Consider the following 71,684-nt stretch of genomic DNA (forward strand, 5'->3'; position numbering starts at 1 on the left):
TCTCTAAAGTTGGAGAAAGAGCAAATGAACTATTGGGTTTAATCCATACAGATGTATGTGGACCAATGAGTACAAATGCTAGAGGTGGTTTCAGCTACTTTATCACTTTCACTGATGACTTCAGTAGGTATGGTTATGTCTACCTAATGAAGCATAAGTCTGAATCCTTTGACAAATTCAAGGAATTTCAGAGTGAAGTAGAGAATCAATTAGGCAAGAAGATTAAGGCACTGCGGTCTGATAGAGGCGGTGAATATCTGAGCTATGAATTTGATGACCATCTGAAAGAATGTGGAATTCTATCAGAATTGACTCCTCCTGGAACACCACAATGGAACGGTGTGTCAGAACGGAGGAACAAAACCTTGCTAGACATGGTCAGGTCAATGATGGGTCAGGCCGAACTTCCATTAGAATTTTGGGGACATGCACTAAATACAGCTGCACTCACTATAAATAGAGCTCCGTCTAAAGCTGTCGAAAAGACTCCATACGAATTATGGTTTGGAAAGCCTCCAAATGTGTCTTTTCTTAAGATTTGGGGATGTGAAGTATACGTCAAACGATTAATTTCAGACAAACTTCATCCAAAATCTGACAAATGTATCCTTGTGGGCTATCCAAAGGAAACAAAGGGGTATTACTTCTACAATACATCTGAGAACAAAGTGTTTGTTGCTCGAGATGGTGTCTTTTTGGAGAAGGATCACATTTCCAAAATGACAAGTGGGAGAAAAGTAGACCTCGAAGAAATTCGAGTCGAACAACAAACTCTAGAGAATGCTCAAGATGACATTCAGGATGAAACTCAGAGATCTTTAGAAGAATCTGGTGAGAATCATGGTCAATCTAGAAATGTTACCCCGCGTAGATCGCAAAGATATAGATCTCAACCGGAAAGGTACTTAGGTATTTTGACGAACGAGAGCTATGACGTTCTATTACTTGAAAGTGATGAACCTGCGACTTACAAGCAAGCTATGACGAGCCCTAGCTCCAAGCAGTGGCAAGAAGCCATGCAATCTGAATTAGACTCCATGTCTGAAAACCAAGTATGGGATTTGGTCGATTTGCCAGATGGCTACCAAGCCATTGGAAGCAAATGGGTTTTCAAACTGAAAAAGGACAAGGATGGGAAACTTGAAGTTTTCAAAGCTAGATTGGTTGCAAAAGGTTACAGGCAAGTCCACGGTGTGGATTACGATGAAACCTTTTCACCAGTTGCAATGCTAAAGTCTATTCGAATAATGTTAGCAATCGCTGCATATTACGATTACGAAATATGGCAGATGGATGTCAAAACTGCTTTCTTAAACGGCGTTTTAACAGAAACTGTGTTTATGACACAGCCTGAAGATTTTGAGGATCCAAAGAATGCTAAAAAGGTATGCAAGCTAAAGAAGTCAATCTACGGATTGAAGCAGGCATCCAGGAGCTGGAATATACGTTTTGATGAAGCAGTCAGTGACTTTGGTTTCATCAAGAACGCGGACGAATCTTGTGTATACAAGAAGGTCAGTGGGAGCAAAATTGCTTTCCTAGTATTATATGTCGACGACATATTGCTTATCGGAAATGACATTCCTATGTTGAACTCTGTCAAGATTTGGCTTGGGAAATGTTTTTCGATGAAGGATCTAGGAGAAGCACAGTACATATTGGGCATCAAGATTTACAGAGATAGATCTAAAAAGATGATTGGACTTAGTCAAAGCACTTATATCAATAAGGTGCTTGATAGGTTCAAGATGGCGGACTCCAAGCGAGGCTACCTACCCATGTCTCATGGAATGACTCTAAGCAAGACTCAGTGCCCAAAAACACTTGATGAGCGTAGACGAATGAATGGGATTCCATATGCATCATTGATTGGTTCAATAATGTATGCTATGATATGTACACGCCCGGATGTTGCGTACGCACTCAGTGCTACGAGTAGATACCAGTCAGACCCAGGAGAGGCGCATTGGACTGCTGCCAAGAACATTCTGAAGTACCTGAAAAGGCACAAAGATGACTTCCTGGTCTATGCTGGAGATGATGAATTAATTGTTAAAGGCTATACGGACGCAAGTTTCCAAACCGACAAAGATGATTTCAGATCACAGTCTGGGTTTGTCTTCTGCCTCAACAGAGGAGCAGTAAGCTGGAAAAGTGCTAAGCAAAGCACCATTGCGGATTCTACAACTGAAGCGGAGTACATTGCTGCACATGAAGCAGCAAAGGAAGCTATATGGCTAAGGAAGTTCATAGGAGAACTTGGTGTAGTCCCCTCCATTAAAGGACCAATAGCCCTGTATTGTGATAATAACGGAGCTATTGCACAGGCAAAAGAGCCTAGACACCACCAGAGAGTCAAGCATGTACTTCGTAGATTTCACCTTCTACGAGAGTTCGTTGAAAGAAAAGAAGTCGAGATAAGCAAAATTGGAACTGATGACAACATATCAGATCCATTAACTAAACCTCTGCCGCAGGCGAAGCACAACTGCAGCTATGGGAATCAAGCGTATTGGAGAATGGCTTTGATGTCTCTGTTTAATGTTTTAAAGTTTTAGAGTTTAAATCTTTGTAAAACATTATTGGTTAATCATTCACAATAAATGAAAAGAATTCATTTTTCCATTTAATTTGTGGTTTATTAAATGATAAGTCCCTTCAATTTGACGATATATTCAAGATAGACTGTCAGGACCAGTCCTGTGACTAAGAAATGTCTATCAAGTGAACTTGAATGTCAAAGGTTGAAAATGGTCCCTAATCGGAGTTTTCTATAAAATTGGACGCATAGAAAACGTTAGACGATTAGAATGCAAGATGACTAGTAGTTCTGTTTCTTGAACTATGTGGACATGGCAATGTCATAATCATTTGCATAGATACTTACTTTGGGAAGACTAGTATCGGACGAGACCTATGAAACTTTACTGTAAGAGATGAAAGTCTGTCATAAGTAAATTTCATTAAATTATTAGACACTAAATCCTCAATACCTGAGTGATTTGAAGATTACTTGTTTGAGAACTGGTTGCTTTGACGTTGACCAACCGTCGCACCGTAAAAGGAGGCTATAAAGGCAACGCTCAGGTAATCACCTATCAAACGAAGTCTAATCTCAAGATCGCAAGATTGGGATTGTCCTCCCATAAATCGGGATGAGATGCTTAAAAGTTGTACAAGGCCACTCGGAGAGCTAGAAACTGTGAAATGCATGGCCGTGCTCGGATGAATCATAGGCTATGATTATCTGTTTATTTGATCAGTTGAACTCTGAAACCGAGGAACACCTCTGGACATAATAAGGATGACAACTCTTACCTTATGTTCAAGAGCAAGCATCGAGCGACAAAGGAATTAGGAAATGCACACTTGTCCCTAAGGACAAGTGGGAGACTGAAGGAAATAATGCCCTTGGTCCAAGTATGCATTCTATGTTAAGTCTAATAAATGCGGTTCAGTATTAATTAACAAGTTAATAATTCAGTGAGATCAAGTGAGCTGAATGCCTAGCTAGAGGCCGCTTTAGTTCAAGTGGAATTAATGATATTAATCCACAGCTTACTCTTGACTGAACCCGTAGGGTCACACAAATAGTACGTAAACGGATCAAGTATTTAATGGCATTAAATACTCCATCTATGAATATTCGGAACCGACGGATCTTGGTTTCAGTGGGAGCTAAGATCGTCACAGGCAAGAAATGAATACTCCGGAAACGATGATATTGCCGGAAACGGAAATATGGATCGTATCGGAAATATAAATATTATCCAAGTCGTAGATGTTGCCGGAAACGGAAACATGGTACGTATCGGAAAATATTATCGGAAATGGAAATATTGCCAGAATCGGAAATATTGCCGGAAACGGAAATATTGTCAGAATCGGAAATATTACCGGAATCGGAAAATAATTCCGGAAACGGAAATATTAAATATTTGTTCGAAACGGAAATTAATTCCGGAATCGGAAATATTAAATATTGTTCGTATCGGAAATGAATTCCGGAATCGGAAAATTTAATCGGAAGCGCATCGTACGAATAAGCATCGGACGAGGCCTGCCGGACGAGGCCCAGCACGAAGCCAGGCCATCGCCCAGCAAGCCAAGCGCGCCGCACAAACAGCCACGCCAGGCCCAGCGCAAGGCCAGGCCCAGCAGGCTGCGCGCAGCGCGCAGCGCGCACAGGCGCTGAGTGGGCTGCTGCTCGCGCGCACGCATGGGGCCCATCGTGGCTGCCGTGCGTATGTGTGCAAGTGTTTGTGTTCGTGCACGTTTCCTAAAACATGCAGAGTTCGGTTAATGATTAAATTCCTAATTCTATTTGATAAATTAATTAAATTAGAGTTCTTGTAGGATTCTAGGTTTAATTAATTTGTATCTGAATAGGATTTCGATTCCCTTTCCATACCCCTATAAATATGAGGCTAGGGCTCACAATTTATAACGAGTTTTAAAAGTATTCAAAGTGAGTTTTTGAGAGAAAAATTCAGCCACACATCTTGCTCAAAAGTGCCGAAAATTCTAGTACCTTAAGGGCGATTCTAGTTGGTCAATCTTAAGGCGGATCCGGACGTGCTGTGGACTATCTACGGAGGGACGACACTTGGAGTCCTAAAGACTTGTTCTTGTTCGGTTCGGGCGCAGCTAGGGAAGGCACGCAACAAAGAGTATGCATCTAATCTATGCTAAATGATTATGTGTAAATAATATGTTTTCCTGGGTTTATGGTTTTTCCGCATGATTTATGAATTGTCATATGTATCATAACCTAACATTTACACCCAATTGACTAGTAATATAGGAGTCGCCATTCAGTTTTTAACGACAATGAGAAAAACTGACAAAACCCGGTTATCGTGACATAAAGGGAGTGCAATTATGTTTGACCACGACGGCCGTAGGTTCCCTTGTGATCCCTGGTGTGGGGATCTCTCAACATACACCCGCAAGGTAGAGATTGAGGGTTTGGGGGACTGTAACTACCGAGAGGAGTACTCGCTCGTCGATAACTCCAGAGGCAGGATATCCTTACTAGCTCAGCATAAATAATTGAAGGGACATGCGTTAACTATTAAACTAATCTGAGTTGATTTTAGCAATATGCAACATATAATACTAGATCGGTCGCGATTATCTGATTTAAATAGCATTAAGGGACCTAGCATGATAATCCAATTTCCCAAAAATATTATATTTGTTAGGCGTGGTAGAACAATCAGATTTAGTTAGTTTAACAGTTCATAAAAAGGGCGAGGAAAGCAATTAAATCATAGAAAAGGGACACATTACGACGCACCCTTGAGAGGTGCGTCACGGTTCTCAGAAAACTAACCACTTTGACTTTGCTATTTCTCCTTTTTATTTAACGAATCTCAAATTATGGGACATGATATGTTCTGTTCGATTTATGGATCGATTGCGACAGAACGCGTGAACAATTTCGCAGCGTGAGGCTTAGGCTAGGGGTTGGAGTCAATACTCAGAATATAAATTGTGTGTTGTTATTTCACGTCGAACTTGACTTTCTATGTTGGTGTTACTTATACATTGTATTCGTTGTTATTTTTCTTGTTTTATATATTGCAGTTTCTTCAATTTCATGTTAAAGGTTCCTTATATATACTGGCAATACTTGACTTTCTATACTGGTGTTAGTTATACATTGTATTTGATGTTACTTTTCTTGTTTTATTGCAGGTTCTTCAATTTCATGTTAGAGGTTCCTGAAAATAAATTGGTGTACTTTATTTTCTAGGTTGATGTTACTTTTAGGTTCCATTAACCAACTCGTTGGACTTATTTATAAGTGTGAATACGCCACACCATCAAATTGTTGGTGTGGTTGGTCACATATAAGACTTGAGGTTTAATAATTGCACCATTTAGGTTTTAGCACTATATAATCACATATTTTTATATAGTCATTTTTTTGTGTTTATATGAAAGGAAAAAATATATGCATGTGGGATCTTGTTAGATTCGTCTCGAAATATACTTTTAAACTATCAAAATTTTATAATTTTTTGTATAGTGAGAGATATTAATGATTAAAATAATACATTGTCAAGCGTAAAATCACAAATGGTACAATTATATATTAAAAGTTGGTTGAAGGGCAGATAATTCATGGGAATACAATAGTCATTCCTTTAACTTTTATAGCCATTATAGGCATCATATACGTAAAATTACTAAAATTTTGGAAGCTATTACTACCAAACAATTATTTGATGATTGCCTCTAACTCAATAATTATTAATATATACAAATAAAAATATCATCTTATACAACGTATATTAATTGTCTCGACTTTCATTCAATCCCTATATAAACTCTAACTTTATATCTTCTTTTTTGCATATCTAAAAACAAAAATAAATCCACTGCACTTAACTAAATTAAACCATTAAAAGAATTGAAGTAGCCCTATGAAAATGGCGAGTATCCAAAAGCATTTGAATGTAATTTCATTGGTATCTTTGTTCTTATGCTTTACTCTCCCTCTCAAGTTAGCTCTTCAAGTTGGTTTCTACGCTAAATCTTGTCCGAATGCTGAAAATATCATTCGACAAGTTGTTCAACAACGGTTCAAGATTGATAGATCTGTCCCTGCGGCCTTGCTACGCATGCATTTTCATGATTGCTTTGTTAGGGTAAGATTTTCTACTTGCTATGCCTACATTGAAAAACAAACAAAAGAAACACTAGCTATTTGAAAGGTAACATGCATTTGCCACATAACATTGATAACCATTTGCTTAGTACTATAGATGGTAAGTAAAATTTAGGACTAATATAATTCTCTAGTAACAAAAGAAAAAATCATCATGTATTACTTGTATCATGATCATAAACTACAAAAGTGTGTCATTATCATAAAAGATTAAGTCAGGTCGGGTCGCACCCATCATTAAGATTTAAGAGAGAGAGAGTTCACTTCACAAGTCAGAGGGGGTTTCACTTTAAAACCAAATGACAATACGGGAATTGACTCTCAGGCTTATAAAGTGATTAACTCTCTCTTCTTTTGTCAATAAAGAAGACCCACATGTATATGTTGGGAATGCTATGGTTCAAAATAAAACTAAAAAAATTTAATGTTATCATGCTCCTAAACACAATAACTAAGTTGTCTCAATTACTAGATTAATAACTATAATTGTTGGTTTATTATTGATAAATAGGGTTGCGATGCATCAATATTAATTGACTCAACGACCAAAAACCAAGCAGAAAAAGATGCGGGTGCAAATGGGTCTGTAAGAGAGTACACAAATTCTTATTTACAATGGGTGTACAATAAATATTGTATACCGGAGTAAAAGTTAACTCAAAATGCTTAAAAGTTAAGCTTATATATGTAAAAGTTATGTATTTTTTAGTGATAATTTTTTTAATTTTAGTAAAACTTATTTCTTTAAAATGACAAATAATGTATAAAATTAATCATTTAACCTTTTAAAAAGTTTATCTGTCAACTTTTTTATTATTAATATAAAAGTTAATCAAAACTAGATTAAAGTTACAAAAAATTGGGTAAAAGTTATCTTGGTGTACAATAAATTTATTGTACACCTAGTGCGCGCAAGACCTTTTGAAGAGTGTATACACTCATTGACCAAATCAAGACCGCTCTAGAAAGAGCATGTCCGCAAAAAGTATCTTGTGCAGATATCATAGCCCTCGCTACTAGAGACGCAGTTGCCCTAGCTGGTGGGCCTAAATACAACGTACCAACAGGGAGGCGTGACGGGCTTATTTCTAGGGCCAGTGAAGTAAACCTTCCTGGGTCAAGTTTCACTGTTTCTCAGGCCCAACAGTCATTTAGTGCTCGTGGGCTGGGCCTTAATGAGATGGTTATCTTATTGGGCGGTGGTCATACTATTGGAGTAGCCCATTGCAATTTCTTCCAAAACCGGTTAACCAACTTCCAAGGAACTGGAGCTCCGGACCGTACTATGGATCAGGCTTTGGTGAGCAAGCTTAAGGGACTTTGTGGGTCAAACCCAAACGCGAATCCAAGTACTTTCCTTGACCAAAACACGTCGTTTGTGTTTGATAACGAATACTACAACCAGATTAGAAAAAACAAAGGGATATTAAAAATTGACCAAAACCTAGCACTTGACCCGTTAAGTGCTAAAATGGTATCAAACCTTGCTGCCAATAACAACAATTTTGGACAAAGCTTCGTAAAAGCTATTATAAAAATGGGTAGCATCCAGCAAGGAAATGCAGGGGAAATTAGGGATAATTGTAGGACAATTAATTATTAAACTTTTATTGAATTGTTTGTTGCCCCAAATTTCAATCAAAATGTTGTAATTATGGACAAACTTTTACTTTTTTTTTTTTTTTTTTTTTTGACGGGATTCAATTTATGCACTTACTTGGAGTACTTGATAAAAAAAAAAATTACTACTTCGTACTACGTATATATGTAAGAAAAAGAGTTTGTGATGAGATGGCTTTATTTTAACTTTTGCATACAATTATAGATTAAGAATACGATCGTAGTGGCCAAATTTTAATAAATTATTAAACTTGGTTGAAGGAAAATAATGCATTTCGAATATTATCATCCAAGTTCAAGGAAACCTCACAAAGTCAAAAAGCTTATAATTGTCGTTTAACTTCTATAGACAAAGGCATAATTAAAATGCGTTAGATAAATTGTTTACTACCAAACAATGATTTGATTTGATGCTGATTGCCACAAACTCTTAATATTAATATTTTAAAAATATTGATTTTTTATATATATAATTTTATTTAATAATAATTGAAGTTGTGTTAAGGGTATAATTCACATGTCAGTATTGAACTAGTTATCCCAATTGACTAACATATAACTATATAAATTTGGTGGGTTACTCCACCTATCACCAATTAGTTTTAGGATGGAATCCCGTCATGGTCAAGCTTTTCTCTTGGCCAAGTGAATATATTTGCAATATGGAAAAGAGTCAAAGATCTGCTTGGAGCAAGTATCCAACAAAAGTGAATATCACAAGTAGGGTCTTAGCCTCAAATCAAGAGGGTCCAATAAGGATGTTGTGTACATATTGATTAACATATAGGACTGGTGGGATACTCCACCTATCATCCATTGGTTTTAAATAAAACCCAATCAGACTTATATGAGGTCAATTTCTTCTCTATTTCTCAAATGCGACATATAACTAGTCCAATACTCAAATGTGAATTACACTCGATTGATCTTAACAAGTTGTTATTGGTCAAAATTATAAATCGATAAACGTAAATATAAAACTATTTCAGCTAAAGTAAACTGAGGAATTAAGAATACTGTAGTAGTAGAATCGTAGCCTTAGTCGTCTAGTTTGATTTCATTTTTTTTTTTGGTGTTAGCACCGGTTCACCCTTAGGGCTAATCCGGATTCGGGGCGAGTTTTGGGTGGTTAGGTTTCAGCCCCCTCTCATTATTGCGGGGGATTGAACACGAGTTCTCCCTATCAAATTCAGGCCCAATCACCACTGAACCAACAAGCAATTGATTCCAGTTTGATTTCACGCATCCCTCGCTAAGACCTTTAACTTTTCTATGTATTTACTTTGAGTTCTCTTAAGAAAGAAAGATAAGTAACCAGCCTCGTTTTCAATTATACATTACGAATAACTAATGAGAACTTTATTTGGAGGCAAAAATTGAGATTCTTATACGATATTACACATTCAAATCCCTCTTTTTTCCTCTTTTTCATGTACTACTATGATTTATAAGTCGTTATAAACTTATGTTGAACAAAGAAGTTATAGATTATGATTATGGTGGCCAAAAGTTTAATAATTATTATAAATTGGTTGAAGGGGAGATAATTCATGCGAATATATTTGTCATTTAACTTTTTTTGGGCATAAAATACGTTAGATAATTAATTAAACTTTGGAAGCTAGCAAATTATTTACTACCAAATAATGATTTGATGCTTTTCTCTAAATCAATACTTAAGTATTAATACAAATTAAAATATGATAAACCTTATCTATCTTGTCTTATACTACCTATATTGTTTTGACTTTCATTTTTAATTATACTATATAAAGTCAAGTTTACATGCATTTTCCAAAAACAAACATAAGACGCACAAACATCATATCTAGCACCCTTCGAAAATGGCGAGTTCCCAAAAGCATTTCAATGCATTTTCATTAGTATTATTGTTATTATGCTTAGCTCTTCCACTCAATTTAGCTCGCCGAGTTGGTTTCTACGCTAAATCTTGTCCGAATGCTGAAAATATCATTCGACAAATTGTTCAACAACGGTTCAAGGCCGATAGATCTGTCCCTGCAGCCTTGTTGCGCATGCATTTTCATGATTGTTTTGTTAGGGTAAGCTTCTTTACTTAATATATATTGTATTGAGAAACAAAACCAATATATCTTACATATATATATATACATATAGCAATTTATTTTGAATTTAACACATTTGGCTTATAAGTTGTAGCTTTGTAAATTAAGAAATAAATAAAATTTATCCAAAAACTAAAATAAAATGTTACTCCCTCCGTTTCTTTTTGTTCTTTACATTTTCCTTTTTGGGTGTCTCAAAATGTTCTTTACATTTCCTTTTATATTATCACATAAATATTCTATCAAAATTTGTGTCAAATGATTATTTTAACCAATTAAATTCATTGGATCATTTAATCTATCTTCTCGTTTTCCCAATATCATAATTTTGGTAAGAGAAAAAAAACATTATAAATAAAAGGAAAAGGCTACATGTACACCTAATCTTGTACACCACCATTAATTTGTTGACACATCATCAAATCCACTAAAAAATGAGAATGAAAGACAATAAATATGTCATTTCAACCAATAAAAAAAGCATGGTGTACAAGATGCATTGTACATTAGGGATCCTAAACAAAAGTAATTCTTTTTTTGTTTAAATAGAAAAATAGAAGAATTTCAATGCACATTAATTAGTGGTTAATAAATGTGTAAAAGGCCAAACTTAAATAATAAAAAGAATACATTAATGTACGTATCTAGGTCATCATAAAACATTAAGTTGCGCGCACATCCATGCATCTCTAAAACCTTAGCTTCAAGTTTTCATCAGCTTAAAAATTACTCCGTAATATTAATGATTTATTATTGATATGCAGGGTTGTGATGCATCGATACTAATTGACTCGACCAACAATAATCAAGCAGAAAAAGACGCAAGTGCGAATGGTTCTGTAAGAGAGTATGCACTCATAGACCAAATCAAGACTGCTCTAGAACGAGCATGCCCTCAAAAGGTCTCTTGTGCAGATATCATAGCTCTTGCTACTCGAGATGCAGTTTCTCTAGCCGGAGGGCCTAAATACAATGTGTCAACGGGAAAACGTGATGGGCTTATTTCTAGGGCTAGTGAAGTAAACCTTCCTGGGCCGGGCTTTACCGTTTCTCAGGCCCAACAATCATTTAGTGCCCGTGGGTTAAGCCTTAATCATATGGTGATCTTATTGGGTGGTGGGCATACCATAGGAGTAGCCCATTGCAATTTCTTCCAAAACAGGCTAACCAACTTCCAAGGAACCGGAGCTCCAGACCGTACCATGGATAAGGCATTGGTCAAAAAGCTTAGCGGACTTTGTGGTTCGAACACAAATGCAAATCCGACTACTTTCCTTGATCAAAACACGTCGTTTGTGTTTGATAACGAGTACTATAACCAAATTAGAAAAAACAAAGGGATATTAAAAATCGACCAAGAGCTAGCACTTGACCCTTTGAGTGCTAGAACAGTCTCGAAGTTTGCTTCCAATAATAACAATTTTAGACAAAGCTTCGTAAAGGCCATTATTAAAATGGGAAATATTCAGCAAGGAAATGCCGGAGAAATTAGAAAAAATTGTAGGAGGACAAATTAAAAATAGCGCTTATGACTACATAATCTTAAGTTGTTTGTTAAGTTTTCTTATGTTACCAAAAATGTTTCGACTAGAATTTTGCAATTGATTATTAATTTCACGTGGGATAGGTCATATGATCGAATTTTGTCTCCTGTATTTGTAATTTGTATTGTCTTTATTATTCATTTACAATAAAAGAAAGTAAATATAGAGGTACAAGTAGAATAGGTGGTGTAAATTCGTACACCGTATATCTCAATGAAGGGAATATCTTAAATTGTTATACTATCTCCGTTTCAAAATTATCTTTACAAATATTAATTGCACAAAATATTAGGACAAAAGAGAAAGTGTGTAAAAAGGTCGGTGAATGCAATAAATATAGATAAAGGAAGAGAAATGTGTAAAAAGGTACTCTCTCGGTCTTTTTTTGTTCTTTACGTTTACATTTCCTTTTATATTATTACATAAATGCTTCAATATTTTATCAAAATTTGTATCCAATAATTATTTTAACCATTTAAATTCATTGGGACATTAAATTTTCTCATTTTCCCAATATCAGAATTTTTGATAAAAGTGAAAACATTATAAATAAACGTAATTTACCTTGTTTAAAAAAAATAGAGGAATCTCAATACACCTTAATTAGTCGTTAAAACGTGTGCAATATACGAAACGTAAAGAACAAAAAGAGACGGAGGGAGATAAGCCTACAACAACTTATCGCATAAAATTCCATGAAAAGCTCAGTTTGACGATTAAATTAGGACGAACAGAGTAAAACACATGTTTAATATAGCTCAAGTGGTAATTTACCTAGAAATTTAGAAGTTGTTGGAGATACAAGGTTCAAATCTTGCCTCACTTAGTTTTATACTTATTTATTCAATTTTATTTTTGTTCTGCATTGTTACAAAAATCTTATGTACGTTAAGTTTTGGCCCACCTAGACCCCTACATAATTTCATTCGCATTTTAAGTTTTGGCACCCTAGGCCCCTTTATATAGTTTCATTCGTATGTTAAGTTTTGGCCCCCATATATATAATTTATGGTTTCGCTACTTTATTTGGATTAGTAAATGGTTTAGTTGTAAGTCCAATTACGTTGTTCAATGATAATCGATAGCGGTTTCTAGCTAAACGCCTAAACATATCGATTGTCGTCACATGTGACCAATCCTATAAACAATTACTACCTCCGTTCCTGAAAGTTATTTACGCTTTCCGTTTATGTACGTTCCTGAAAGTTCTTTGAACTTATGCTTTATGCTATTTTTGGAATATCATGTTTACAATTATGCCTGATTTTTTTTATTCATCCACTTGCAACATATATTGGTCCACTTGTATAATTATACCCTTTATTCTGATTGTTTTTCGTTCATCTATTTTCACACTAAAATAAGATGTCACTTTCACCTAATTGCAAATAACATCTCACTTGCTCACCCTCTCCTTTACGTTAATTCTCATGAAAACAGTTACGGTAAAAAGTACTTCATTTGTTTCAAAAAATTGCAACACTTTGACTTTCACGTTTGTTAAGGTATAACTTTGACCATAATTATCTCTAATTATCTTGTTTCAAAAAATTCTTAAAAGTTGATATTATGAAAGTACATAATGAGACCAATTCTTTACTTGATAACATTTGCTTTTGATAGATTAGTAAAATATATGGTCAAAGTTAGTATATGAATAATGACAAAATTAAAAGTGTTGCAATTTTTTTGAAACGGAGTAAGTGTATGAAAACGGAGGTAGCATTTAATATACTGCACATTGCTCGAAAGAAGTACTCACTCTGTCCCTTAATACTTGCACCGTTTTGACTAGACACGCTTGCCAATGCACAACTTTGACCACCAATAACTTTAACTACATATTAAAAAAACTATAAAAATATTAATATTTTGAAAATATATATTAAGATGAAGCCAACAATATATTATATACTAACATTTATATTCATATACTATAAATAAATTATGGTCAAAGTGATTTATGTGAATTGTGCAAAAAGTTAAAACGGTGCGAGTATTAAGGGACATAGGAATTATATTTCCAAAAAATTTGTCTAACAAATGAAAAATCCTCGTAACTTATTTAATAAAACTTGCAGTTGACAAAAGTTCCACAAAATAATACAGAGTATTAAACGGATGTCGGATCAGATCTGATCGAATCGGGTCCGAATAAAATACCAACGATCGTTATATACCCTTTTTTATTTTTTTATTTATACCCCTCTGTCCAGAAATACTCTAAAAGCAACTCCAATGGTGAGCTACAAGATGTTGTCTCTAAAAGCAATTCCAATGGTGAGCTACAAGATGTTGTGGCTAAGTTTGCCACGTTACAAGGTTTTAACAGTTGCTTATGTTTTTTTTTTGGTGCGAAAGATCCACAAGGGCAATATAAATTACAAATGGGGGCGGGGGGATTCGAACCTGAGACCTATTGTACACAGGTCCTCAGTCTTAACCACTAGGCCAAGACATCATTGGTTTTAACAGCTGCTTATGTCATTGTTGTACCAATGGTGGGCTACCTGCTCACATGTTCATTTTTTTTGTGAGCAGGTCCATTTTGTAACCATTGGAGTTGCTCTAATCGGTTTGACCGGCACAAAGTTTAATGCGATGTAATTGACTTATTATTTAATTACTCCATCCGTCTCTTTTTGTTCTTTACGTTTTTCTTTTTGGGTGTCCCAAAATGTCTTTACATTTCCTTTTACATTATAACATAAATGCTTTAATATTCTATCAAAATTTGTGTCCAGGGATTATTTTAACCAATTAAATTTATTGGGTCATTTAATATCTCACACTTTTCCATTGGGACATTAAATTTTTCTCATATTCCCAAAATCAGAATTTTGATAAAAGTGAAAACATTATAAATAAATGTAATTTTTCTAGTTTAAATTAAAAAAAAATAGAGGAATATTATGCACATTAATTAGTTGTTAAAACACGTGAAAAATATCAAACGTAAAGAACAAAAAGATACGGAGGGAGTAAATAGTACTAGTGGGATATTTTTAAAATATATATAGTGGGAAATGAGTCAAATTTTTAAAACGGTAGTGGAAAATTATTCATTTATTAATGTTTTTTTTAGGGAGTAGGGATATAAGGAAACTCATGAGTTTATTATAGTAAATATGAGAAAGGTAACCTAGATTACTCCCACAAATTAGAAGGTGCACCCGGTTGTATGTAGCTCTACATGCAGCCGGGTTAAAAGCACATTTTTACGGTCTAAAATCACTTTTTTACAGTTTAAAAACACATTTTACATTTTAAAAGCACATATATTTTTCGTTCTTTTAAAGCGGATGTACTTTTTGTGTTAAAATGTGCTTTTAACGGTAAATATGTGCTTTTAAACAATAAAAATGTTTTTTTTTAAAGGAGTAAAAATTCTAAACGACTCGGTTGCATGTACCTCTACGTGCAACCGGTTGTACCTTCTACTTGCCGCAAATTAGAAGGTACACCCGGTTGTGTGTAGACTAACTACGTCGTTTTGAAGGTTTTTGGAAGAAAAAAAAAAAATCACAAATGTAACTCCTTTCCGCCAGGAAAGCGCAAATCATGCATGTTTTCAAAAAAGTCAGTTTCTTTAGGGCACGCTTGGATTGAGTGTAATGGATTATGGGGGTAATAAAAGTCAAACCATCATAATAAAAGGACAATGAAGGTGAATTGAGGTGGTTGCAAGGGGGTGGTGTGGTGGTATTGTGATGAACAACCACTGTACAACCGCCCGTTCTTTAAACGGGCTCAAAAGCTAGTTAGTTTAAAGAGTAGAACATTCAGTAAGATTCACTGAACTTATTTGTGTGTGAAAATATCTGGAAAAAACCCGTGTTTGCTAAACTTATATTATCTGAACTTCTCTGAACTTATATGAACTGATATCTGAACTTAACTGAACTTATTGTGTCTGGAATAAGTCAAAATAAGCCGAACATAACAGAGCCTAAATAATTAGAAGAAGGGGCAAAAAAATATCCTAAAAATGGAAGTGTGACTCATAATAAAATACGAGCGGAAATGGTAAGTTTGACTCATAGTAAAATACGAAGGGAGTAACATAAATGACTTTAATATTTTGTCAAAATTTGTGCCAAGTGATTATTTTAACCAACTAAAATCATTCGAGCATTTAACATCTCATACTTTCCCATCGAGGCATTACATTTTCACACTTTTCCAACGTCGGATTTTGGATTAAAGTAAAAACATTAAAAATAAACGTAATTTACATGGTTTAAATATATTCTTATATGGATTCCCAATCCATATTAATTACCTTTGTAGAGAGGCAGTTTACTTTGGTAATTTGTAACTGGCCAACATTAAAATCATCACACATAACTACATACGTAGTAATTAAGTGATCAAAGTGTGTATTATATTTATAACGTTTTCGTAATGGGTTTTAGCTGTGCCTGTTACTGATATTGCTTTTAATTTTACGAAGTTATTTATAACCCGCTCGCCCACACTACTCAAAACACTCATCTTATTTATGTAGCATTTCTTTTTTATAACAATATATGCGTCACTGCTTGTTTGTTTCATCCAATTTCTTTTCTATCTCACAACTTTAACACCAATTCATCTTCTTAAATTGCGAAAAACACGAGGCTTTTTATAAATGAAGGAGAGAAGAAAATTATGGATCGTGTGCTATTTTGATAACAATGTTACCTCTTGTTTTTGGTAGCGAGTACGCAAGTGCATATCCGATCATAGTTTCTCTGTCTAAATCACCTACTTTTCAAATCTTCCGATGTTTCTTTAAAGGTTTCTTAGATCCATACAAGGTATTGTTACATTGAACCTTAGCATATACCATTTTTTCTGTTATGTTAGAATTTTAATTGTTATGGAATTTTAATTTAAATGCTTTTGTAAGTTTCAATTTTTTTAGCAATGAGAGACCAAAACTTGTTCAGCGCGTCTCCTGTGAGACCAGTCACACCATCAACTTGATGGTGTGACGAGCGCGAAATCAACCGCGTACCTCCCCTAAAACTAAAAAAAAAAAGTAACAGATCTAAACTATAGAAGTAACATACCTAAACTAAAAAAGTACCTCCTCTAAAATTATAAAAAAAAGTAACATGTCTAAACTATAGAAGTAACATACCTAAACTAAAAATGTACCTCCCCTAAAACTATTCCGTATTAAAAAAAATTTAACATGTCTAAACTATAAAAGTAACATACCTAAACTAAAAAAGTACCTCATCTAAAATTATAAAAAAAAGTAACATGTCTAAACTATAGAAGTAACATACCTAAACTAAAAAAAGTACTTCCTCTAAAATTATATATAAAAAAAAGTAACATGTCTAAACTATAGAAGTAACATACCTAAACTAAGAACGTATCTCCCCTAAAACTACTCCGTATAAAAAAAGTAACATGTATAAACTATAGAAGTAACACACCTAAACTAAAAAAAGTACCTCCTCTAAAATTATAAAAAAAAATAACATGTCTAAACTATAGAAGTAACATACTTAAATTCGCAAGTGTGAACTGGTCTCACCATCAGTTGATGGTGAGGACAGTCTCATATAAGAATTTGGGAACTTATATTGGGTTGCTGTCAAGATTTTGTTATTGAATTGCAAAATTGCGCTGGTTAATAATTGTTCCATTCTGCTTCTCTCCAAGTTTTTAGAAAAAGAATTAAAATATGGAAACAACTTTTACCAAAATAAAATAAATGGAAATAAATGATTTAAAAATAGTTTCCCATTGTTATTAATAGAACAAGAAAAACAAATCATTTGTGCAAGTTTTTAAAAGAAAATCGTCTACCTTTCCCGGTCTATATTGTCTACATCTATCTATTACTATATACTAAAAGAGACACCAGGAATGACACGTGTCATTTCATGGTGCGATTTTTTCCCGCCAAAATATTTTTTATTTTTTACTTTAAATACATTACGCTTTTTTAGGAAACTAAGATAAAAATATATTTTAATTACTATAAATGTGTACTGCATAATATATTATTGGAGGAAAGCTAAATAAATATTATTTTTTCCTTTATGATATAATTTTATTTATGTATTATTATAACTTTTTAATCTGATAAGAAATATAAAAAATATTGGTAAATGAACTTCTAATGTTAGTCTACTATTAATAATATAATACATGGTAATTGGTAAGTAAGAATGTTAATTAAAATAATAATACATGGTAAGTAAACTAACATATAAGTTTATTTATCAAGATTTTACTCAATTCAAAATATGTTGTATTTGACTAACTCGGTTATGCTCGGGTCTTTTCGAAAATTAGTCTTGAGTCATAGGGGTTTGGTTAACGTTGTTAGATCGTTCTACATACAAAGTAAACGACTATAATTTTTAACTTTGTATAGTAATATGCAAATTTAGTTCATTTGAATATATTTTTTACACAACTTTGAATTTATACTTTTTCATATATCCTTTTTACTTTCATGTTTTTTCCTAATATCACAAGTCTTTTAGTCACTATTAAAATAATAAATTTTTTTTAGTATTAGTCGGGCCCTAAACTAGTTTCAAATATCTTGATCTTTTTGAGTATTGTCTCGATCCGCACGTGGTATTGTTACATGAACCTTATCTAGCATAGACTTTTTTTTTTTTTTTTGTGTCCGTGAAATTATCTATACGTAATTACGTATGATATGAGTCATGCGATAGATAAAATTTTCAATGGTTAGGTATTACGTAGTAGGAAATCATTAGAAACATACCAATGAGAAATAAGATTTCTATTATATTTTAGATTAAAAAATGCTTATTTCATGTAGATATTTTAATACTTATCTATGAATTTTAGTTTTAATTTAAAAACGTGAATAAAGATAACATATATCCTTAGATATCATATACAAGTCCAAACTTCTACCATATAGATTTAACGATGTAGTTTATCATCATCAAAATGGCTATCTCCTTTTTACCTTATACATAAATTCTTTTTTCCTCATACAATAAACATAATTTATTTTATCAACTCCTGTTTTGATTATTAGTTTAGTTTGTGTAAATACTTATTTGATGAACAAGTTAGTTGTATCACTTGTATGTGTAATGTTTGGATTATATCATCCTTAATTTTCACGTATTTATAATTCGGGTATACTAATTTTAAATAAAGGATTTTATAATTTTGTAAATATAATATGATTTCTGGTTTTATTTACTCATTTTTGTGGAATAAAATCCTGAAATTATATAAACTCATTAAACCCCAAATCTTAGTGTAACCCCCACAAACTTTAATAATTGTCGTGCTAGCATTGACACTCAAAGAATCCTAAAAAGTTTGAAAAGTGATGCCAATTGCCAAGTGACTGTTTTGATTCTATGTCTAGCTTTGCGACTAAGTGTTCGATTAGTATTCTAAGTAGTAGAGTAACTAGAGTACGTCAAATGGTTGGAGGTAATATTCATTATTTTGAGCATTCCGTTAAGATAAATGTTATGGACATGTTTATGTTCTATTCTTACACTTGTAAAACGGGGTGGGTGGGTCGGCCAGGTTCACGATGGGTAAGTATGGGTTCGGGTTGAAAACAGTTTGGTTGTATTTAGGGTTGGCTAAATACGAGCTGAATATATACGAGTTTCAAGTCGGGTTAGGAGTTGGTGGGGAACTCAACTTGTGATTTGGAGGTCACAGGGTCGAGCCCCATCAGCTACGAAATGCTTGGGAGTGACTCAAGCGATGACCTGCATAACTGGACTGGGTAACCTGTGCTAAGTGATGGTTCAGTTAGATCATTTTTCTTACGTATTAAAAAAAAGTCGGGTTAGAGTTCAAATAAGAGTACGTGATGCCTTTTCATCAACTTTTTGTTTTTCAATTTTTCATAATAAATGAGTACTTTTTTTTATCTTACTATTATTTTATACTAGGTTAATACCCGTGCGATGCACGATTTATAAAGATCACATATTAATCTTACACTAATCTAAATATTAAGAGGGGTGATATTAACTTATCCATCCATAATTTACCTATCATAAAAAAATTATAATAGAGGTGATGATTCAACTTTAACGATTTAATATTGACCTACTCGCCAGTTGTCACAATAATAAATTTCGCATCATAAATTTATTTTAATGTTTCGTGTAATTTAAATTGCGGAATTAATTATTACTCTGTAAAACGTATTTGTTTTCGGGACATATTGTACACCCTTAGAAGAATGTTATTGCGTATGAATTCAATCTTTGTTTAGTATTTATTATTATACTTCTAATTTGTACTATGGTAATATATATTTTTAACTGTAGAATGAAACAAACTTTTAAAAATGATAAATTTATTATAAAAATATAAAAAGTTTTAAAAATTGATAAATTTATAATTAAAATATAAAAAGTAAGCAAAAGTCTTAATATATTGATGTGTCACATGGATTTTTTTTCAATGAATTAATTTAATTATAAAAATATATATATATAAATAGTTTTACAATATTAACCTTTAACTTAGTGAAATACGTGCCAAGATGATAAATAAGGTTTCTTTTTAACCATTAACTTGATATCTCGGGGTTTCTTTTTTTTGTTTTTATTCTTCTCAATTTTTATAATTAAAATAGATATAAGAACAATAAAATTGATTATAGCCTAGTAAGCGCATAAACATACAAAGAAATACTTAAAATATATATAAGAACAATCATGTTGAATTTTAACCATTAACTTCCTTCATCTTCCTTCCGGTCGTTGTAAATCAAATTGATTAGAGCCGAGTAAGTGCATAAAGATACAAAGAAATACTTATTTCGTTCGTTTTTATTCGCAATGTTTAGACTTTTTACATTTTTCACATAGTCTACTTGATTATTGTTGGTGATCTATAGGAAAGATAAAACATATACATGTTGGATTTTGTTAGATTCGTCTTATTAATCAACATTTAAATTTCTTTTTTTTATTAAAAAATGAATAAATTGTGTTAGTAAAGTATGTACTACGTATATAAGAAGTATAATGTTATCCCCATCCATCACCATGCACGAGTATAGATGGTAATGAAACCTGAACCATATCTAGATTTGGTGATCTCCAAAATATAATTAGACCCTGCATATATGGATCCAAATCCGGATATGTTTCTAGCAAATAGGATTTGAATTCTGTTTTTGGGATTCATATTCGATTCAGATCCTGCCCATTGATCTATTTGAAAATGACTTTTTTAAAAAAAAAAAATATGTATAAAATAATTTGAATTTGAATTTTTTTCATAATTTTGAAATTTATTTTCTTTATTTCGTTGGAATGTATTTTGCATTATAGGGTGAATGCATAATTTTATTTTATTTATGAAAAAATAGCATAAAAATAATATTTTTGAAGGAAAAAAAATTACACGTGGATCTAGATCCTACATACAGATCCGTTGGATCTGGATCCGAATTATTTGGACCCGCGGATCTGGATATGGATCCATGTGTGAAAAACGGAACCTAGAGTATATTAGATGTACACCCTGGTGCACCGTGCACCCTTGTGAGGAGAAAATGTGGTAGGTACCACCAATGGACATAAAAGTACCCTTGAGTGCACCAAATAACTTTCACGCTTTACCACCCACTTTATTTTGCCTAATATAGTTTTGTATGCTAAATGAAAATCACCATATAGCATCTCAATTTTTTTTGTATTTTTTTATTTCCATTGATTTTTTTTATTGAACCTAATTTTATATATCACCTATAACAACTTGTAGTTAGAGAGTATCTATTTTTACCCCCTTAAATATTGTACCATCCTCTTTACCGCCAATATAACTTTTTTATCCCTAACCCCATCTATCAGGACCATTCAACACCCATCTCCTTATTGTAAAAGAAAATCTCCAACGTACCACCATCATACTCCACTCGATTGGAGCTCGTATTAGCTGATACATGGTCAATTGGTCATGCACCCCCAAACAAATTCATACATGTTGTATATCTTAGCTAGATTATTTTACATGATTAGACAAATAGGTCTAATAATATATGATTAAAGATTTGGCCTAAAATCTTATGAATCGGTTACAATTTTGTCTTAACTTTCATCATCGAGTTTCGGATATTTAAATAAATACTTTATAGATCAAATGATTTTGACTTAACGATTTTCTGATATTTATTGTGACATAATTGTATCATGAGTAACGACGTATATAATTTTCTTATGATATGTAATGTTACAAATGGTTTTGTATTATTATACGTTAAAAAATCTCCAAAAAAAAAACTTTGTAATCAAACAAACATTCAAACTGCCGAATGACTTCTCTAAATATACAATAAAAAGTAGTACTCGTATATGTTAAGACAAATGACTAATTGACTATAGAGAGAGAATATATATAACTTCTTTAAATACCAAATCATTTATGTTAAGAAAAATTATTTGAGCATATATCATATATATGATTCGTTATTGTTACCATATATACAATAACTTAAATATGATAAAATAAATTATCTATTAATTTATTTATATTAAAAGAGAGGCCAATCAATGAGTGACACTTGTCATCACCACATGGATTTCCTCACTTTTAGTATATTATATAAATTAATTAAAATATCTACGTGGCACCTAATTAATTATCTACGTGGCACCAAATTAATTATCTACGTGGCACTTGATTTTTTTAATTCAAAAAGAAATTAGAAATCTTATTTTTCATTGGCCGAAACCATTAGTAATCCTAGGTTGGCGCTCTAATCTTTCAGCAAATATGTCTCCTTTATATATGTATATTAGATTTATATTGATATAATAATCGTATTATTAAAAGCGTTTTACAACCCAGAATAGGATGTAATGCTTGTCTTCCTTTCGCCGAATTGGTAGTTTGGTTAAATTAAGTTCATTGGATTAAATCTTACGAATTAGGTTTTTGCTTTTGATTTTCTGGAATTAACTGGGTTTTACTCTAATTGAATTGATGCTAAATTTTTTCTATAAGAACTTACCACTGATGTCATGACACGAATAAGGGAAATCCATGTAGATAAGAACTGATCTATTCAGATATGTCCAAATCACGACTGATATGTTCAGATAATGTCAAAACCAATATCAGAATAGAACCAATCTACCTAGATCATGTTCAGATCATAAAAAATATTATCCAGATCCGAACAAATATGTCGATATGATCAAGTCTAGATCGGAACCGGTATATCAAGATTAGATCAAGATCAGAACTCATATGTCTAAATTAGAATCAAACTTTCCATATTATTAGGACTCGTAGATCAGAACTGGTATGTCCAGATCATGTCAAGATCAGAACCATTACGTCTAAATTAGAACCAAACTTTCCATATCATGTCCATATTAGGACCCGTATGTTTAGATCATGTCCAAATTAAAAAAAAAACACACACACAATATATGTATATAGGATTGAGAACTCATTAAGGACTGTAGAATACGGATTTGTCAAGTTCCAGTTGGTTTGGCATTATAACTGCAAATTTGCGCAGCTTAATCAACCCAGCAAGCATCAATGGAAGAACAAAACCCGAAAGAAATTGAAGTAACATGTACACCCATTTTAAAGTATTTTTGTGAGCTTTTAAAATTATTTTTCAGTAATGTTGGTTCAGAAAAAGAGCTTGAGCTGAAGCATTCATCAAACAAACTACTCCACAAGAAGAAAATGTAAGTAAATCTTGAATGCTAGTTATGTAGACGAAATCCAATACGCTAGTATATATCAGGAATGGTAAAATGATTGTTCCAGAATGGAACCGAGGACGGATAGGGGCTTTAGGTTATAAAATTAGTTAATTATGCTTGTCTTTGCACAACATAATTGAAAATTTTCCAAGAAGATTGGGAGTGGGGCGAGCTACTCTTCTGCGAGGATGGTATCAAGTTTTCTTGTCAATCCTATAGATTGGGAGAGGGAACTCGACCTATGTTTTAGCAGGCTTGTGTGCAAAAGGGAAAAAAATTGTTATTTTCAAAACTGAATAAAATAAAATTGGCCAAAGTATATAAATGGAAAAAAGCTTACGTCAGCTGCTGTCAGTTCATTGGAAACAATCTTGTAATTGTACACTCCGACCATCCTTTTGGTGACATATGATGCCACTAAAGGATGCCACTAAAGGAGCTTTCTCTGATTTCTTCTCCTTCTTTTAGGCAATCACCCTTTTCAAGTCTTGTAAATAGAAGAACTTTGTAAACTGAACTAGAAAGCTTTAATGCTTTAATTCTGCCAACCTTGACATTATCCAATGTTGGTTTGATACTTTGAAGGATCGCCTTCGGCCAATTACATTCTTCAAATTTACTATCCTCAGCCAACACGAAAAGTGAATGTTGGGAATATTGTGTGTATAGGGAAATAAATGCTCGAGTACATAAACATAGAACAGTTTGTTGAACAACATACCATCTCCACCCCTTATTTGTTCCAATTCAAGTAATTTGTTTTTCAGCCAAGCCACGGTTAACTTACCAAAATCCCTATATAGAGGCCGTGCATATACAGGTATTTCTCCATTCTCAAGAAAACCTGTGTTAAGGGAAATTGTTAGTTTTACAGAGTTCCTCAAGAGGGGGGATGAATTGATATTTTACGTATTTATAAAAATTAAACTACTAGGAACAGAAACAGTAAAATATACAAGCAAGATTTAGCGTGGAAAACTCTCTAGGCCCAATAGAGAGGAAAAAACCACGGTCCCTTTGGGGACTTAAACACATTCACTAATTAGGCAAAACAACTCAGTTTCTTTACAAGCCTAATCTACTCGGGCAACAATCTGCCAATCGCCTCTGATTGCAGATGACTAGGAACAACCCTCTTTGTTCCTTCCCTTATGGAAACAGTCCCTCAACTGCTTCTACTCACAGATCTCTCGTGAGATCTTCTCTCTTGCTCAAGTAAGCCTGACTTAGGCTTATCATACAATAACTCAACACTTTAATTAAACGAATAGATATTAATCAACTACTAACAGACGATATAAGACCAAGTAACAAATACTGCTCTATATGGGAACAGGAACAGACTTCTTTAAAGATTAAGACTTTAAGGGTGATACCTGAAAGCTTCCGGTTGATGTAAATAAGTCTGATAAAAAGTTTCGCAAAGAACTTAGGTTGTATTTATAAGAATCTAAGTGTTTACCCTAGATTCAAATCCAACACATTTTAGGACTCTTTTTAATAGATAGATTTTCGCAAATACGTACTACTTCAAACGCGTTTTGGAAAAATCAATCTTTTCGTATTTGAGAGTTATATGTCAACTCAAATTCAAGAGTATAACTTCAAACAGAATTGTAAAATCAGTTTAAAACTTTTGACGTTTATCTTTTGTAAAATTAAAACTGATTTATTTCGTTTCACAATATAACTAGGACTCTACGAAATACTCTGTTCCCATACTAAGCTTGTACTAAATTACGCTGGTCTTATACCTTTCGACACTTATAGGATTTGCTTGTCTTGATCCTTGATTTAATCTTGCCACACACTTTGAACTTGATTTCTTCATAGCTCCCTAGCTTGCTTCGGTTATGCATTTGTTTTTCCTAGGTATTAACCTGTTCCTGTCATTCTTCAAACGAACCATTAGTAGAAGGTAAGCTTGTCATCATCAAAACCAGGAATCAACAATTTCCCCCTTTTTGATGATGACAACCTTACAACTTGATAGGAGTAAATAACTAAGGAATGAGATATGTAACCTGACAGTCCAGAGCTAAAAACTTAACCAGGAACAGATGTGTCGCTTAGGTGTCAAACCCAAGTATAAAAACAAATATTATTGAACACAAGTTGTCCTCTCAATATCTTCCCCCTTTGGAATTATAAAAAAGGGAGCAGGGAAAAACGTTGATTGAAAACAGAAGAAGGAGGATATGTGAACTATGTTACCCTAGCAAGCAGATAATCATCATGCAGCTCAAGTCGGTCAACGAGTTTGACCGCACCCCTGCAAGCAGAACAAGGAAAACGCAGCATATAGCACAATACAAGCAAAATTTCTACAAGTTAGAGTGGGGCAACTATCAGAACGTAGGAAAAGCGCACTAATGAGCATTAGTCATAAACTTGGCGCATCCAAAAACCAACCAAAAACAAGAAAAAAATTGTTCAAAGAGCCAGCAAAAAAAATTGTTTGATAGACAGCAGATTATATGGGGAAGGGTAAGCAAATTGTTTAGTAGGGTCAGGTTTGGGGAGATCCAGGAGCAGCATCCTCAACATGTGTCACCTCCTCTACGATCATGTCATTCAGGCGCTCCGTCATATCATTGAAGAACTCAGCCTGATATTGGCTCACCTTGTTGATCAACTCCTGCAAAGATGAAACAACAGACAACAGAACTGCATTGTCCAGCTGCAATTGGTCCACTTTGGCTATCAAGAGCTTGACAGAATCATCTGGTGAGGGTGCAACAGACTGGGTTTCTCCTTCCTTGTCTGATTCAGAGTCTTCAACCCTGTATACTGGAGGCATTTCCTTAGATGAACTGGCAAGACGGCTGATGCGGCGAATGGGCTGAGTAGACACAGGGGAGAGATGTGGCTTTTGGATAGGTGAGATGGCTGGCATAGAGCTTTTTTCTTTTGGGCATTCAGAGTGTGACACCTCCTCTGACTGGCCCTCCTCTTCCTGACAGGGAAAGGCCGCCTCACCTGCTTCATCTGAAAACTCCTCCTCATCATCTACATCCTCCTCTCCCTCATCTTCCTGTGGGGTGGCTTCTTCAACACTCGACTTCCCAACACAGACCACCCCATCCACCACACTTAGACTGATCCCATTCAAGCAAGTTTTGTTAAGAATGTGGGCTGGAGTATGTGGTTCAGCAGTGTAACGAGTAAGGTCCACCCCTACCTTTCGCATGATGAAAGTAAGAAGAGAACCATACCCGATCATGTTGTTTTGGGAGATGGAGTGAGAGAGATGGGAAATAAAAACAACAGGAAAGTTAATTTGGCGTTGGGATTCTAGGAGAAAGATGTAGATTAGATCTAACCTGCTAGCCAAAGCTCGTTTGTCATGACGCGGAACAAGACCCCGTCGAACCACATTGAAAAGGACTTTTTGAAACGGAGTCAGGACAGACTGATTGAGAGCTTTGGGGTGTTCCCCTTGTCCCCCAAAATAGGAATAAACCTCCTTCATAGTCGCACCCCTAAGCTCAATTTGACCCTTTCCCTTGTGATAGACCTCCTCACCCAAGATTGGGACCTTGAACCAGGAGCCCAACTTCTCAGCATCAAAGCTGAATTGTTTCCCATTAACTTCAGAATGACAAACCCCCTTTTTATTGACGAAATTAGAGCAAAATTCCCCCATTGCTTCTGGATACATACTAGCTTTTGAACAGACCTCAAAAAGATGAGTCCATCCCTGAGATTCTATCGTCTCCATCAATTCTACAAACCCGACTTCTCGACACCACGCAAAATCAATACTAAGACCAGGGAGCATACGATCGGGGGGAAAATAGAAGAATTTTGTGGGTTCAAGTTTTACCTTCTTCTCCATCGGAAGGTGAGGTTCCCCCTGAGTTAATGCGGCAACTTCCTTTTTCATCACCAGCTTCCTTTTGGTGGTGACTTTTGCAGTGGATTTCACAGCGGATGGTTTGGGAGTTGGTTGTTTGGGAGGCATTGTTTGAAGCGGTATGACGGTGATAACCGGTGTGGAAGGAGAAGAGGAATCGGTAGGGTTTGGGAATTGAAGTTTGTATAGTGTCATGATTTTATAGGGGTGGGTGTTGCGATTTACTAGGAGAGTTAAGATGGGATTTCAAAATTTAAATTTGGGGAGTTGACGAGAAGTAAGGGATGTTCCGTGAGTTTTTATAGACGGAATGATTGGAATTTGAAGGGTTTTGTATGGGGAATCAGAGTGTGGGAAGCGTGTTTGAGTGTAGAAGATGGAATAGTAATGCATGTACCGAGTTTTGTAAGATTCGATGAATCAAATTAAATGCTTTCCATTCATTTTTAGTATTCCCACTTAGACTTCGAATTGAATGCAAGTATTGGGAAAAAGTGCGATTACCTTAATAATGTGCAGACGTGGCTGTGGTAATGCACAGCTGGATTTTGCAATCTGAACCTGATTGTTAGTCTATTCAGAAAATATGGTGCATAACAAAAACGAAAAAATAATAATAATAATTTTTTTTTTTTTGATATTTACCAGTGAGATTAGAAAATTGTTAAGGACAACAGGTATCATTGTATTCGTATCATACCGAGTTCTAACCTGAGCTTGTCGTGTCTGTCCCTGTTAAGTGGTTTGGTCAAGATGTCAGCTACTTGATCTTCTGTGGGACAGAATTCGAGTTTGACTAGTTCCTTTTCCACATAGTCTTTTAAAAAATGATGTCGAATGTGAATGTGTTTGACCCTTGAGTGGTGCACTGGGTCTTTTGATATGCAGATGGCACTTGTGTTGTCGCATAGGATAGGAACACATTTTAATTTCATACCAAAATCTCTAAGTTGTTGTTTGATCCATAACATTTGCGAACAGCATGAAGCAGCAGCTACTTATTCAGCTTCTGTTGTGGATAATGCCACTGTGTTTTGTTTCTTTGAAGCCCAGGAAACTGCACATGCTCCTAGGAATTGAACCATTCCTGATGTGCTCTTTCTGTTTACTAGATCACCTGCATAGTCAGCATCTGTATATCCTTTGAGGTCAAAGTGATCATCGTTAGGGTACCATAGGCATAAATCGTATGTTCCTTTTAGATATCTTAGAATTCTTTTGACAGCTGTGAGATGAGATTCTTTTGGATTAGATTGGAAGCGGGCACAGACACCTACACTGAATGCAATGTCTGGTCTGCTTGCTGTAAGATAAAGTAAGGAGCCTATCATACCTCTGTACCTTGTTTGGTCTACACTTTTACCTTCTTGATCCTCATCCAGTCTCGTGGTTGTTCCCATTGGAGTATGGTTGCTTTTAGCGGACTCCATTCCATATTTCTTGATGAGGTCTTTTATGTATTTCTGTTGATGTATCATGATCCCTTGTTCTGTTTGCTTGATTTGGAGACCTAGGAAGAAGTTGAGTTCTCCCATCATGCTCATTTGAAATTCTTACTGCATTAAGTCAGAGAATTCCTTGCAAAGATCTTCGTTAGTGGCACCAAATATAATATCATCAACGTAGATTTGAATAATTAGTATGTCTGTATTTCTTGACTTAAGGAACAGAGTTCTATCAACCTTACCTCGATTGAACTTATTGTCTAGTAAAAAGTGTGAGGGACGTTCATACCAGGCTCTTGGTGCTTGTTTCAGTCCATATAGTGCCTTATCCAGTTTGTAGACATGTTCAGGATATTCTGGATCCTCAAAGCCTGGCGGTTGTTCCACATAGACCTCTTCCTTGAGAATACCGTTTAGGAAGGCACATTTTACATCCATTTGATAGAGTTTGAATCCCATATATGATGCAAATGCTATTAGTATGCGTATTGCTTCCATTCTGGCAACTGGAGCAAAAGTCTCTTCAAAGTCTATTCCTTCTTGTTGATTGTATCCCTTGACAACTAATCTGGCCTTGTTCCTGGTAATCGTAGCATGTTCGTCTTGTTTATTTCGGAATACCCACTTGAGACCTATTACTCGATTGTTCAATGGTATAGGCTCAAGATGCCATACTATATTTCTTTCGAATTCATTAAGTTCCTCCTGCATGGCAATGATCCAATCAGAATCAGTTAGTGCTTCTTTGTAATTTTTAGGTTCAATCATGGATACATAAGCATAGAAAGCACAAAAGTTTTTGAGTTGGGATCTGGTCGTAGTTCCACGTCCGAGATCACTGATTATTTGGTCAAGTGGATGTGAGCTTTGATGTTTCCAAGGTCTGGGTTGAAAGGGTGTAGTTGTTTCTTCAACAGGCTGATCGACTTGTTCATTTGTCTCTGTACCATCTTCGGCCTGTACTGGTTCCTCTTCAACTATGTTATCTTCAGATGTTTCTTCAACTTGAGTTCGTTCTTCTAATTGAGAATTTTTTCTTATCTCTTCGTCTTTTGTTTCTCTAGTAAGTCCTAGTTCGAAGTTTCCATCAGAAGTTGTACCTGCAACAGAGTTTTGGGAGTCAGTTTCATCAAATATAATATGTATGCTTTCTTCCATGCACATGGTCCTTTTGTTGAATACTCTATAAGCTTTGCTGTTTGAGGCATATCCTAGGAATATTGCTTCATCACTTCGTGCATCAAATTTTCCCAGTTGATCCTTTCCATTGTTGTGAACGAAACACTTGCATCCAAAGATTCTGAGATGTGTTATAGAGGGTTTTCTTCCTTTGTACAGTTCATATGGAGTTTTGTTTTTGATGGCTCTAATTAACACTCGATTGAACACATAGCATGCTGTATTTAGAGCTTCGGCCCAGAAACTTTTTGGAAGTCCACTAGCAATCAACATCGTCCTTGTCATGTCTTCAAGAGTTCGGTTCTTTCTTTCTACAACACCGTTTTGTTGAGGTGTTCTGGGAGCAGAGAAGTTGTGATCTATTCCTGAACCTTTACATAGATCATCAAATCTTTTATTTTGAAATTCTGTACCATGATCTGATCTGATGTGGACCAGTTTATGACTGCTTTGTCGTTGAACCTTCGTGGCGAAAGCCAAGAATTCTTCAAACGTTTCTTCCTTGTTGGCTAGGAAGATCACCCATGTATATCTTGAGAAATCGTCTACAAATTACGAGTACATACTTCTTTCCACTTCTACTTTGAGTCCTCATTGGTCCACACAAATCCATGTGGATCAGCTCCAGTGGTCTTGTTGTACTGATTACTCCCTTTGACTTAAAGGACGTTCTTACTTGCTTTCCTTTGATACAGGCATCACAGACTGATGGTTTTGCAAACTTTGTATTTGGAAGACCTGTGACTAAATTTTTCGAATTTAATTTGTTCATTAGAGAAAAACTAGCATGACCAAACCTTTTGTGCCATAACAAAGGATCATCTTCAATAACACTGAGACAGGTCAGATTGGAGTGAGGAACTGAGTTGAGGTTAACCACATATGTGTTCCCTTTCCTCTGTCCGTCTAAGATCACTGTCTCGGTGTTACTATTGATGATTAGACATTTGTTTGAGAAGAATTTTGCATAGTTTCCTTTGTCACAGAATTGAGAAATGCTTAGTAAACTGTGCCCTAGTCCTTCAACTAAAAACACGTTATCGATGGAGTGAGACTTTGACTTACCGACCTTACCAATGCCAATGATGTTACCTTTCTTATTATCGCCAAAAGTCACAGTTCCACCTTCGTAGGTCGTAAGTGAGAGAAATCTATTTCTGTCTCCCGTCATGTGCTTGGAACAACCGCTATCTAGGTACCATGTGTTGTTCCCCCTCACTTCGACCTGCATGAAGATTTTAGTTAGAGTTTTTAGGAACCCAGCATAGCTTGGGTTCCTTACTTGGAATCAAATCACTTTTCTTTACCCATTTAGTCTTGGTGAATTCGATGTTCTTTTCCAAGCACCTTTGGTTTTTAGGGCAGGAGACTCTATAATGACCGATTAGACCACAGAAGGTGCATACTATGTCACTGTATAGATCTACTCTGGTTTTTCTAGGATGGTGCTTTTTGTGGTTAAAACCTAAACCTTCTGTGCGTTTGGTTCTAGCTTCTTCTATCCATTTTGGTGTTACCTCTATTCTGTGTCTGGTCTTTTTAGCCAATTCACTTTCTAGGTGGGTCTTTTCTTGGTGAATTTTGACTAGTTCTAACTGAGCTTTTTCTAGTTCAGTTTTATAGAGGTTCTTGGTTTTGGCTATTTCTAGGTCAATCAGATCTTGTTTTAGCCAGGAGTTCTCATTGCGTAAGGCTTCACACATTTCTTTTATATGAAGGTTCTGATCAAAGTGTTTAAAGAAGCGATTGTCAATATCTAAGTTTGAGTTTTTGGTCCATTCTAACTCCTCTGTGAGTTTATTGACAGTGTCTTGGTGTTTTTTGTCTGAGTCTAGTTTTTCTTTTAGGAGATCCTCATAGTCACTAGTGAGACATGAAAGTAAGTCAAACAATTCTACTTTAGACATGGATTCAAGTCTACTTTTAATATGAACAAGACTTGCATGGAATTTGTCAGATTCTGAGTCTGATTCGTCTTCTTCATGTTCAGCTACAAGACACAGGTGAGCAATTTCTTCGTTGGGCTGTTCCTGTTCCTCATCTGAAGAAGTGTCTCCCCATGCAGCAACCATGCCTTTTCTTACCTCAGTTTTGGAAAAGGAGTTCCTGTTGTCTTTGAATCTGTCTTTGGCTGTTTCCTTTCCTTTTCCTCGTTCTTGATCCCATAGGGGACATTCCCTAATGCGATGTTCCAAGTTTCCACACTTATGGCATCCAGTGTCGGTTTTAGAGAACTTTCGATTTGGTTTACTTCTGTGTTCCACATCTTTGTAGTTCCTAAACATTCTTCTGAACCTCCTAGCAAACAGAGCTGTCTCTTCATCTTCTTCAGAGTTTTCATCATTTTCGGTTTTTAGAGCAAGAGCCCTATTTTTGGTATTCTCTGAAGGTCGTGCGTTCAATTGCAGTTCGTGAGTTAGGAGAGATCCAGCCAGTTGTTCCAGGTTAAACTTGGTGAAGTCTTTAGTTTCTTGGAGGGCCGTGACTTTAGCCATCCAGGGATCTTGTGGTAGACTCCTTAGGACCTTCCTGACTTGTTCCTCAGGAGTTATGATTTTGCCAAGAGAATTCAGTTCATTGATAATGTTTGTGAAGCGAGTGATCATATCTTGAATCGTTTCAGATGGCTTCATGGTGAACAGCTCGTATTGGTGCATTAAGAGATCAATCTTTGATCTCTTAACTTCGTTTGTTCCTTCATGAGTGACCTGAAGCAGATCCCAAATCTGCTTCGCGTTCTTGCAGCCCATTACTCTGTTGTGTTCGTTTGGACCTAGTCCACAATGAAGGATTTTGATAGCCATGGCATTGAGTTCAAGCTTTTCATAGTCGGCTTTGTCAAATTCAGCAACAGGCTTGGGAACAGTTTCCCCAGAGGTATTCAGCTTGGTGACTTGGAAGTCTCCTACTTCAATCACTCTCCATACTTGATAGTTTTCAGCCTTAATGAAAATCTCCATCCTGTTTTTCCAGTAGGAATAGTATTTGCCACTAAACATTGGAGGTCGTTGTGTTGAGTATCTCTCTTCTAGTTTCTCCGTAGTGTTCATAGCTTCAGAATCGTTTTTCCCGTCAGCGTTACCTGCAGTTTTACAGAGTTCCTCAAGAGGGGGGGTGAATTGATATTTTACGTATTTATAAAAATTAAACTACTAGGAACAGAAACAGTAAAATATGCAAGCAAGATTTAGCGTGGAAAACTCTCTAGGCCCAATAGAGAGGAAAAAACCACGGCCCCTTTGGGGACTTAAACACATTCACTAATTAGGCAAAACAACTCAGTTTCTTTACAAGCCTAATCTACTCGGGCCACAATCTGCCAATCGCCTCTGATTGCAGATGACTAGGAACAACCCTCTTTGTTCCTTCCCTTATGGAAACAGTCCCTCAACTGCTTCTACTCACAGATCTCTCGTGAGATCTTCTCTCTTGCTCAAGTAAGCCTGACTTAGGCTTATCATACAATAACTCAACACTTTAATTAAACGAATAGATATTAATCAACTACTAACAGACGATATAAGACCAAGTAACAAATACTGCTCTATATGGGAACAGGAACAGACTTCTTTAAAGATTAAGACTTTAAGGGTGATACCTGAAAGCTTCCGGTTGATGTAAATAAGTCTGATAAAAAGTTTCGCAAAGAACTTAGGTTGTATTTATAAGAATCTAAGTGTTTACCCTAGATTCAAATCCAACACATTTTAGGACTCTTTTTAATAGATAGATTTTCGCAAATACTACTTCAAACGCGTTTTGGAAAAATCAATCTTTTCGTATTTGAGAGTTATATGTCAACTCAAATTCAAGAGTATAACTTCAAACAGAATTGTAAAATCAGTTTAAAACTTTTGACGTTTATCTTTTGTAAAATTAAAACTGATTTATTTCGTTTCACAATATAACTAGGACTCTACGAAATACTCTGTTCCCATACTAAGCTTGTACTAAATTACGCTGGTCTTATACCTTTCGACACTTATAGGATTTGCTTGTCTTGATCCTTGATTTAATCTTGCCACACACTTTGAACTTGATTTCTTCATAGCTCCCTAGCTTGCTTCGGTTATGCATTTGTTTTTCCTAGGTATTAACCTGTTCCTGTCATTCTTCAAACGAACCATTAGTAGAAGGTAAGCTTGTCATCATCAAAACCAGGAATCAACCGAAATCAATCCCACCAGTCTCTTTTATGTTCAGAACATGGGCAACTTCCTTGTCACTGAATGTTAAACTGATTTGATTGTTTAAGTCAAAACAGGAAACTTTGTTGACTTCGTTGCATTGTAAGAGTCACACATAGCCCTCAAGAAGACATTTGATTTTTCTTTTGTTCTATCTTTCCGCAAGAAAGGCTCGAAAACAGAATTACAAAGCAACTCCATGTAAGTATTTAGGGTTTAGGAATTTGAATGTATGAATTTCTCAATACAAGGAGTTTTTTTTCTAATTCTGTTTTCGAGCCTCTCTTGTGGGTAGAGAGAACAAAAGAAAAGCCAAATGTCTTCTTGAGGGCTATGTGTGACTCTTACAATGAAACGAAGTCAACAAAGTTTCTTGTTTTCTACTTGAACAATCAAATCTGTTTAACATTTTGTGACAAGGAAGTTGCCCATGTTCTGAACATAAAAAAGAGTGGTGGGATCGAAACCCCAACAAATACTTAAACTTTTATCGAATCTTCGGCGGCAGATATAGGTAACAGGGGTTCAATTTCCACTAGTTGGGAGGAGTATTTCGGTGGTGTTTGGGGCTCACTAGTATCTTGGTGAACAACCGGACGTCGGAGAGCCTAGTGGGTGGAAGATGAAAACGGTAGGTGGGTGGAAGATATTATGAAAAAGGTAGGTGGTTGTTGGAGGTTGAAGATGACGGAGAAAGGTGATGGGAATTTTTTTTTCACATTGAACTGGGGGGATTTAAAAGAGGGGATAACCAAATGGACGTGGTTGCACTTAGGGGTGAGCAAAAGTAACGGGTAACCGGTACCGGATTCGAAACTGGTAAGGAACCGCTGGGATGGTTAATTTTTTTTTTATTATTGCACGTTTTTTTTAACAAATTGGAGTTAATATTTGTAAATTCTTCTGATATGATAATAATGTTGATATGAAAATTTAGGTTAATGTTGTATGTTTGTCTCTGAATATTAAGATGTTTGTTTTCAGGGTATTGATCCGTGTGTAATGCATAATGATATCTCCTTCAATGCACTGTCGCGATTTCCTACTAATTTATTGACCCCACTGAAGTTGGTCTTAAAAGGGTGGCAACACGTAATTGCAGATCCAGATTTCATGCGCTTGTAGATGAAGATGGCATAACCAGTTTTGATATCAGGATAATTCTTCCAAGAAACGAATTTGGACTGTGAAATTGATATTGACAATCTTAGTTACATTCCCATTAGAGCGCAGGAAAGAAAATTTTATCGGGATGTCCTCGAGTTTTTTTCCTGAGAAGGTCACTATTTTTTTATCAAGCAATGGTCTAATTTGTTGTAGGAGTTGTATCCTTTCTCCCAACCCATTAATTTACATATGCAATCTTGTGAGTAAGAAGTGGATGAATGTCAAATGGGATAAAATCGACAGTGAAGATTACATTTCTTTCTCCTTCGAACCGTATTCCACTTCCATGTGTATTCCGAGAACATATTACAAACTAGTGATGGTGTCTGAAGTGAATGCGCATACTCCTGGTAAGGAAGAGTTCTACTTCACCTTTGAGATATACAATTGGGAGAAAATATTGTGGTTTAAATCAAAGGAAGTTTGTCACTGTAAATATTCTTTGTGCACTAACCAAAAGGTTTTGGTTAAGGGTGTCTTATACAGGCTGACAGACGGTCGTACACTTGTCATGTTCGATATTGCAAAGGAGCTCTCTTTCCTGATTAATCTCTCAATTCCTAGTTTCTCTAAGATTTGTCTTGGAGAATCTAATGGTGAGTTGCATTGTGTACATATATCAATGGATGACATTTTTATTTGGGCCCTTGAGGACTGTTTATGCTCCTTATGGGATTTCAAATCCTACATATCCTAGGAGGTGATGAAGCAAGAGAATCCACAATATTTGTTGCTAATATATTGGCCCAACTGAAGTTGGTCTCAAAAGGGTGGCAACATGTAATTGCAGATCCAGATTTCATGCACTTGCAGATGAAGATGGCAAAACCAGTTTCGATATCAGGATAGTGAAATTGATAGTGACAAGAATAGTTACATTCCCATTAGAGCCCATGAAACCAAAAAATTTCGGATTGTCCTCGAGTTTTTTCCTGAGAAAGTAATAATTTTGTGATCAAGCAATGGTCTACTTTGTTGTAGGAGTTGTATCCCTTCTCCTGACCCATTAATTTACATATGAAATCTTGTGAGTAAGAAGTGGATGAATGTAAAATGGGATAGAATCGATAGTGAAGATTACATTTCTTACTCCTTCGAACCGTATTCCACTTCCATGTTGAATCTGGGAACATATTACAAACTAGTAAGGGTGTTTGAAGTGAATGTGCATACTCCCGGTAAGGAAGAGTTCTACTTCACCTTTGAGATATACAATTGGGAGAAAAGGTTGTGGGTTAAATCAAAGTAAGTGTGTCATTGTAAGTATTCTTTGTGCACTAACCAAAATGTTTTGGTTAAGGGTGTCTTATACTGGCTGACAGAATGTCGTACACTTGTCATGTTCGATATTGCAAATGAGCTCTCTTTCTTGATTAATCTCCCAATTCCTAGTTTCTCTAAGATCTGTCTTGGAGAATCTAATGGTGAGTTGCATTGTGTACAGATATCAATGGATGTAATTTTTATTTGGGCCCCCGAGGACGGTTTCTGCTCCTTATGGGATTTCAATTCCTACATATCCTGGGAGGTGATGGAGCAAGAGAATCCACAATGTTTATACAATTTGGTAGAAATATTTTAGACATCTAACAATGTTCCATGGATGGTACTTTTGGATTACAAAAATGGTAAGCTATTTTTAAGGGTCTTCAATTCAACTTACTCTTTTGACATTCAGAAGAGAACGATGCATTTTCTGTGCAAAATGTTAGATCTTGGTCTTGACGCTGACGTAACAGTAATTCCATATTATGTCACTATGGCAGCAGTGGCTCATTCGTAGATGGTTTCTCTTCCCCTTTTGTTTTCTTTTGCATATATGCATGCATGAAAATATGATATTCTTCCTCCATTAACCTTGGGATACACAAAAGGCTTATGACACAGTGGATTGGTCTTTCCTAAAAGAAATGTTGGTTGCACTGGAATTCCCTGAGCATTTTGTGAATTTAGTAATGGAGTGTGTCACCACACCAATGTTTTCACTCATGATCAATGGATCCATGCATGGGTTTTTTAAATCTCAGAGGGGTTTGAGACAAGGGGATCCTCTTTCTCCCTTACTCTTTGTTATCTGCATGGAGTATCTATCAAGGATTTTGCATAAAATGAGTAGTTTGACTCAGTTCCAGTACCATCCAAGATGTAAAGATACAAAGCTCACTCATTTGTGTTTTGCTGATGACCTGATTTTGTGCTGTAAAGGTGAATTTCCATTCATCTATCTTATCTTACAAGCCTTCAAATTGTTCTCTGATTCCTCTGGTTTGAAAGCTAATATTCAGAAGTCTTCCATCTTTTTCCATGGCATGGTGGAAAGTGAAGTACAAAGAGTAGTTGAGACTCCTGGTTTCACTAGAAGCAGCTTGCCTTTTAAATATTTAGGTGTTCCCATTTGTTCAAAAAGAATTTCTACTGCTCAGTGTGGGGTGTTGGTTGACAAGATGACCAGCAGAGTTAAGCTATGGAGTTCCAGAAATCTATCCTATACAGCTAGAATGCAGTTGGTCAATTCTGTGCTTCTTATTCTTCACATGTATTGGGCTCAGATCTTTGTTCTTCCTAAGAGTGTGCTGCAGAGTATTGTTAAAATTTGCAGAGAATTCCTTTGGAGTGGTCACGCTTTTAGCCATAAGCCATGCAATATCTCTTGGGATAGTATCTGTTGTGATAAGAAAGCAGGTGGATTAGGCTTCAGAGATGTGTTTTTGTGGAATGTTGCCAATTTAGGCAAATATGTTTGGGCTCTGGTGACTAAGCAGGATAATGTGTGGATTAAATGGATCACTTCAGTGTATTTAAAGAATGGGGAATGGTGGGATTACCAACCTAGCAGCTCTGCTAGTTGGTATTGGAAGCAGATTTGCAATACAAAGGAAAAATTGAAGTCAGTGTATTCTAAAGCTGATTTGGAAGCAATGCCTCATTATTCAGTGAAGCAAGTGTATCAAAATCTAGTTGGAGATAGACCTAAGGTGCATTGGGATAAACTTGTGTGGATTAGGCTCAGTACTCCCAAACACAGATTTATTGCTTGGTTGGCAATCCAATCCAGACTGCAACAGCTAAGTTAGCTAGTATTGGCATCAGCACTACCTCTAGCTGTCTCATTTGTGGCCAAGGTGATGAAACTCATCAACATCTGTTTTTTGAGTGTTCTTATAGCAGGCAATGCCTGACTGAGTTGAAAACATGGCTGGGTATTAGAATTGCAGCAACTGATCTCCACCTTCTATACAGATCCATCAGACATGGCAGAAGCTCTAAGTTTAGAAAGCAAGTTTATCTTGCTGCTATTGTAGCAGTGGTATATCTCATCTGGAAATGCAGGAATTCAGTTTTTTGGGATTGCTGTATCCCTACTGTCAAGAGTACTATAGGTGCTTTGAAGCAAGCAGTGAGAAGTAGAATTCAGGTTGTTATGCCTAAGTATGTGAATAGGAAAGATTGTAATTGGTTTGTGAACTTGTAATCTGTGTATGCCTAGTTGTTTTGGTTGCTTCTTGGTTGAGATGGTCCAACCTAGTTGGTTTGTCTCTCTTGAAGTGATCTTAGGTTGTACTTGACTGTTTTTGAACTATATTATTATTCTCACTTGCTTAGCAAAAAAAAAAACAAAAAAAATGATATTACTGGATTATTGCTACCGTCTTTTTGTTACCCTCCTGTTAGTTAATTATATTTCTATCATCTTTTTGTTACAGAACATATATTTTTGGAGTTATTTTATTACATTTTGTAAGTATTTTTTTACTTTTTTTGATTGTGATCTGCTCTAATTTTAACAAAAATACATTTATTAATCCAAAAATATAAGTCCAAATAATACTTAATTCACAAGTTATTTTTTACTCCAAAAATATAAGTCCAAATAATAATAACTCCAAAAATGTAGGTCTAAATAATAGCAACACCAAAAGGACATTTATTACTCCAAAAATGTAAGTCCAAATAAATACTAACTCCAAAAATACATTTATTACTCCTTAAATCTAAGTCCAAGTTATACTAACACCAAAAATACATTTATTACTCCATCTTTTTTGGAGTTGGTATTTCTTACTCCAAAATGAAGTTCACCCTAACTGTTACAAATAAAAAAAATCAGATATCCAAAAAATCTGATATTTCAACTGCAGCTCGAAGGACGTCATAAGGAACCCACATTGCCTTAGATGGTGTCTTTCAAAGGGGGGAATTGAGCCTGCACCTCCCTCACCCTTAGCAGTAAGGTCTCCTCCGATGGGAGACGCTTTAAAGTGGAACGTAGATGCCTCCTATCATCCTTCTCTTAAGAAATCAGCCATTAGAGGGGTTTTCTCACAAGGGAAGTTTATGTGCATGTTTTCCTCTCCCTTACCTTCCATGGAGATAAATTTGGCTGAGGTATATGCAATCCATAGAGCAGTCAAGATACCGCAAAGCTGCAGCAACATACCTTATCATCAACTGATAATAGAATCTGACTCCGCAAACGCAGTAAAATGGTGTTGCGCAATGGATGGAGGTCCTTGGAATATTCATTTCATTCTGAACTACATTCGTAACTCCGCAGAGGCTAAAAACATGGCGATCACTCATAAGGGAAGGGCCTCAAACACAGTTGCAAATTGCCTGGCTAAGCAAGGGCTTAGCAGAGCTGATGATTTCATTGCATGGCACTACTACAAAACATCATGTTTGTAGACGCCATGGCTTCGACGCTAAGGGGGTTGCGTTGGGCCGCGTATTTTTTTCCGTGTTTTGTCGACGCCAAAACGCGTCGAAGGATCTGACGACACCATTTTGTCGACGCCCAAACGCGTCGAAGAAATCAACGACGCCGTTTTGTGGACGCCTTATGTTGTCTAAACTTCGGAAGACACCTTATGGCGTCGCCAATACACGTGCCTTGCACATGGTACCCTGAGTTGAAAGAAAGATTTACGCGCTTGATATTTTGTGAAAATTTAAATTAAGCGCTTCCCATTAAAAATTAATTATTCTGAGCGCTAAAAGCCCAAAACCACGTACTAGCTAACCGCCTGTTCCATCGCAAAAACCCTAATTAATTATCTAAAACTCCCGAATTAAAGAACTTCTCCAACGTACGCGCAAATGCGATTATCTCACTCATCTTCGCCATTGATATTCGATCTGCAGGTTTGTCTACGTTTTTCTATTTCTCTGCAAATTATTTTCTTGTTCTTTTTCTTATTTATCTGAATTTCGTTTCTTCTTCTTCCTTTCATCATCCTAACAAGTCGCAGTGGGAAAAATCCGACTGAATTTTCTTCTTGTGCTGAAACTTCGAAGGTATACGGCTCAATTTGGTGCAAAATTTTCGAGGTATTCATTGCACATGTTCTCTTTTCTCCATTGAATCCAATCCTTGCAATTCTCAATTTGATATTTTCAGTTTGATGTTATGTTAATTGTAGAATCCTGTAAATTAGGTAAAACGTGAGAATTATATTGCAAACATTATTAATTGTTGCTCTTTTATGGTTTTTTTTCGCAATTTGGGTTTTCATTCTGAATTGTGTATTGTGTGGATTCAGAGGTCTGAAATTTACAGATGTGACCCCTGTAAGTTCATCTCATGAAGAACAAAAACATGCTTATTACCAACAATACTTTACATGAATGAAATATTAGCTCTGGCTTATCTGGATGCCTTCATCTGCTTGTGCTGTCATCCTGCATGAATTATACTAACATAATACTCAGTATGTATCTGAAACTTATATTTTGCGGTAGACATAGACACGTCATTAGATCACGAGATGTTCTCTTTATTCTGGTTGGGCTACTCGGTCTACTCCTATAGTCTTTTGCAAAAAGTTTTTCTTAGCCGTGATACAAGTTTCATTACAAATGTAGGTACCTTTAATTTACTGGGGATTGGTGCTCGGCACTGTACTTATGCATATATGTATCAAATTTCAGGGTTGTGTCAGCTTTGCATGTGTTCTGAGGGGTGAGGTGGTGGTTAGAGGTGTTTGTAGTTTCATTCTTGAGCGTGCCTGTGGCTCTGTCTATTGTATAAATCAGAAACTGTGTTTGGTTTTCACCAAATGTTGTAAGATCTTTTGCATTTTCTTTTTGCAGGTTTTTATAGTAGCTTTGTGTGTTTCGAAAAGAATAACGATTCAACTGATCCAAGGTACTGAAAATCACTTTTGTTATCTGTTGCAGATGTATGTGTAGATATGGTGTGCTGTCACTTGCAACTGTTTGTGTTTCTTATTGATCTCAGCTGCTGCTGTGTAAAAAAGTGTATAAGTGTCCCTGATATATCTATTTCAACCAAATCTACCAATGTTATAGTGAGGAATGAATTCGGATTAGACATGTCAATCGCTCTGGTTGGATTACAAGCTTTGGTATTATGGGTAGGTTACATTGGTTTTAGGGGTTGAATATTGCTTAATCTTGAGCTCTTGAGGTTTGACTTATTGGGTCAAAAGAAATATATTTTATTTTAATTTTCAATAGTTATAATAAGTTTAGCTTACAGTACATAGTAATAGAGTAACAATATTTTCTTTTTACCTATTTTGGAGTATATTCTTTCAGTAGTCCATTTAAGCAAAAAAAATCTCTGTGAATTTCCTCAAGGATAAAAACTTACATTCATATTAGATGCTACTGGTCATTATTTTGATAAAAAAAAAAAAACTTGGTATGGTTAAATACTTAAATTTTGCATGACATATCACGTAGAGAGATAATCAAATAGCCAAACTACAAATTTTAAGTTCAATCATAAATTCGTTATGCAACAAAATCACACAACTAATGAAAATAATGATTTCATGTAAAATGTATTGCAATAGTAAGATTACATTGAAGCCACACACATGTTAGCAATTTGAGAAGTCTTGGCAACCTTGTAAACATTACACCGAGAGAAAAACCCGGCAACAAATTATATATAACCAATTGTCCATTTGGGTTGGATATCACTGGATTTGTGCCCCGGTGTAAGTCGAACCAAAGTATAGGAGTCTGTTGAAAGGTTTATAGGATTTATTGCGAGCTTACTAACTTCCAACAATATAATCCGGTTGAAAGGTTTTTTTTCCCTACAAGGGTCCTTTTTTATTATGTTTTTTTTGTAGACATGGATACTAGTTGGATTGACTTACGAAAAGGGGATGCCGATTATTATAATGGTTGCATGAAATTTTTAGAGGTTGCTAAGGAGACTCTTTTAGAGGGAATGACTCGATGCCCATGTAATAAATGCAAGTTGAATAACTCATATCCCTTAGAAGAGGTAGGAGGACACATTTTATTTTACGGTTTTTTTAAGAACTATAGACAATGGGTTTTCCATTGTAAAGATGAAGAGAGTAATACCATAGAGATCCCTAGTGATCAAGCAAAGGTAGTAAGTCGAGATGATATTGATGGGTTACTAGGAGCAGCTTTCAGGGTTGACAATAGTGCACAAACCACCAACGAACCCCAAGACCCATCATTAAGTGAAGCAAATTTTGAAGATGAAGATTCGTATAACATGTACGAAGAGCTAAATTTTGATTGTGAGGAAGATGATGAATTTCCATCAACCAACACCAATGAGGAAGAAGCGAAGTATAAACGATTAAGGGAAGCTTCTGGTGAGGGTTTATACGAGGGGTGTACAACTTTCTCAAAGTTGCCGTTTCTATTGCACTTGTTTCACCTGAAGTGTATGTTCCATTGGTCTGCCGCATCATTTAATAAGTTGCTTGAACTTCTATTAGACGCATTTCCTAATATTAAGGAGTTTCCTTCGTCGTATTATGAAGGCATGAAGATAATGAAGGATTTGGGTTTGGGTTACGAGAAAATCCATGCATGTCCAAATGATTGCATGTTATATTGGGGCGAATTTGCAGAAAAAAGTGAGTGTCATATCTGTCACACATCAAGGTGGAAAAATGTGAAAGAAAATGAGGGCGATATAACTGAGAATGTTAAAGAAACACGTAAGAAGGGCGTTCCAGCTAAAGTAATGCGGTATTTTCCTCTCATCCCTAGACTAAAGAGGCTTTACATGTCTTCTAAAACAGCAGAGGACATGAGATGGCATTTTGACCGCAAGGATGAAAAGATCATAAGTCACCCAGCAGATGGTGAAGCTTGGAAAAAATTTGATCAAAAATATGAGGAATTCGCCAAAGACCCTCGTAGTGTTAGATTGGGTCTAGCAAGTGATGGTTTTAATCCATATCGTTTGATGAATATTAGTTACAGTACATGGCCAGTGATCCTGATTCCTTATAATTTGCCACCATGGCTTTGTATGAAGTCAACGTCATTCATTTTGTCTTTGATCATTCCTGGTAAGTTTGGTCCTGGTATGGATATTGATGTGTATTTGCAACCACTAATCCATGAGTTAAAATTGTTGTGGGAAGGTGTAGATGCCTTTGATGCTCATAGTGGAAAAAGTTTTAAAATGCGAGCAGCCTTACTCTCCACTGTAAATGACTTTCCGGCATATGCTATGTTGTCGGGTTGGAGTACGAGAGGTTATAAAGCTTGCCCTTCTTGTGTTGATTCTGGTTGTGCGTATAGTTTTGGTGGTAAAATTGTCTACTCTGGAGCTCGAAAATGGTTACCAATTGATCATCCTTATCATTTGCAAGCAAACTTATTCGATGGGAAAGAGGAATATGGTCTTGCTCCGGTTCCCCCAAGCGGGACAGAAGTTTTGAAGCAACAAGAAAAAGTTAAGTATGTTTATGGAAAGTCAAAAAATGTTCCTAAAAAAAGAGGGAGACAAGAAGATGATGAAATTGATGACGATGTTGATGATGAACAAGATGACGTTGTTCTGTGGAAAAAGAAAAGTATACTTTTTGAATTAGAATATTGGGAACATAATCCTCTTAGACATAATCTAGATGTTATGCACATTGAGAAGAATGTATGTGACAATTTCCTAGGAACACTTTTAGGTATGGAGAAGAGTAGAGATGATAAGAATGCTAGATTGGCCCTTAAAGAACGGAACATAAAATCTCATCTTTGGCCCGAATCTCATCCAAATCGTGCTAAGGACTATTTGCCTCCGGCTTCATACACCATGTCTAAAGAAGAGAAAGAACGATTTTTGAATGTCCTACAAAAACTTAAAGTTCTTGATGGATATGGATCTAATTTGCAAAGGTGTGTGAATTTGAAGCAGCGTAAACTTATTAATCTGAAAAGCCACGACAATCATGTCCTCATGCAGGATATCCTTCCTGTTGCTTTAAGAGCATCAAATGCCACAAAAGTAATTGATTTGCTTGATGAATTGTCGGACTTTTTCAAGAAGATATGTTCAACTGCTATTGAAAGAAGTGAATTAGATAACATTCAGTCGAGGCTTGTGTTGACTCTTTGTAAGATGGAGCAAGAGTTTCTGCCAACATTTTTCACAATCATGGTGCATCTACTAATTCATTTAGTGGATGAGGTCAAACTCGGTGGACCTGTTCATTATAGGTGGATGTATCCCATTGAGAGGTCAATATCTTAAACTTCAACATCTTTTCAATAATTTTTAAATAAGAATACATCAAAAAATATTTGTCTTATTCTTTCACGTTCACAATCTCTTTCATTATATTTCAAGGTACTTAGCCTTTTTGAAATCTCATGTAAGTAATAAAGCGCAACCAGAAGGATCCATAGCAGAAGGGTACCTTTTATGGGAGACAATTGCATTTTGTTCGAGATATCTAGAAAGTGTTGAGACCATATTCAACAGATCGAAGAGGAATGAAGATGGTATTCCAAACATCAATAACTATTTATACTACTCTGGTGGTCGTGTAGTTGGGATGAAAGAAAATGTCCGTCTTGGTGACAATAGTTTAAAGCAAGCACATCGCTATGTTTTGCTTCATTCAGATGAGATGAAACCGGTGCTTGAGTAAGTACCTTTATGAATTATTTTCTTGAGAGTATTAATACTTACAATGTTAATAACTCAATTTTCTCAATCTCTTAAGTGCCTTCATACAACAAAACGACAAGAGAATCAAGTCGGAGGAGGTCAAGAAAATCAGTGGACCATCTATGAATTTCCCGATTGGTTGCATAACCAGGTTATATGCTTCAAAATCTGGAGTTTCCTTCTTTATTTTATACATCAATCTGAGTTTAACTTAGTTTTTTGGAATTATAGGCCAATAACCTAAATGATAGCACGAAAGAAGGAAAATTGAGAAAAGCCTTGGCACGTGGTTTAAGCAATCGCGGGAAAAGGATGAAAAGCATTATTATCAATGGCTATAAATTTGACACGGTGGATCGTGAGCGATCTCGAAAGACTCAAAATTCTGGAATTATGGTAGAAGCTGACGGCCAAGAGTATTATGGAAAGCTTAAAGAAATATTAGAATTTGATTATTATGGTTCTTTCAAGGTTCTAATGTTCCGATGTGATTGGGTTGATGTACAAAGGGGTTTCAAAACATACCCGAGTGGCAGAGTTCGTGTTAATTTCTCGAAGTTGATGCACACTGGTCAAAATTTGAAAGATGATCCATTTATTTTCTCTTCTCAAGCGAAACAAGTTTTTTACATTGAGGATGAGATACAAAAAGGATGGTTTCATGTTATTAAGACTAAGCCTAGGGACTTGTTTGATATACCCGACGACGATGATGATGATGAGTAGCTTCTAGGATAAAAGTGTTTTGTTTTTATTGAATTCTTTATCAAAGTTTATGCGTATTAGAATATAATGATTTTGAATGATTTCTAGCCTTTTTAGCTAAGTTTCATAGTTGTTGATTTGTAATTGTTAAGGATGGTGGAATTACTAAGTTATAATCAGTTATATATAGTTCAGTTGTGTTACTCTAATTTTCTGTCAGGCGAGTTGGAATTGATGGAGTTGAGACTATGCTAGGAATTACCAGAATAATGATTTTAAATTTAAAGTACAATTCAACTGATCTTTTTGTACCTTTCAAAATTTTGAAGTTGAGACTTGTTCCAATCGTGTACTTGCTGCATGATCTTGTCACACTTGAAAAAGAAAAGAAATAAGTATGAATTCCTCACTTGCTGCACTTTTGTAATGCATGATCTTGTCACACTTTTGTAATGCATGATCTTGTCACACTTGAAAAAGTACTTGAAAAACAAAAGAAATAAGTACGAATTAGTTTGTTATGTGCAGATTAGTTTGTTGCAGTGTGTACAGTCTGTTCTGTGCAGTTCTGTGCAGTTTAGTTGTGCAGTGTGTGCAGTCTGTTCTGTGCAGTTCTGTGCAGATTAGTTTGTTGTAGTGTGTGCAGTCTGTTCTGTGCAGTTATGTGCAGTGTGTGCAGTCTGTTCTGTGCAGTGTGTGCAGTCTGTTCTGTGCAGTTCTGTGCAGTTTAGTTGTGCAGTGTGTGCAGTCTGTTCTGTGCAGTGTGTGCAGTCTGTTCTGTGCAGTGTGTGCAGTCTGTTCTGTGCAGATTAGTTTGTTGCATATTTGTATATGTATTGGATGCCAGAAAATTCTTAAACAGGAGATTTAAATCCAACTCTTCTTGATAGACTGTAGTTGTGTTAATAGGACAAGAAAGACAAAGCTTGAAGATTGCGTTTAATCTATTATATGAAATTTTATTCAAGAGAGGTTCGTATTGCTAATACTTGGCAGAAGTTTAAAATGGATATTTAAATCCAACTCTTGAAAGACTGGTTGTGTTAATAAGACAAGAAATATGGACAGATATTAAAGATTGTGTTTTGTGCTCCTGTTGTGTGCAGTCTTCTCTGCAGGAAGTCCAGGTGTTGCAGTCAGGTTACAGGGAGTGTGGTTTTCGTCTATGCTGTGTGCATTCTTGTGTTGCGTGCCTTTCTTTTTGCGGTTGTGTCTTGCTGCTAATCTAGAATCTGAACTCTGATTGAGTCTTGCTGCTAATGTAGAATCTGAACTCTGATTACATAATATTTAATCTGTAATTCAGTCAGCTCTTTTGCAGTATATTGATTACATTATATTTTAAATTTATTCTGTAATTCATTCACCTCTTTTGCAGTCATATAATATTTATATATTAGAATAATACAGATTACATTTTTTATGTGACTTGTCTTGCAGTGCTATATAGTACGAGATGACTTATCGCAAGAGGGTTAGATCTGCTGCTAAAACAGATGGTACACATGGTCCAGATACCGCACATACCTCATCTTTGAGTGAAGAGGCATCACAACCCACCAAAAAACATGCTACTGAACCACAATTATCTCAAGTTTCTTCTATTACTACTACTGTCAAATTTGGACCATTTTCTCCACAAGGTACACTTACATCAGTGGTTGCACCTCCATGTTCGAGTACTTCAAAAAGTGCATTGCAAACCGAAGACATACTTGGAGCTATATGGAAAAGGCCACCTACTTCCTTACCATCAAGTTCACTTATGGAAGCAACTAAAGATAAATTCCTACCTAAGCTTTCATCCACAATCTCACCTGAAGTTCCGACTAGTATTCCACCTTCTAATACATCAAAATCACAAAAACACCCTTCTACTTCCTCTGGTCATGTCCCACCTCATATCTCGCCTGTTAGTCATATCTCACCTAATATGCCACCCAATATGCCACCTATTATCCCACCTTCTACTCATATTAAACCATCCTCAAGAGCTTCTCAGAACAATCAACAACAAAACAATAATGAAAAACCAAAAGAGAACTCAACAAAATCGAAGTCCCTAAGGGTGAAGTCATATCCGGATTGGCCTGTAGATATAGATTTTGATGACAAGGAGGAGGTTTTGACCATTGGTAAGTTAGTGCATATAGGATTGTTCAGTTGTAAAAAGTTGCCGGCCAATATAAATCAACTAGAAAGCTATTGCATAAAGCAATCTTATGTTATGTTCTGTTCTATATCTGTTCTGTTTTCCCCTTCTGTCCAAATTGTAGAGTTGCTGAATATATACGTCTTCTTGTTCTCGTAATCTTATGTATAATGTATATATGTTCACTTATTCTTTTTTTATGCAGATGCGAAGCGTAATGCGTAATGTTAAACTGGTGAGTGGTTCTATTCAAACAATCGACGTCTGGAGTAACAACGGCGTCAAATACTATGTTGAATTCAATGATCTTTACCAACCGCTTAGGAAAGGTGGCCAAATGTTGGTCAGATTCATCGGTAGTATTGCAAAGGTAGAGGAATACTGTCCACTTAGAGAAGGGGAGTGGCCTGATATCGATGCAGATGTAAAAGCTAAGATGATAGAACAGATAAAAGTAAGTTCAAGTCTTTATTCCCGTTTCTAGAAGTTTATTTTATTTTGCCTCACGAGTGCATAGTACTTAGTATGTTTTATTCTTTTCGCTTCAGTCAGTTTTATAAATAATATACAATGAACTAGGAACAAAGCAATCTGATTTTAGTAAATATGATTTATATGAAATCCTTTTTGTCTTCAAAGCATGTCTTGTTTTCCTGATGTTAGTAAATGCTTTTCCTGAAGGATCGCTTTGTTATTCCTGATCATCCGGAATATAACAAACAAATCCTAAAGCGGGCCAATAAAAGTTGGACGCAGTATAAACACTCTCTTAAGAAGACTTACTACAAACCAGATGAGAAAACACTCGCTCAGATGTGCGATGTTGTGCCATGACATGGAATTAGCAGTGCTCAATGGAGAATGTTGGTTAAGTATTGGGCTTCGGATGAAGGGCAAGTAAGTACCATGTTCTTCATTGAACTTTGAGTAATGTTTTTTTTTCTTTCACAAATGACAGTGTAGTAGTTCCCAAGTATAAGTGTTTAGTTCAAGCTCAATCACAGTTAACTCAAATTTTCAAGATTCAATTAATAAATGAAATCTTATATCTGATACTTAATCTGAAAAATCAATACCAATTAGATAACGTATATCACACACCGTAGTAAGATCTAAGAACATAAATGCAATTAGAGGAAGCACTAAGAAGCCATGACTTCACAGAACATACTACACAGAACTGATCTGCACAGACTGCACAGAACGGCTGCACAGACATTTGGAAACGGGTTTGAGTTAGTTTGGTTTTATTGTAGTTCTGGTTTGTAGGAGCTTGGAGGGTAGTAATCGACACTCGTATGATTAGCTCTGTGTTGTTGTTTCTGTTTCAGTCTCAACAAGAATTAGATTGTGATTCTGGATTCTGAAATTTAAGCTGGTAGAGATACCAACATTTGACACTCATGCACGGTAAGTCTTTCCTGTTTCAGTATAAAAAATAAAAAACAAAAAATGGGAGAAAAGTTAATGCAATGCAGACATTATGAATCAGAAGTTCATAAAGTAACCTCTGATGTAGGGGAATGGGATAGCTCCATGCATGTCAGAAGCTTAAAATACTGGCATGCCTGAAAAAGGATCTACTAATTCCTCTTCAGTAACGATTTTTCCCCAGCAATTCATCAGTTTACACAAAGATCTTTTGTCAAAAAAGTCATACTTACCAATCTTAAAAGGGGGGCTAGCATACTAAGAAGTAAGAACTACAGAGCATATAACTTCAGTTGATTTATTTTCTTTATTAAGCTGAGTGAAACCTGTTTCCGGAATTTATAAAACATATCAGCACATAACAAAGATATGGATCGGCCTCAAGATTAGGATTGCACGGTTCATCTAGCTTAGGATTCTCTTTGAATAATCTGGAAAGTTGCTTAGTTGGGCTTAAACTATAAGTTTGTTTAACATGTTCATTGTTTCTTTTCGAATCAGATTTCGAAATAGAGTAAAAATATTACAGCCAATTCCTTCTAGCCCCAGAGGCCAGATCATGAGCTCTAGCTATCCTATTTCTATCACACCTGACTATCACAACATTATTCATACAACTTGCTGTCTTAAATATGTCACTACATATAGAAGCTACTTCAAAGGAGCAATTAGGATATTTGCGTAGTTCTGTAACCAGATTAATACTATCAGTACACATAGTCACATCCATGAAGCCTCTTCGCTTAGCTTCTATGATTCCTTGCAACATTGCTAAAAACTCGAGCAGCTCCTTCTTCAACTACTCTCCCATCAGCAACTATATTCAAGCCTATTGCCGCTTCAATACTTGATTTCTTATTAATCTTCTTCCATGCGCCATCTATTGTGACTATTACTAGGCAATTACTTGCCCTACCCTTGATGCACACGATATTTTTGTAGAAACTACTGTAAGTTTAAAGATAATGCCAACTGATTTTTTTTTTTTCATCTTCGTCAATTTATTTACCAAAAAGACTTAACTATTTCTTAATATATCTCTTTGAATATGAGTGCAGAAACTTTCAGAATATGGAAAGGCTGCACGGGCCGCTCAAAATCAATTTCATAGATCTGGTTGTAACAGCTATGCGAATCAACAAGCTGATTATGTATGAATCATTACTTCTTTTATTTTATTAACGCTGGTTCAGATTTTCTTTAATACTTCTGACATTACTATTCATATATAGGAAGACGAGCATGGAAAAAAAATGAGCTTATTAGCCCTTTGGATAAAGTCTCATTCCGGCAAGGACGGGACCTTTCTTCCAGGCACATCCACTGAAGATTTTGTGGTATGAGTTCAAATTTAATACATTTATTAAGCTACTTAATTTGATAAACCAGTATGGGATTGCTTCTTAATTTGTTTATGAAATTCATATTATTATCCTAAATTGTTGTGTAGGATGATGCACAGGCTAAGATTGAAATGTTGAAGACTGTAGACCCTACCAAGCCAGAACAAGAACTTGAAAATGCAGCTTTTGAGGACACTATGCATGGTGGAAAGATTCCCGTACGCCCTATAGGGTACGGACTTGGAGTTCGAAAGAGCGACGTTTACGGGGTGCATGGTATGCTAAGGAAGCAAGGGTATGGGAAAGTTCGAGAGAGGAACGTGGTGATGGAAAGTGTGAAAGAAGACGTGTCAACTCTGAGCAAGAAAAATGAAACACTTGAGAAGGAAAATGGAAAGCTGCAAGCCCAAGTTAAAGAGAATAGTTTTCTGCTTAGAACTCTTATTGGACAATTTGCTCAACTTGTAGGTCAAGTTCGTACAGGAACTGCTTCAACAGAATCTCTACGTTTAGCACAAGAAGTCTTGTCCATGTCACACAGTAGGGTAATTATTCTAATTTCTTATCATTTGAACTCTTTTTGCATGTTGTTATATGTTGCTTGGCTAGACCGTTATTTGGATCCTCTGCAGCAGGTCCCTGGATTCGAAACATTCACAAATAATGACATTTCTCCAACTCTTTCTCACGATAATATGCAAGCCTAACTAAATTGCCTCTAACTTGCTATCGCCATATGATTGACATTAGGAAATTTTGTCCATAGTTAATTAGTCTGTTTTGAATCAGTCTTGTATGATATACATTAGGGAAGTGTGGTTTTGCTAGTGAAGTCGGATGATATATGGGCATTCTTCCGAATGTTAAACTAGAGCTAGGGACTTGTTTTGATGTCATTAGTTGGTTAGTTCCCTTGCGGTTTTATTCTTCTTCTTATTTCTGACTTCTGAGTTTGATGAGTTTTGGCTTTGTTCTTGTTTCGCATTAAAACCCTATATTTACACTTATTTATAGGTGGTATGTGAGCTTGTTAGCATTTACGTGTTACTCTGTGGCTTTAAGAACTTATCTTTCCTGTAACTTTATCATGAAACAGTTTTCAATTGGCTTGTAATCAGCTATTTAATGAGAAGGGAAAACTGTTTAAATCTGTGTGTCCCTTTTGGCATTTTCCCGTGTATAACAATGTGTGAACTTGTAGTCTAGTGCTTAAATAAATAGCATCTTAAACATTACTGAAAGTAAGCTCATACTTGATGAAAACTTGTTAGGATCCTTGTCAGTGTTGATCAACTTCTTTCTTCTTTCCTTGTATGCTTTTCATATGTGTATCTCTGAACATGTTACAGAATAAAATTATTTTAGTTGTGAGCTTTTCTTCCCTTGAATATTTCTGCATTTTGTAATCGGTGTGATGTTTGGTTGTGGGATTCAGCCCTCTGCATTCTGATTCATTATGATTTTACAGGTAAGATGTTTGGTTGTGCAATTTTGACAGCTACTGTGAAGCCTTTAACATAATGTCAAACAGTGGTCATTTGGATTTCTTATTGTCCTTGTACTTGATGTGCTGGATCTGTAGTTGCAGGACCTAAACACACGCATGCTACACCTGCAAACTAATAGTACACAGACTTAGCATTGCACAGATAGTTCAATCACAATTTCACAGACTTAGCATTGCACAGAATCTGTAGTTGCAGCTTGTTTTACAATTTCCTCTCGGATGTTTAGGAATTAGATTTCTTGATTAGGGGTTGACAGTTTGGTTCTCTGGTCCTTGTTACTTGTTATTGGTAGCGTGATTGGTAAAGCTGGTGATGAATTAGTTGCATACAGAATACTGTGCCCTGCTACGGTTATTCGTAGCGTGATTGGTAAAGCTGGAAAAGTGATAAACTTGATAAGACAGGAAACTAAAGCGAAGGTGAAAGTGGTGGATCCATTTCCCGGTTCTAAGGAAAGGGTCATCACTATCTACTGTTATGTGAAGGATAAAATAGACATTGAAGTTGACGGAGAGTATAATAACAATGCGCCACTTTGCCCCGCTCAAGATGCTCTTCTTAGAGTGCATGCTGCCATTGCAAATGCATTGGTTAGCTTGAATGACTCTGACAAGAGGCAAAAAGATAAAGAAGAATGCAACCTTCTTGTCCCAGCTAGTCAGTCTGCCAATGTAATTGGCAATGTACTTGTTGTTGATTATCTGTTGCTAGAAAGCCTTTAACATACGGAGTGCCGTCATATTAGACAGGTGTTCTAATATGAAGATGAAAAGTGGACGAAACTGTCATCGTGTTGATTAAACTCCTTGACTTAAGTTGTTCTCTGTTATTTTTGGGGTTTGATTTTTTTGGGTCTGTTTATCATTCCATTTTCATGGATAACAGAAGTAGTAGAATACTGGAATGTTGCTGCTGATATACTTGGTTCCTTCTTGAGACAGGTTTCAGATATATATATATATATATATATATCTCTGTTATTTCTTGCAATTCGTAGAGTATTGAATGTTCCAGGCTGCTAGTACACAGATCGGCCTGACCCCACTCGTGGACACATGTATGAAAACTACTGAGGCACAACGAGCTGCTCACTTGTCAGCCAACTCATTTAGTCAATTTATTCAGTTCTGAAACTGCAACTTCTCTTTGTACTTGTTACATTTTGTTTTGCTTATATTATTCTACCTCTTTTCTTTACCTTGTGTAATTGTTACATTTTATTTGTACTTATTACATTTTGCTTTTTTCTTTGAAGGTCGTCCAACGTGATGAAGGTGCAACGAAAGAATGAAGCAGTCCGGGACACTCAAGCTTCATATTAGCTACTACAAACAATCATCTAGATCCTATTTATATAGTTGGTTATTCTAATAGGCTTTAGTTTTTTTTACTATGGAAATTAGTTTTCTAGGCTTTAGTTTCTTTTAAATTACTATGGTTTTGAGTTTTCTAGGCTTTAGTTTCATTTACCTACTACGAACCATCTTCTATAATATGAATTTGTACCGCGCGTACTTATTATTAGAATCTAGTTAATTAGTAACATGTATGTACGTACCATGGATTTTAACTACGTACTTATTGGTGATTAATAAAATATTATTATTTGCCAAAAAAATTTATCGGTTATCAAAATTCACGTTTCATTAGTGTTTTAATTAATTTGAATATAATATATTATATATATGAATGAACTATTGCATTTTATACCTACAGCTGAAAAAAAATGTGGATGCCTTATTTGAATTTCCCGCCAAAATTCTTTGTGATGTCGCGGAAAAGCGTCGAGAACAATGTGGACGGCAAATGATGTCTAGAATAAGGATCAAAAAGGCGTCGACAAACTTTTTGAATCCAGGTTTAATTAGATGTTTGTCGACGGCTTAGAACAAAATGAGGACTACAGAAGGCGTCGCCAATCTCGACGCCTCTCACATTTTCTGAACACCGAATGGCGTCGCCAATCTCGACGCCTCTCACATTTTCTGGACAATGAATGGCGTCGCCATTCTCGACACAGTCCTCAAACTGGCGACGTAGGAAGCTGTAGAGATTCACGACGCCTTACTCATAACCTGGACAGCGGATGGCGTCGCAACCCTCGACGCCTTAAGACGTCGAGAATTCTCGACAAAAGATTCCTCGACGCTAACAGCTGGCGTCGAGGCCATTTTTCTCGACGCCTTTTGGCGTCGTTAATAAGCCCAATTTGCGTCGCCAAAACACGGAAATTGTAGTAGTGTGGATTAATTATTGAATTGGGCATGGTACATGTATCTGAGTACTATTCGTTTTTTGTATCACTGTATGGGGTTATTTGGCTCTAAAACTCTGATTTAAATGCAATGAAATGAACCAACTTAATAAGCCCAATTTGCGTCGCCAAAACACGGAAATTGTAGTAGTGTGGATTAATTATTGAATTGGGCATGGTACATGTATCTGAGTACTATTCGTTTTTTGTATCACTATATGGGGTTATTTGGCTCTAAAACTCTGATTTAAATGCAATGAAATGAACCAACTTATCAAAAAAAAAAAAAGGGTTTTGGTGGCTTGTTATACACCCAATTCAACACTTGTAGAATGGGTTTTTGACAACTTAAAATTTTTATTTTTAGTAAACGTTATATGTATTATATTCTTTACGTACTCTTTTTGCTGAATAACCTGAAAAACAAGAGATAGGAAAAAGATAATTATCCTTTCTGATAATATAGTTAATTTTTCCGTGTAATAATAATAACTATATATATCACAAAAAGTTTTTGTATGACTACTAGAGTAATTATATTACATATAAGTACAACTATATCAAATTAAGAGTTAATATATGATCTTTGCGGTAACTATGTGACATACGAAGTATATTAATAATTATAATGTCAAAAGTTATTGTACGACTAATAGAGTGACTATATTACGTTTAAGTACAACTATATCAATGTAAGAGTGACTATATGGGTCACACGTTTTTTCGGGTCACGTGAACAATGTTACTCCATGTTATCTTTAAATTTTGTAAAATACCTAAAATATTCTGGTCCATGTTAATTATAACGTGAACCCGATCCATACAAGTTGAATTGACGAACATTTTGAGATACTCAAAATAGAATACATAAAAAATATTTTGGGACTTGGGGAGTATCTTGTGTTGACTGATTTTATACGGAGTAATATTTACTCCGGAATGATGTATGGGTTAGGTGATTTTGAAATAAAACAAAGGCATTTGGGAAATGAAAAAGTCATTGTTGCCATATTTGGAAAAGCCTAAAACTACTCCGTATTGGAGGCCCAACAAACTACGGCAATTCATTTTAGGGACTTCACAAAGTGACAAAAGCACAAAACCAATTAAATTGCCTTGTACTTCATAACGGAATACTAAAGGTCTCCGCATGCATGTAATTAAATTGACGTGGGAAACGACCAATGCACTCTAATCTTAGCAATTGAGTCAAATGAGTCAAGACGTATTTATTATACTCGAAAAATAATATTTTCTGAAAAGTAAAGCCATGCAAATAAAACTAATGCGACCCTCAAAACAATAAAAGAAAATAAAATTGAACTAATTAAAATTTGACTATTGGTTCATGAAAACAGTAAAACAGTAAAACTTTTCTAGGAAGATAGAGGAGGGGCTGAGATTGCACCGTTTGGAAACACCAATTAGGTGAGAGGAGCCAATACGTTATGTAGAATTTCTTTATATATGCCATCGTCACTGCTTTTTTTTTATTTCATCCACTTTCTTTTCTCTCTCACAACTCGAAACACCAATCCATCTTCTTAAATTGTGAAAAACACGAGGCTTTTACCTCTTGATTTTGATAGCGAATATGCAACTCTATATCCGACCGTAGTTTTTCTGTCTAAATCGTCTATACAAGGTATTCTTACATTAACCCTAACTTAAAAATACCGTTTTAGAAATTGTGTCTTGCTTAAATTTTAACGTGTACATTATGTACGGTATTAAACAAATACCGTTTGATGTTTTGCATTAAAAATGTATTTTTTTTTTTGTTAAAGGAGGGCAGAAAATAGAAAAAACAATAAAGGAGTCATACATGTACAAAAAAACAGACCAAAAACAACAAATTAATTAAGGAACATTGTCCGCATAGTTTAGTGCATTAGCATCCAAGCCAGGTTCACTTAAGAAAACAAAATAACAATGATTGTCTGGAAAACAAAATATGGTTTTTGTTTGAACCCCTCGTACTACAAATTTGGGTTGGATTTGAGTTGTTAAGCATTTTATGATTGATTTTGTATGTAAAAGATTAATTGTTTGATAGATTAAATGTTTTTTTTTTAGAAAAGTATTTAGATGCATGATGCATGTCATATTTTCTAAATTGATTGTTTGATAAAGATTAATTGTTTGATAAAGATTTGAGTAATTATGAATTGATTGAATTGATAAATATTGTTCTTTGTGTGGATGGAGTTTTGTTGTTAAATTGGTGAAGAATAGCCTGGTTGACTTGGTAGTATCTTTGTCCCACTATTTCCTTTGAGGGAGTCTCAACAACGCTCAGATTGTGCAGGGGTGTGCACGGTGCTCTTGGTGCACCTGTCCAAAAACGCAAAAATTAAACAATAAAACGCAACAACACTAAAACAGTAGAAAAAAAAAGAAAAGAACGGTGAAAATAAATCAGAAAAGAACATCAACAAGTATACTAAAAGAACAATAACAAAAGAACATAAAGAACACTAATATAAAAAGACAAAAGTAAAAATATTAAAAGCAGTTATGTTTTAAAATATAAAATTCAAAAAGGAACAGTTATTTATCTCTCCTCTTAAAAGGATTGGTATAAATACCCAAATTGCAAAGTACCCTGTTACATGCAATTCTCAAAACCGATTTCCCCCAAAAACTAATCAACTTTCCTCCTACTCTCAACTGCATTTCTAACTCAATTCAAACTCAATTTCTACAAAAAAATGGGTAGAACGAAAAAATCCGACGAACCAAAAGCTTCTGCTGAGTAAGTTGGTTTTTTTCTTCTTCCAATTTTGGTTTATTTTAACTCAAATTCTAATTAATTTGGCAATTATACTAAAAATTTGCAATTGTAAACAGAAGTGATCCTCTCAAGGATTTTGTGAAAAGGAAAAACAAAGAAATTTCAAAACCAGAAGAAGAAAATCCGGAAGCCAAGTAAGTTGTTTGGTTCAATTTCAATTTGAAAATCCAGATATATATTTAAATTTAAATTGTTCTTCAACATTGAATTTGTGTTCTAACCACCAAAATGGCGATATTATTCTAGTTTATGCATTTTATATTTAAATTCCGTAACAATTTAGGAGTAAAATTCGTAAAATGTTAGATGTTCTTTTTCAACCGTTTAATGTTCTAATTATAAATAGAACGACGAAACTTTGCTTAACTATAACCAGATCTATATTTGTGTGTTGTTCTTTTTAAGTGATGAAATTGTTCTTTTCCAACCAAATTACAAAAAAACTAGTAAATAAAACGACGAATTTTTGATGGACTTTAAAACCAGATCTATATTTTTTCTTGTTCTTTTAACTGCTGGAATTGTTCTTTTCAAACTAATTTATGTTCTAATTAAAAAAGAACAGTAGCAAAACATAAAAAGAACAGTAGCAAAAATACAAAAAGAACACTTATATAAAAAACACAAAAAGAACAGTAGCAAAAACACAAAAAGAACACTAATATAAAAGACAAAAGTACAAATATAAAACTACATCTATATTTTTTTTGTTCTTTTAACTGCTGGAATTGTTCTTTTCCAACTAATTTATGTTCTAATTAAAAAAGAACAATAGCAAAACATAAAAAGAACACTAGCAAAAACACAAAAAGAACACTTATATAAAAAACACAAAAAGAACAGTAGCAAAAACACAAAAAGAACACTTATATAAAAAGACAAAAGTACAAACATAAAACTACATCTATATTTTTTCTTGTTCTTTTAAGTTCTTCAAATGTTCTTTTCCAGCCAACAGATGTTCTAATTAAAAAAATAACACGACGTTGAATTTTAATATTTGTTACTGAACTTTTGATACAATTTATTTTTTGATATTAAAAATATGCTTTAATTATGTTATTTTATTCATCAAAAAGAATATGAAAACAACACTTTAAATATGTAAAATGAACAATTGCTCATTCTATAAAAGAACACACTATTTTGATGCCATAGAAATACAAAGTTATAAAAAAAGAACATTAAAATAGGAAAAGAACATAGAATTAAGAACGAGAAAATTTACCTGAATCACCCGAGGCACCTTCATCAACAAGGAGAAAATTTGTTTTGAACTTTCTCTCTCATAGAATCTCTCCTCTGTTGGAAGAAACCAAAAACTAGTAGAATCTCTCTCATAGAATTAACAAGTAGAAAATTGGTTTTGAACTTTCTCTCTCATAGAATCTCTCCTCTGTTGGGAGAAACCAAAAACTCTCATTTTTCTCTCTCAAGAATGTGTTTCTAAAATTAGAAGTTATGAATCTCAAAGGAGAAATATTATATATATAGAAAATGAAAAATAAAAAAAAAATAAAAAAAAGGGAGAAGGAGAAGAAATACAAGCCATGTTCATGCTAAGAACGGTGCACTTGTTTTTTTTGTTTTGGGTTTTGTTGTTCTGTTCTTTTATGATTTTTAGAAATAAATCTTAATGTTCTTTTATGTTTGTTCTTTTTTCAGAATGTTAAATATTGAAGAACAACGGAAGCAAATACTTCAACAGAAACAAATGCTGTTAGACATTCAAGAACAGCTGAAGGCACAAGAAGACATGCTTAATGCACAGACCAATGCCTCGAAAGATGAAAACGAGGATGAACATCCAAAACCCCAACCAAAAAAGAGAAAGTTAACTTTTCGATCGAGGTATATTCTATATTTTTTAGTTCTACATATCATATCATTTATAATCATTATTTTCTTCTTAAAAAAATATTTCTTTGATTATTAGTGCACAAGAAGATGATGCACAGAAGGTTGATGTACAACCTGAAACAAAGAAAAAAGGAACAAGAGTCAAAACTATTCCAAATCGAAACAGAACAAGGTAACTTTTGAAATTTTATTGTTCTTTTATTTTTTGACAATGTTCTTTTAATCTTTTATTATGTTTTTAACCTTTATTTGGATTTAAGTTGGGTTCTTTTGTGTTCAATTTAATGTTCTTTTCTTTGGCTATCATTGTTTTTTTAAATCACTCTTCTAATGTTCTTTTCTTTGTACGTAATGTTTTTTTTCCTATCTTTGTTGTTCTTTATTATTTTTGATGTTCTTTTGATTTTTAATTGTGGACATGATTCTTAAGTTGTGTAGTTACCTTAATTTGGAATTAAGTGGTGTTCTTTTTGTGTTGAATTTAATGTTCTTTTTTTATAACTAATAATCTTTTGGTTTCTACACAGATTACAGCAATATAAGGAAGAATTCCCTCAGACGATGAAAGAGGTCAAGGAGGAATTTGAAGCTCTAGAAAAGAAAAAATCTGCCCCAGTGAATAAGAAGCGCAAAGGAACTTCTAAGGTAAAACTACAAATATTCTTCTTTGAAAACGGATTCAACACATTTATAGAATAAAATATGATAATATAATTTTTTTTTTATGTTAAGAAGGGAAAAGAGATTGTTCTTCGTGAAGATTATGAAGAAGATGAAGAAGAAGTGGAAGAAGAACCAATATCTTCCTCTGCCTTTTTCATAAAGAAGGTCAAATAACTCACTCTATATCTATGTTCTTTTATTTTTCTTTAATGTTCTTTTAAAATATACCTAATGTTCTTTTCTGGTATAACAAAAAAATTGTTCCTTATTTTGTTCTATTTCGTACATTTACTGTTCTTTTAAACTCTAACTAATGATCTTTTCTCTATTGTTTCTGTTTTCAGAGAGGTAATGACAAAATGATTGCTGATGGAGAAATGGAAGTGAAGGAAGAAGAAAAACCTGTGATTGATCCCAAACAAAAGCCCCATGAACACAAACTGAATGTGAGGCAAACTGCGCGAATGCTGATGCGCTTTTTGAAGGGAATTTCATCTGATAAACCTATTAATAGGGCAAAGCAACAAGCTATCACAGAGTTAGGGTTCGGGTCTTTTCTAAACCTTGACATACCACCAAATGTAAATCCATTCCCGTACGAGGTTCTTTCCCATTTCAACTCTTCAACCCGGGCCCTAGATTTACAAAAATCTTCCTTGCATATTACAATAGGGGACATATAACTTGTGTATGGTATCCCTATTGGAGGAGACCAGGTGATTGAATTGACAGATGAAACAGATCCAGCGGTGAAAAAAGTATTTTCAGATTTTTGGAAATATTGGGACGTGCAATCTGGATGCCCAAAGTTGGTGAAAATGATAGAAACATTGATCAAAGAAACCACCAAAGTTGATGATAACTGGAAGAGATCTTTCCTCGTGGTTGTTGTTAACACAATGATCAAATCCACTACCAACATTTCGGTATAATTCAAAATTCTTTTCTTTATACTTAATGTTTTTTTAACTTTCTTTACTGTTCTTTTTTATTTTTGTTCTTTTAATTTTTAGTTGTAGACATGATTCTTATGTTGTGTACTTATTTTTATTTGGATATAAATTGTGTTCTTTTTGAACTTAATGTTCTTTTCTTTGACTATCATTGTTGTTTTAATATCTCTTTCATGTGTTTCTTTAATGTTCTTTCCTTATAATTTTTCTTTAAATCTTGATTTAATGTTCTTTTCTTTGTACTTCATGTTCTTTTACCTATCTCTGCTGTTCTTTTTGATTTTTGTTGTTCTTTTGATTTTTAATTGTGGACATGATTCTTCTGTTGTGTACTTACCTTAATATGGATTTAAGTTGTGTTCTTTTGTGATGAATTTAATGTTCTTTTTTTTTTAACTATCATTGTTCTTTTGATCACTCTTTCATGTGTTTCTTAAATGTTCTTTTCTTATAAGTTTTCTTTACATCTTCCTCTAATGTTCTTTTCTTTGTACTTAATGTTCTTTTGCCTATGTTTGCTGTTTTTTTTATTTTGGATGTTCCATTGATTTTTAAATGTGGACATGATTCTTCTGTTATGTACTTACCTTAATTTGGATTTAAGTTGTGTTCTTTTGTGTTGAATTTAATGTTCTTTTTTTTTAACTATCATTGTTCTTTTAGTGACTCTTTCATGTGTTTCTTTAATGTTCTTTTCTTATTATTTTTCGTGTAAACTTCCTGTAATGTACTTTCTTTTGAGTAAATATTCTTTTTTATTATTCAATGAAGAATAATGACTAATTTTTTTTTTTTTTTATGTTTTTCTATTTCCAAAGCCAAACTTCAAATTCCTTGCTAGCACGGTTAATCTGAATCGAGTAAGGAATCTGAATTGGTGCCATTATGCCTATACCAGTCTTTTGACGGCAGCTAAATACTGGAATGAGGACCGAAGCAGATGGTTTGCTGGTCCGCTACCATTTTTAATGGTATATTTTAAACATTAAGCTACCATTTTACTTTCATGTTCTTTTTTCATCTAACTGACCAAAAAGATATGTTGTTTTTCTGAAATTAGGTGTGTTATTTTGATCGAGTGCAAATTGAAAAAGAATATCCTCCAAGGAGCTTCCCCATCATTAGATGCTGGTCAAGACAAATGATAAGCAGCAGGGTTAAGCATGATAATGAGTGTGGCTTTGGACATGGTATCATTCTTGACAGAATTGAAAGCCCACCAGAGCTAATACAGTATAGGAGAGATATTCTTTTGGAAAAAGAACAAGAAGAACCACCACAAGAAGAACAAGAACCAGAACAACCACAACCACCACCACCACAACAGGAAGAACCACAACCACCACCACCAGAACAAGAAGAAGTACCACCACCACCACAACAAGAACAAGAACAACCACAACCACCACCAACAGAACAAGAACAAGTACCACCACCACCACCACCACTACAACAAAAACAACAACAGCAGCAAAAACAACAACAGGCACATCAAAGTTCACCGGTGACTGAACTCGGTGAAGATCAGGAGATACCAGAGCAACAAACACACTCCAAACCCGAGGAAGTCAAACTACCCTCGACAGTTGAGGTAAAAATAAAATTGAAACAGGATTTTATTTTTTAATATTCTTTTATTCTTGTAAGATGTTCTTTTTTCATGTATTTGTTCTTTTCATTTTACCCTATGTTATTTTTAATGTTCTATTCAGTACTGATATAATGTTCTTTTAATCCTTTAATATGTTCTTTTGATCCTTTAACATGTTCTTTTTCTTTATTTGTTCATTTTAATTTTATCCCATGTCTTTCTTATGTTCTTTTACTATGTTATTTTCATCAGGAGTTTCATCAGGAGTTCTTGAAGACCACAGCTGAATTAAGTGGTGTGATGAACAAATTCAACAACCTCTTGTCGTTGTCGAAGAAGTTCTTTGACACGACTGTTGATGTAAAAGAAACAATGTCATTTAATATGGCAGAGATGTGGTCCAAGTGTTCAGAAACACAACTTCCAACTGTGTTTGATAACGCCAAGAATGCATCGAATGAGGAGAGAAAAGATTCACAGGAGATGGGTTCCATTCTGAGTCAAGACAAAGAGTTTTTCAGCTCGGACTACTTCTCCATTTTATTTGATGATGTAGTCAAGAAAGCGACTAGAGGGAAGAAAAAAGAAACTGTTATGGAAAAAGAAACAGAGGAACCTATGTCAGAGGAGCCTCTATCAGAGGAAAGTCTACCAGAATTACCTCCATTTCTCACACCTCCCACTATGGACTCTGAAAATGATGGGGTTAATGATTTGACTTTGAAGCTTGGACTACCGTCCATTTCAGAAATTACCCCTACACATGACTATGAAGAGGAGATGAGGATCCAAGCACTCTTGATGAACAACTCTTTAACAGAACGTGACCTTCAAACGATTTCAGGGGAGAAGGAAGATTATTCAGAAAAAGAATAGCAGTCTCCACCGAAAACCGAGTATGCGTTGTTTTAAACACAGTCACCTTACACATGTATAGAAAAAATGAGACTTTTTCTTTCAATTTTAACTATGTTCCTTCATTATTGATGCATTATTCTTTCTTCTATATCGCATGTTCTTTTATATTGTACTTAATGTTCTTTTTCCTATCTTTGCTGTTCTTTTTTATTTTAGTTGTTCTTTTGATTTTTAATTGTGGACATAATTCTTCTATTGTGTACTTACCTTAATATGGATTTAAGTTGTGTTCTAATGATATCAATTTAATGTGCTTTTTTTTAACTATCATTGTTCTTTTGATCACTCTTTCATGTGTTTCTTTAATGTTCTTTTATATTGTACTTAATGTTCTTTTTGCTATCTTTGCATGTTCTTTAATATTATTTGTTTTTTGTTATTAAAATATTGTTCTTTTATTGGTACTTTTTCTACTGTCATTGTGTTCTTATCTGTCTTAATGCATTAATGTTAATCGTATTTTATTTTAAATGATCGTTTGTTCTTTTATTATAAATGATTTTGTTCTTTTAGAATGTTCAAAATATATTTTCTCTCTGCACAGAGTACCTGAGAGTTTGAAGAACAATGAAGATGCTTTGAACAAAAGCAGCGAAAAAGGAACACCAATCCCTAATCGAGAAGAACAAGATTTTGAGACCCCAAAAGTTCCTGTAGCGGATTCCCAGGGTGATGTGATTACTCCATCAGTCTATCTGAGGTAAGAACACTCTTATGTTCTATTAGATATGATTTGGTGTTCTTTTTCTTCTTTGAATTGTTCTTTTTAATTTTGACTATGTTCTTTCATATATTTAGACTGTTATTTTATTCACTATCAATGTGTTCTTTTCCTAAGAGATGAAGAGGATGTTCCAACAAAAACACAAAAAGATGAAGAGGATGTTCCAACTACAAGTCAAATCCCTGCCACAATGAGGATGAAGAGAATCAAGAATGTCCCTATAGTGTTACGGTCACCGTTTTTAATTCAGTATTCACATTTACTTGAGGCTAGTGACAAACTAAGCCAAGAGGAAAAGGATTTGAAATGCATTCTTGATTATGCAATTGGAGAGGGTGATCCTAGTTAAGTATTTTAACACAATTGCAATTAATTCAATCTACTTGTTCTTTTTAAATTTATAGTGTTCTTATATTGATATCATTTTTATTGTTTAAAACAGTGAGTTGGTGTACTATGACAAATGGAACCTAATTACAAGAGCTAATATGCAAACCCTAGGTAAAATTAATTTCAGTTGTTCTTTTTCAACACATAGGTGTTCCTTTTGTACTAAAGTTTGTTCTTTTCTTTTTTTTTACAATAGGTGGGGATGTTTGGGTGGAAAATAATATCATTGACACATTCGCAAAACTGTTGAATGATGATCGAAACCAGTGCGTAAAGTCGAACATGAAATTCTACTTTTCGACAATTCCTTATGTAAGATTTAAAACATCCAAAACCTTATTATTTTATTTGTTTATTATTTTATACTAGTGTATACTTAAAATTATTTTCTATATGAAGAATATGCTGTTACAAAACGACGCATATGGTGGGACACAAGATAGCCAAGGAACTGAGTAGAAGAGGTTTCAGAATTTTATGGATTCCATTAAGCATGAAATGTCAGTTGCAAATGTTTCATCTCTAAAGGGATACCATCTGGTAAAAATGTTCTTTTTCTTTGCTAAATGTTCTTTTTTTTTTTGGCTAAGTTGATGTTCTTTTTTCTTTACCTAATGTTCTTTTCTGTTTTTGTAGTTGTTCTTTCCTGTTTTTTTTTTGGCTAAGTTGATGTTCTTTTTTCCTTGCCTAATGTTCTTTTCTGTTTTTGTAGTTGTTCTTCCCTTTTTAATTTTTTTTGGCTAAGTTGATGTTCTTTTTTCTTTGCCTAATGTTCTTTTCTGTTTTTGTAGTTGTTCTTTCCTGTTTGTTCTGGTGCACATTTCTTCCTTATAGTGATAAACAATAAAACAAAGAAAGTTGAAATTCTTGACAATCTCGATCTACCGGAGGGAATACCTTTTGAGAACAAATATGAACAGAATCCCCAAAAGACTGTAAGTCTATTGAGTAAATTTCATCTCAAAATAATATTTAAGTATTTCTGTTCTTTTTTATTTTCGTGTTGTTTAATATTTTGATCTTTGTTCTTTATAATCCATGCAGTTTGAAGCATGGTTGAAGTTTTGTGAGCTGGAAGGGTATCCATTAAAAAACACACAAATCAAGCAATATGAAATCACATTACCTTCAATGACATGGAAAAATCAAGAAAACAAAGTCGACTGTGGGGTGTATGCAATGCGGCATATGGAGACCTATAAAGGCAACCCGAATTGGGATTGTGGATTTACAAACTATGAAGATGATGTAAGTAGTTCCTAAATCTTTTTTTTTTCGAAAATTGTAAATATGTTATTTAAATAACACAATATTATTTTATTTTCAGAAAAACTATATTCGGCAGCTAAGGATACATTATGCAACACTAATCTTATCAAGCGCTCAGAACGAGAAGCATGAGTTGAGATATCTGGCACTGAAACAAGCAAATCAAGTAGAATAGACATTACTTTTGAAACAATGGTTTGATATTGGATGTTGTTGTTGTTTAAAAACAAGCATGAGTTGGTTGTGGTTTGGTTTAAAACAATGGTTTGTTATTGTTCTTTTGAAACAATGGTTTGATAGTGTTCCTTAGAAACAATGGTTTGATAGTATCTGTGTTCTTTTAATGTTGCTGATTGTTCTTTTGAACTAGTAGTTTGTGAATTGGTTTAGAAACAATTGTTCTTTTGAACTGGTTGTTTGTAAATGTTCTTTTGACTGATTGTTCTTTTCAAAATGTTTGAAAATCTTTTGAATTCCTGTGAATATCAGGATGTAAATACTTAAGGTATTATGTTGTGAATTCAAATTATATATATAAAACTTCATATTAAAAACTACATTTTGTTGATTCCACAAACAACAGTAGCTTGCAATCAACTAATATGTTCTTTTAAAAAATGAACAAATTACCAATCACGAAAAGAATCTACAAAGGATGTATGTGTACTCCAAAATAATCATCTGGAACATATGCTTCCAATTGTGAATTTGAAGATGTTGGATGAACCAAAACCCTACCAACAGGTAAATTTATGATACACTGAAAAAGAACAAAGAAACAGTAAGGAAAAAAAGAACATGATTAGGAAGAAAAAAGAACAAAATAGATATTAAAAAAGAACAGTTCAAAAAAGAACATAATAAACATTAAAAGAACAAATAGATGTTCTTTTAAAAAATGAACTGTTTAGCAAAAGAACATAAACAAAAAGACCAAAAGAACATATAGGAAGAAAAACGAACAATGATAAACAAAAGGAACAAACTAAAGGAATAAAAGAACAAATAGATTATTAAAAAGAACAATTTTCCAACAGAACATAATAAAGTAAACTAAAAGATCATTAACAAAAAGGATAAATAGAACATAAAAATGGAAAAAAGAACAATGATAAAAAAAAAAGAACATTCTAAAGTAATAAAAGAACAAATAAATGTTTAAATAGAACAGTGTACCTGATCAGTAGACTGAGTTTCCTCCCTCAAATTATCAACATGTCTTTCTCTTCTCTTGTTCCAACCTTTCAGTTTATTGCGTTTCTTCTCAACAATTCCTTTAGGTCTCACATTCCTCTCATTAGCCTTTTCAGTCCCGTTCTTAATCTTCCTCTTTCGCTTTGGTGGATTTTGAATCATTGTTGGAATGACTTTTTCAGCAATCGGTTCCACAACATCCGGCAAAACTGTGTCTGTTGAAGGCTCAACGACATCGAGTAGAGTTTCATCTCGCACATACTTGTTTGTGTTAGGTTATGATACATATGACATTACATAGATCATGCGGAAACAACCATTAACCCAGGACAACATATTATTTACACATAATCATATAGCATAATTTAGATGCATACTCTTTGTTGCGTGCCCTCCCTAGCTGCGCCCGAACCGAACAAGAACAAGTCTTTAGGACTCCAAGTGTCGTCCCTCCGTAGATAGTCCACAGCACGTCCGGATCCGCCTTAAGATTGACCAACTAGAATCGCCCTTAAGGTATTAGAAAATTTCGGCACTTTTATGAGCAAGATGTGTGTTTTAATTTTCTCTCAAAAAACTCACTTTTGAATACTTTGAAACTTATTATAAATTGTGAGCCCTAGCCTCATATTTATAGGGGTATGGAAAGGGAATCGAAATCCTATTCAGATACAAATTAATTAAACCTAGAATCCTACAAGAACTCTAATTTAATTAATTTATCAAATAGAATTAGGAATTTAATCATTAACCGAACTCTGCATGTTTTAGGAAACGTGCACGAACACAAACACTTGCACACACACGCACGGCAGCCACGATGGGCCCCCATGCGTGCGCGCGAGCAGCAGCCCACGCAGCGCCCGCGCGCGCTGCGCGCTGCGCGTGCTGTGCGCGCTGCGCAGCCTGCTGGGCCTGGCCTTGCGCTGGGCCTGGCGTGGCTGTTTGTGCGGCGCGCTTGGCTTGCTGGGCGATGGCCTGGCTTCGTGCTGGGCCTCGTCCGGCAGGCATCGTCCGATGCTTATTCGTACGATGCGCTTCCGATTAAATTTTCCGATTCCGGAATTCATTTCCGATACGAACAATATTTAATATTTCCGATTCCGGAATTAATTTCCGTTTCGAACAAATATTTAATATTTCCGTTTCCGGAATTATTTTCCGATTCCGGTAATATTTCCGATTCTGACAATATTTCCGTTTCCGGCAATATTTCCGATTCTGGCAATATTTCCATTTCCGATAATATTTTCCGATACGTACCATGTTTCCGTTTCTGGCAACATCTACGACTTGGATAATATTTATATTTCCGATACGATCCATATTTCCGTTTCCGGCAATATCATCGTTTCCGGAGTATTCATTTCTTGCCTGTGATGATCTTAGCTCCCACTGAAACCAAGATCCGTCGGTTCCGAATATTCATAGATGGAGTATTTAATGCCATTAAATACTTGATCCGTTTACGTACTATTTGTGTGACCCTACGGGTTCAGTCAAGAGTAAGCTGTGGATTAATATCATTAATTCCACTTGAACTGAAGCGGCCTCTAGCTAGGCATTCAGCTCACTTGATCTCACTGAATTATTAACTTGTTAATTAATACTGAACCGCATTTATTAGACTTAACATAGAATGCATACTTGGACCAAGGGCATTATTTCCTTCAGTCTCCCACTTGTCCTTAGGGACAAGTGTGCATTTCCTAATTCCTTTGTCGCTCGATGCTTGCTCTTGAACATAAGGTAAGAGTTGTCATCCTTATTACGTCCAGAGGTGTTCCTCGGTTTCAGAGTTCAACTGATCAAATAAACAGATAATCATAGCCTATGATTCATCCGAGCACGGCCATGCATTTCACAGTTTCTAGCTCTCCGAGTGGCCTTGTACAACTTTTAAGCATCTCATCCCGATTTATGGGAGGACAATCCCAATCTTGCGATCTTGAGATTAGACTTCGTTTGATAGGTGATTACCTGAGCGTTGCCTTTATAGCCTCCTTTTACGGTGCGACGGTTGGTCAACGTCAAAGCAACCAGTTCTCAAACAAGTAATCTCAAATCACTCAGGTATTGAGGATTTAGTGTCTAATAATTTAATGAAATTTACTTATGACAGACTTTCATCTCTTACAGTAAAGTTTCATAGGTCTTGTCCGATACTAGTCTTCCCAAAGTTAGTATCTATGCAAATGATTATGACATTGCCATGTCCACACAGTTCAAGAAACAGAACTACTAGTCATCTTGCATTCTAATCGTCTAACGTTTTCTATGCGTCCAATTTTATAGAAAACTCCGATTAGGGACCATTTTCAACCTTTGACATTCAAGTTCACTTGATAGACATTTCTTAGTCACAGGACTGGTCCTGACAGTCTATCTTGAATATATCGTCAAATTGAAGGGACTCATCATTTAATAAACCACAAATTAAATGGAAAAATGAATTCATTTCATTTATTGTGAATGATTAACCAATAATGTTTTACAAATATTTAAACTCTAAAACTTTAAAACATTAAACAGAGACATCAAAGCCATTCTCCAATATGCTTGATTCCCATAGCTGCAGTGTTCGAGTTGTGCTTCGCCTGCGGCAGAGGTTTAGTTAATGGATCTGATATGTTGTCATCAGTTCCAATTTTGCTTATCTCGACTTCTTTTCTTTCAACGAACTCTCGTAAAAGGTGAAATCTACGAAGTACATGCTTGACTCTCTGGTGGTGTCTAGGCTCTTTTGCCTGTGCAATAGCTCCGTTATTATCACAATACAGGGCTATTGGTCCTTTAATGGAGGGGACTACACCAAGTTCTCCTATGAACTTCCTTAGCCATATAGCTTCCTTTGCTGCTTCATGTGCAGCAATGTACTCCGCTTCAGTTGTAGAATCCGCAATGGTGCTTTGCTTAGCACTTTTCCAGCTTACTGCTCCTCCGTTGAGGCAGAAGACAAACCCAGACTGTGATCTAAAATCATCTTTGTCGGTTTGGAAACTTGCGTCCGTATAGCCTTTAACAATTAATTCATCATCTCCACCATAGACCAGGAAGTCATCTTTGTGCCTTTTCAGGTACTTCAGAATATTCTTGGCAGCAGTCCAATGCGCCTCTCCTGGGTCTGACTGGTATCTGCTCGTAGCACTGAGTGCGTACGCAACATCCGGGCGTGTACATATCATAGCATACATTATTGAACCAATCAATGATGCATATGGAATCCCATTCATTCGTCTACGCTCATCAAGTGTTTTTGGGCACTGAGTCTTGCTTAGAGTCATTCCATGAGACATGGGTAGGTAGCCTCGCTTGGAGTCCGCCATCTTGAACCTATCAAGCACCTTATTGATATAAGTGCTTTGACTAAGTCCAATCATCTTTTTAGATCTATCTCTGTAAATCTTGATGCCCAATATGTACTGTGCTTCTCCTAGATCCTTCATCGAAAAACATTTCCCAAGCCAAATCTTGACAGAGTTCAACATAGGAATGTCATTTCCGATAAGCAATATGTCGTCGACATATAATACTAGGAAAGCAATTTTGCTCCCACTGACCTTCTTGTATACACAAGATTCGTCTGCGTTCTTGATGAAACCAAAGTCACTGACTGCTTCATCAAAACGTATATTCCAGCTCCTGGATGCCTGCTTCAATCCGTAGATTGACTTCTTTAGCTTGCATACCTTTTTTGCATTCTTTGGATCCTCAAAACCTTCAGGCTGTGTCATAAACACAGTTTCTGTTAAAACGCCGTTTAAGAAAGCAGTTTTGACATCCATCTGCCATATTTCGTAATCGTAATATGCAGCGATTGCTAACATTATTCGAATAGACTTTAGCATTGCAACTGGTGAAAAGGTTTCATCGTAATCCACACCGTGGACTTGCCTGTAACCTTTTGCGACCAATCTAGCTTTGAAAACTTCAAGTTTCCCATCCTTGTCCTTTTTCAGTTTGAAAACCCATTTGCTTCCAATGGCTTGGTAGCCATCTGGCAAATCGACCAAATCCCATACTTGGTTTTCAGACATGGAGTCTAATTCAGATTGCATGGCTTCTTGCCACTGCTTGGAGCTAGGGCTCGTCATAGCTTGCTTGTAAGTCGCAGGTTCATCACTTTCAAGTAACAGAACGTCATAGCTCTCGTTCGTCAAAATACCTAAGTACCTTTCCGGTTGAGATCTATATCTTTGCGATCTATGCGGGGTAACATTTCTAGATTGACCATGATTCTCACCAGATTCTTCTAAAGATCTCTGAGTTTTATCCTGAATGTCATCTTGAGCATTCTCTAGAGTTTGTTGTTCGACTCGAATTTCTTCGAGGTCTACTTTTCTCCCACTTGTCATTTTGGAAATGTGATCCTTCTCCAAAAAGACACCATCTCGAGCAACAAACACTTTGTTCTCAGATGTATTGTAGAAGTAATACCCCTTTGTTTCCTTTGGATAGCCCACAAGGATACATTTGTCAGATTTTGGATGAAGTTTGTCTGAAATTAATCGTTTGACGTATACTTCACATCCCCAAATCTTAAGAAAAGACAC

General features: G+C 35.1%; 7 protein-coding genes and 1 long non-coding RNA gene across 8 annotated transcripts; 7 read left to right on the forward strand and 1 right to left on the reverse strand.

Annotated features, from left to right (window-relative positions):
• The first annotated feature begins 6,378 nt into the window (after window positions 1–6,378).
• Window positions 6,379–8,778, forward strand: LOC110792623 (peroxidase 44-like). The gene is made up of 3 exons (XM_056831563.1): window positions 6,379–6,656; window positions 7,188–7,270; window positions 7,607–8,778. The coding sequence occupies exons 1-3, from the start codon at window positions 6,432–6,434 to the stop codon at window positions 8,277–8,279; spliced, it is 981 nt and encodes a 326-aa protein (XP_056687541.1). The 5' UTR covers window positions 6,379–6,431; the 3' UTR covers window positions 8,280–8,778.
• A 1,331-nt stretch (window positions 8,779–10,109) lies between these two features.
• LOC110792612 (peroxidase 44-like) lies at window positions 10,110–12,251 on the forward strand. Its single transcript, XM_021997438.2, has 2 exons — window positions 10,110–10,359; window positions 11,148–12,251. Exons 1-2 carry the CDS (start codon window positions 10,141–10,143, stop codon window positions 11,898–11,900), a joined length of 972 nt encoding a protein of 323 aa, XP_021853130.2. The 5' UTR covers window positions 10,110–10,140; the 3' UTR covers window positions 11,901–12,251.
• A 19,096-nt stretch (window positions 12,252–31,347) lies between these two features.
• LOC110792624 (uncharacterized) lies at window positions 31,348–33,159 on the reverse strand. Its single transcript, XM_021997445.1, has one exon. It carries the CDS (start codon window positions 33,157–33,159, stop codon window positions 31,348–31,350), a length of 1,812 nt encoding a protein of 603 aa, XP_021853137.1.
• A 9,409-nt stretch (window positions 33,160–42,568) lies between these two features.
• LOC110792625 (uncharacterized) lies at window positions 42,569–47,330 on the forward strand. Its single transcript, XM_021997446.2, has 5 exons — window positions 42,569–44,949; window positions 45,059–45,350; window positions 45,614–46,104; window positions 46,748–46,857; window positions 47,194–47,330. Exons 1-5 carry the CDS (start codon window positions 42,569–42,571, stop codon window positions 47,328–47,330), a joined length of 3,411 nt encoding a protein of 1,136 aa, XP_021853138.2.
• Window positions 47,331–47,543: 213 nt separating this feature from the next.
• Window positions 47,544–48,649, forward strand: LOC130463534 (uncharacterized). The gene is made up of 2 exons (XM_056832692.1): window positions 47,544–48,222; window positions 48,445–48,649. The coding sequence occupies exons 1-2, from the start codon at window positions 47,544–47,546 to the stop codon at window positions 48,462–48,464; spliced, it is 699 nt and encodes a 232-aa protein (XP_056688670.1). The 3' UTR covers window positions 48,465–48,649.
• Window positions 48,650–59,503: 10,854 nt separating this feature from the next.
• Window positions 59,504–60,224, forward strand: LOC130462544 (uncharacterized). Its single transcript, XR_008922997.1, has 3 exons — window positions 59,504–59,601; window positions 59,957–60,074; window positions 60,165–60,224. It is a non-coding gene; the product is annotated as an uncharacterized lncRNA (long non-coding RNA).
• Window positions 60,225–60,464: 240 nt separating this feature from the next.
• LOC130463535 (uncharacterized) lies at window positions 60,465–63,512 on the forward strand. The gene is made up of 3 exons (XM_056832694.1): window positions 60,465–61,018; window positions 62,308–62,636; window positions 62,889–63,512. Exon 3 carries the CDS (start codon window positions 62,937–62,939, stop codon window positions 63,510–63,512), a length of 576 nt encoding a protein of 191 aa, XP_056688672.1. The 5' UTR covers window positions 60,465–61,018; window positions 62,308–62,636; window positions 62,889–62,936.
• Window positions 63,513–63,565: 53 nt separating this feature from the next.
• Window positions 63,566–64,627, forward strand: LOC130463536 (uncharacterized). The gene is made up of 3 exons (XM_056832695.1): window positions 63,566–63,663; window positions 64,099–64,254; window positions 64,393–64,627. The coding sequence occupies exons 1-3, from the start codon at window positions 63,566–63,568 to the stop codon at window positions 64,625–64,627; spliced, it is 489 nt and encodes a 162-aa protein (XP_056688673.1).
• Window positions 64,628–71,684: the final 7,057 nt, after the last annotated feature.

Source organism: Spinacia oleracea, chromosome 6 (assembly GCF_020520425.1).
Source record: "Spinacia oleracea cultivar Varoflay chromosome 6, BTI_SOV_V1, whole genome shotgun sequence".
NCBI lineage: Eukaryota > Viridiplantae > Streptophyta > Magnoliopsida > Caryophyllales > Amaranthaceae > Spinacia > Spinacia oleracea.

Coding starts and splice junctions, on each gene's coding strand:
- LOC110792623 (XM_056831563.1), top strand. CDS start 6,432: ATGAAAATGGCGAGTATCCAAAAGCATTTGAATGTAATTTCATTGGTA. Junction 6,657..7,187: donor TTCATGATTGCTTTGTTAGG/GTAAGATTTTCT, acceptor ATTGATAAATAG/GGTTGCGATGCATCAATATT. Junction 7,271..7,606: donor GCAAATGGGTCTGTAAGAGA/GTACACAAATTC, acceptor CTTTTGAAGAGT/GTATACACTCATTGACCAAA.
- LOC110792612 (XM_021997438.2), top strand. CDS start 10,141: ATGGCGAGTTCCCAAAAGCATTTCAATGCATTTTCATTAGTATTATTG. Junction 10,360..11,147: donor TTCATGATTGTTTTGTTAGG/GTAAGCTTCTTT, acceptor ATTGATATGCAG/GGTTGTGATGCATCGATACT.
- LOC110792624 (XM_021997445.1), bottom strand. CDS start 33,159: ATGAACACTACGGAGAAACTAGAAGAGAGATACTCAACACAACGACCT.
- LOC110792625 (XM_021997446.2), top strand. CDS start 42,569: ATGGATACTAGTTGGATTGACTTACGAAAAGGGGATGCCGATTATTAT. Junction 44,950..45,058: donor TGGATGTATCCCATTGAGAG/GTCAATATCTTA, acceptor TTATATTTCAAG/GTACTTAGCCTTTTTGAAAT. Junction 45,351..45,613: donor ATTCAGATGAGATGAAACCG/GTGCTTGAGTAA, acceptor TTGGAATTATAG/GCCAATAACCTAAATGATAG.
- LOC130463534 (XM_056832692.1), top strand. CDS start 47,544: ATGACTTATCGCAAGAGGGTTAGATCTGCTGCTAAAACAGATGGTACA. Junction 48,223..48,444: donor GGAGGAGGTTTTGACCATTG/GTAAGTTAGTGC, acceptor TTTTTTATGCAG/ATGCGAAGCGTAATGCGTAA.
- LOC130463535 (XM_056832694.1), top strand. CDS start 62,937: ATGAACAAATTCAACAACCTCTTGTCGTTGTCGAAGAAGTTCTTTGAC.
- LOC130463536 (XM_056832695.1), top strand. CDS start 63,566: ATGTATAGAAAAAATGAGACTTTTTCTTTCAATTTTAACTATGTTCCT. Junction 63,664..64,098: donor ATCGCATGTTCTTTTATATT/GTACTTAATGTT, acceptor CTCTCTGCACAG/AGTACCTGAGAGTTTGAAGA. Junction 64,255..64,392: donor ACTCCATCAGTCTATCTGAG/GTAAGAACACTC, acceptor TCTTTTCCTAAG/AGATGAAGAGGATGTTCCAA.